The following is a 68,835-nucleotide window of genomic DNA, read 5'->3' on the forward strand; positions in this document are numbered from 1 at the left end:
TCAAAATAGCTTTCTTTCTTTGTGCTAAAATCTAAGCCATTTTAAAGCAGTTTAAAATGATAAGCTCAGAACCTGTTAAATATTATTTAAAAATTTTCATTAGACATTTAATTCTTAGATCAGTAACCAACTTCATTGATCTTTTGTTACTGTTGAGAGAAAACTGTCAAATTCAATATGTATTTTCTGAGAATGTCTCTTAATGATGACCAATTTATTATATCTAAAAACCACTTTATGAAACAGCTTTTCCATTTTGCTCTGCTTTGACAAATTGCAATTGTCATTCATAATAAAATATATAACATATCTTTATTCCATCTTTTTTCCTTTACAATTCCAATTGTATTACTAGCATCTCATTTGATTTTGCACCTAATATATACCTTCATGGATTTCTTGTTTTGTTTTGTTTTGAGACACACACACACACACACACACACACACACAAGTAGGGGAAGGGACAGGAGAAGAAGAGAGAGGATTTTTTTTTTTTAAGATTTATTTGAGAGAGAGAGGGGAGTGGGGAGGGGAACAGGAAAAGAGAGGAAGAGTCCTAAGCAGACTCTGCCCTGAATGTGGAATCTGACTGGGAGCTCTATCTGACCACCCTGAGATCACAATCTGAGCTGAACTCAGAAGTCAGACACTAAACTGACTTAGCCATCCAAGTGCCCAGGAGAATCTTTTTATTTCTTTTAAGATTTTATTTATTTGAGAGATAATGAAAGCACATGTTGGGTGGAGGGGCAGAGGGAGAGGGATAAGCAGAGTCCTCACTGACCAGGGAACCTGATGTAGGGTTTGATCCTAGGACCCTGAGATCATGACCTGAGCTGAAGGCAGATGCTTAATCAACTGAGACACCCAGGCCCCTCAAGAGAGAAAATCTTAAGCAGACTCCACACGCAGCATGGGGCCCAATGCAGGGCTCTGTCTCAAGAACCTGAGGGCGCGACCTGAGTGGAAATCAAGAGTTGGATGCTTAATTGATTGAGCTATCTAGGTGCCCCCATATAACTTTGTTTTAAATTTTAACACTTGTTAAATCTTGCTTTTAAAACTAGGAGCACATTTTAATTATAATCACTTAAGATTTTCTTAGCTGTCACTATAACTTAGGCTGTCAGATTAAAATATTTAAATATATTACAAAGTAAAAAAAAAATGGAGGAGGGGGTAGCTTGGGACTTGGAATATGGCTCAAATACAGCTAAGGGATGGCAGGAACAAAGTAAAGATATAGCTTCTATCCAGGCATAGAAGTTCAGAAAGGGAATAAATTGTTCAGGGTACCCTATGAACCCCAAGTAATAAGGGTCCAGTGGGCAATCTAGCCAGGCTTTGGCTTCATTTAGAAGGCTACTATCCTCTTTGAGATTTGAATATGTACACCAATTGATATACAGGGTAAAGGCTTCATCCATTTCCCACTAAGTTTAGGAGAGACTATGACAGCCTTTAGAGAAAGAGGGACTGAGATAGGAGAAAGTGACACATTCCTTCTATATAACGACATAATAATTTACAGTGTAACATTGGGTCTAAAGTAGAAACCTCCATATCTCATTAAGCTCTATTGATTTTTTTTTTTAAATCCAAACCTAGGACATAAGCCTGGAAAATATTTCAATTATACCAGCAAGAACTGCTATATAAAGTCCATAAATTATCAGCCAAACTACAATTTCATTATTAGACTTCATACTCTGGTAGGCTTTGTCCATTGGGTATTGTTTCCCACTCTTTAGAATCCTTGTTGCGATGATTGGTTAAGTTCTTATATAGTACTCTTAGTCACTCTGAATACAAAATCTATCTAGAGTTGGTTTTATATGTCTGTGCAACAAGTTAAACTGATTTGTCCCACTTAATTCCTGTACATCTACTTTTCCCTCCCCCCCCCCTTTTTTTTGCAAATCCTTATCATAGTGCAAGGGGGTGGTATGCACAAATATTTACCCACTAAAGTGGCCCAGGCTGGTAAATCACAACTGTGCCTGGGGTGCTGAAGCAGGTATTGGTATTGTTGCTGCTGGTAGGTGGGGAACCCTGAGAAGTCTTGGAGGAGGGAATGTTGGTGTGGCTAGAGTGATGGGACCCTTGTGAGTTTCAGGCAACTGGTTGTGTCTATATAGCCAGTATGACATGTTTCAGTATTGCAACACGCATGACTGTACTGCAGAGTCCTGACTAATGTTCCTCTGGCACCTTCTGATGAGCTCCTTAGAGCCATCCACCTTCCCTGGAACGTACAAGTCAGACACCAAAGAGGAGAGAGGCCACAGAGAGGTCATTATTTCAATTAACATTTAAATTTTAAAAAGATTTATGTATTTATGTATGTAAGTATGTATGTATGTATTTATTTATTTATTTATTTATTTGAGAAAGAGAGCGAGAGAGAGGGAGAGAGGAGACACATTCACAGGGCAGGGGGCACAGAAGGAGAGAGAATCTCAAGCAGGCTCCCGCTGAGCATGAAGCCTGACTCAGGGCTCCATCTCAGGATTCTGAAATTATGAGTTAAACTGAAATCAAGGATTGATGCTTAACTAACTGAGCCACCCAGGCGCCCCTCAGTTAACATTTTATTTTATTTTATTTATTTATTTATTTATTTATTTTTTTTATTGGTGTTCAATTTACTAACATACAGAATAACCCCCAGTGCCCGTCACCCATTCACTCCCACCCCCCACCCTCCTCCCCTTCCAACACCCCTAGTTCGTTTCCCAGAGTTAGCAGTCTTTACGTTCTGTCTCCCTTTCTGATATTTCCCACATATTTCTTCCCCCTTCCCTTATATTCCCTTTCACTATTATTTATAGTCCCCAAATGAATGAGAACATATAATGTTTGTCCTTCTCCGACTGGCTTACTTCACTCAGCATAATACCCTCCAGTTCCATCCACGTTGAAGCAAATGGTGGGTATTTGTCATTTCTAATAGCTGAGTAATATTCCATTGTATACATAAACCACATCTTCTTTATCCATTCATCTTTCGTTGGACACCGAGGTTCCTTCCACAGTTTGGCTATCGTGGCCCTTGCTGCTATAAACATCGGGGTGCAGGTGTCCCGGCGTTTCACTGCATCTGTATCTTTGGGGTAAATCCCCAGCAGTGCAATTGCTGGGTCGTAGGGCAGGTATATTTTTAACTGTTTGAGGAACCTCCACACAGTTTTCCAGAGTGGCTGCACCAGTTCACATTCCCACCAACAGTGTAAGAGGGTTCCCTTTTCTCCACATCCTCTCCAACATTTGTTGTTTCCTGCCTTGTTAATTTTCCCCATTCTCACTGGTGTGAGGTGGTATCTCATTGTGGTTTTGATGGCAAGTGATGCAGAGCATTTTCTCATGTGCATGTTGGCCATGTCTATGTCTTCCTCTGTGAGATTTCTCTTCATGTCTTTTGCCCATTTCATGATTGGATTGTTTGTTTCTTTGGTGTTGAGTTTAATAAGTTCTTTACAGATCTTGGAAACTAGCCCTTTATCTGATATGTCATTTGCAAATATCTTCTCCCATTCTGTAGGTTGTCTTTGAGTTTTGTTGACTGTATCCTTTGCTGTGCAAAAGCTTCTTATCTTGATGAAGTCCCAATAGTTCATTTTTGCTTTTGTTTCTTTTGCCTTCGTGGATGTATCTTGCAAGAAGTTACTATGGCCGAGTTCAAAAAGGGTGTTGCCTGTGTTCTTCTCTAGGATTTTGATGGAATCTTGTCTCACATTTAGATCTTTCATCCATTTTGAGTTTATCTTTGTGTATGGTGAAAGAGAGTGGTCTAGTTTCATTCTTCTGCATGTGGATGTCCAATTTTCCCAGCACCATTTATTGAAGAGACTGTCTTTCTTCCAATGGATAGTCTTTCCTCCTTTATCGAATATTAGTTGACCATAAAGTTCAGGGTCCACTTCTGGATTCTCTATTCTGTTCCACTGATCTATGTGTCTGTTTTTGTGCCAGTACCACACTGTCTTGATGACCACAGCTTTGTAGTACAACCTGAAATCTGGCATTGTGATGCCCCCAGATATGGTTTTCTTTTTTAAAATTCCCCTGGCTATTCGGGGTCTTTTCTGATTCCACACAAATCTTAAAATAATTTGTTCTAACTCTCTGAAGAAAGTCCATGGTATTTTGATAGGGATTGCATTAAACGTGTATATTGCCCTGGGTAACATTGACATTTTCACAATATTAATTCTGCCAATCCATGAGCATGGAATATTTTTCCATCTCTTTGTGTCTTCCTCAATTTCTTTCAGAAGTGTTCTATAGTTTTCAGGGTATAGATCCTTTACATTTTTGGTTAGGTTTATTCCTAGGTATCTTATGCTTTTGGGTGCAATTGTAAATGGGATCCTTAATTTCTCTTTCTTCAGTCTCATTGTTAGTGTATAGAAATGCCACTGACTTCTGGGCATTGATTTTGTATCCTGCCACGCTACCAAATTGCTGTATGAGTTCTAGCAATCTTGGGGTAGAGACTTTTGGGTTTTCTATGTAGAGTATCATGTCATCGGCGAAGAGGGAGAGTTTGACTTCTTCTTTGCCAATTTGAATGCCTTTAATGTCTTTTTGTTGTCTGATTGCTGAGGCTAGGACTTCCAGTACTATGTTGAACAGCAGTGGTGAGAGTGGACATCCCTGTCTTATTCCTGATCTTAGGGGAAAGGCTCCCAGTGCTTCCCCATTGAGAATGATATTTGCTGTGGGCTTTTCATAGATGGCTTTTAAGATGTCGAGGAATGTTCCCTCTATCCCTACACTCTGAAGAGTTTTGATCAGGAATGGATGCTGTATTTTGTCAAATGCTTTCTCTGCATCTAATGAGAGGATCATTTGGTTCTTGGTTTTTCTCTTGCTGATATGATGAATCACATTGATTGTTTTACGGGTGTTGAACCAGCCTTGTGTCCCAGGGATAAATCCTACTTGGTCATGGTGAATAATTTTTTTAATGTACTGTTGGATCCTATTGGCCAGTATCTTGTTGAGAATTTTTGCATCCATGTTCATCAGGGATATTGGTCTGTAATTCTCCTTTTTGGTGGGGTCTTTGTCTGGTTTTGGAATTAAGGTGATGCTGGCCTCATAGAACGAATTTGGAAGTACTCCATCTCTTTCTATCTTTCCAAACAGCTTTAGGAGAATAGGTATGATTTCTTCTTTAAATGTTTGATAGAATTCCCCTGGGAAGCCATCTGGCCCTGGACTCTTGTGTCTTGGGAGGTTTTTGATGACTGCTTCAATTTCCTCCCTGGTTATTGGCCTGTTCAGGTTTTCTATTTCTTCCTGTTCCAGTTTTGGTAGTTTGTGGCTTTCCAGGAATGCGTCCATTTCTTCTAGATTGCCTAATTTATTGGCGTATAGCTGTTCATAATATGTTTTTAAAATCGTTTGTATTTCCTTGGTGTTGGTAGTGATCTCTCCTTTCTCATTCATGATTTTATTAATTTGAGTCTTCTCTCTCTTCTTTTTAATAAGGCTGGCTAATGGTTTGTCTATCTTGTTAATTCTTTCAAAGAACCTACTCCTGGTTTTGTTGATCTGTTCCACAGTTCTTCTGGTCTCGATTTCGTTGAGTTCTGCTCGAATCTTTATTAACTCCCTTCTTCTCTTGGGTGTAGGATCTATTTGCTGTTTTTTCTCTAGCTCCTTTATGTGTAAGGTGAGCTTTTGTATTTGAGTTCTTTCCAGTTTTTGAATGGATGCTTGTATTGCGATGTATTTCCCCCTTAGGACTGCTTTTGCTGCATCCCAAAGATTTTGAACGGTTGTATCTTCATTCTCATTAGTTTCCATGAATCTTTTTAATTCTTCCTTAATTTCCTGGTTGACCCTTTCATCTTTTAGCAGGATGGTCCTTAACCTCCACGTGTTTGAGGTCCTTCCAAACTTCTTGTTGTGATTTAGTTCTAATTTCAAGGCATTATGGTCCGAGAATATGCAGGGGACAATCCCAATCTTTTGGTATCGGTTCAGACCCGATTTGTGACCCAATATGTGGTCTATTCTGGAGAAAGTTCCATGTGCGCTTGAGAAGAATGTGTATTCAGTTGAGTTTGGATGTAAAGTTCTGTAGATATCTGTGAAATCCATCTGGTCCAGTGTATCATTTAAAGCTCTCGTTTCTTTGGAGATGTTGTGCTTAGAAGACCTATCGAGTATAGAAAGAGCTAGATTGAAGTCACCAAGTATAAGTGTATTATTATCTAAGTATTTCTTCACTTTGGTTAATAATTGATTGATATATTTGGCAGCTCCCACATTCGGGGCATATATATTGAGGATTGTTAAGTCCTCTTGTTGAATAGATCCTTTAAGTATGATATAGTGTCCCTCTTCATCTCTCACTACAGTCTTTGGGGTAAATTTTAGTTTATCTGATATAAGGATGGCTACCCCTGCTTTCTTTTGAGGACCATTCGAATGGTAAATGGCTCTCCAACCTTTTATTTTCAGGCTGTAGGTGTCCTTCTGTCTAAAATGAGTCTCTTGTAGACAGCAAATAGATGGGTCCTGCTTTTTTATCCAGTCTGAAACCCTGCGCCTTTTGATGGGGTCATTAAGCCCGTTCACATTCAGAGTTACTATTGAGAGATATGAGTTTAGTGTCATCATGTTATCTATTCAGTCCTTGTTTTTGTGGACTGTTCCACTGAACTTCTTCTTAAAGGGGAATTTTAAGAGGCCCCCTTAAAATTTCTTGCAGAGCTGGTTTGGAGGTCACATATTCTTTTAGTTGCTGCCTGTCTTGGAAGCTCTTTATCTCTCCTTCCATTTTGAATGAGAGCCTTGCTGGATAAAGTATTCTTGGTTGCATGTTCTTTTCATTTAGGACCCTGAATATATCCTGCCAGCCCTTTCTGGCCTGCCAGGTCTCTGTGGAGAGGTCTGCTGTTACCCTAATACTCCTCCCCATAAAAGTCAGGGATTTCTTGTCTCTTGCTGCTTTAAGGATCTTCTCTTTATCTTTGGAATTTGCAAGCTTCACTATTAAATGTCGAGGTGTTGAACGGTTTTAATTGATTTTAGGGGGGGATCTCTCTATTTCCTGGATCTGAATGCCTGGTTCCCTTCCCAGATTAGGAAAGTTTTCAGCTAGAATTTGTTCAAATACATATTCTGGCCCTCTGTCCCTTTCGGCGCCCTCGGGAACCCCAATTAAACGTAGGTTTTTCTTCCTCAGGCTGTCGTTTATTTCCCTTAATCTATCTTCATGGTCTTTTAATTGTTTGTCTCTTTTTTCCTCAGTTTCCCTCTTTGCTATCAACTTGTCTTCTATGTCACTCACTCGTTCTTCCACCTCGTTAACCCTCGTCGTTAGGACTTCTAGTTTGGATTGCATCTCATTCAATTGATTTTTAATTTCTGCCTGATTAGCTCTAAATTCTGCAGTCATGAAGTCTCTTGAGTCCTTTATGCTTTTTTCTAGAGCCACCAGTAGCTGTATAATAGTGCTTCTGAATTGGCTTTCTGACATTGAATTGTAATCCAGATTTTGTAACTCTGTGGGAGAGAGGACTGTTTCTGATTCTTTCTTTTGAGGTGAGGTTTTCCTTCTAGTCATTTTGCTCAGTGCAGAGTGGCCAAAAGCAAATTGTATTGGGAAAAAGAGAAAAAGAGAGGAGAGAAAGAAGGAAATAAAAGAGAAAGAGAAAAAAAAGGGAAGAAAAGAAAAAAAAAACGAGAAAAAAGAAAAAAAAAAGAAGAAAAAGAGAACGAAAAAGAAAGGAGAAAAAAAGGGGGTGGGGGAAGGAAACAAATCAAAAAGCAAAACAAAACAAAACAAAACAAAACAAAACAAAACAAAAAAAAGAAGAACCACCGGGGAGTATCTTCTGATTCTGTGTACTTTAAGTCCCTTGGCTTCTCCTGGAGGTTGTCAGTCTAGCTGGTGTTCTGGGGGAGGGGCCTGTTGTGCTGGTTTTCAGGTGTTAGCAGTTGGGGGAGCTGCTGTGCCCCTGCCTGGTGCAGGGCTCAGTGGGGGTTGTTCACCCCGTGAGGCCGCAGGAGGAACAGCCCCAGTGGCGGGGCAGCTCTGGAAACCTGGATTCAGCTCCGGCAGGAACTCCGTCTGCAGGGCCTGGAGGCTCCGGGGCGGGGCCGCTGATCTGCTCAGCTGGGGCAGGAGCGTCCTTGCTGTCCTGGGCCCTCCCGGCCTCTGCCTGTCCCGGGGGAGGCCGGATCCTGGGCTGTGTCCCGGCGCCCTGTGCTCCGGAGCCTGCGCTGGTGGATTCGCACTCCCGGGCCGCGCAGCCCCCTCCGCGGAGCCGCCGCCCGAGCCCCTCCGAGCTGCTCCTGGAACCGCGCAGCCCCCTCCGCACGGAGCCTCTTCCTCTGCCCGAGCCCCTCCGAGCTGCTCCGGTCCCGCCGGGTCCCGCCGTGCGCGCTGCAGCCCTTAGGGAGCTCGGCGCACTCTCCTGGGGCGCAGGTGTCTGTTACTGCCCCAGGGAACCCGAGGGCACCCCCGCCCTCCTGGGTCCTGCTCCACCTCCCCGCGAGCCCCTTTCCCCCGGGAAGGTCGGTGCAGCTCCTGCTCCTCCGGGACGGGGCTCTCCTGTCCTGGGGACACTCGCCCCGGCCTCAGCCCGGCTCCTCGCGGGGCCCCTCCCCCTCGGAGGCCTTTGTTCCTTTACTTCTTTTTCCCCGTCTTCCTACCTTGATAGAAGCGCGAACTCTTCTCACTGTAGCATTCCAGCTGATCTCTCTTTAATTCTCAGGCCGAATTCATAGATTTTCAGGATGATTGGAAGGTTTTCTAGGTAATTTGGTGGAGACAGGTGATTTGGAGACCCTGCTCTTCCGCCGTCTTGCTCCTCCCCCCCTCAGTTAACATTTTAAAACAAACACCTTTTAAATACTGAAATTTTCTTCTGAAATCTTATAGTGATGTATGTACATTTCTTACCTTCATTGTATAGCAGAATAAATTATTTTAATTGCTAAAATGAGGTCAAAGAGTCACATATGTTTTTAAGTACTTTATTTATTCATAAGAGATACCGAGAGAGACAGAGAAAGAGAGAGAGAGAGAGGGAGAGAGAGAGAGAGGCAAAGGGAGAAGCAGGCTCCCTGCAGGGATTCTGATGCAGACTCCATCCAGAACCTGAGGATCACAACTTGAGCCAAAGGCAGATGCCCATCTGCTGAGCCACCCAAGTGCCCCAAAGAGTCACACATTTTTTTAAAGGATGTTATAATTTCCCTGCAAATTTTATCCATACTGGTGATTATTTTCACAACTGAACTTTAAAAGGAAGAGTCCATTTGGTGCATATGAATTGGTAACATTTTTAGGTTGTCATTACCTACAGAAAGAGTGAACCAATGTCTCAACATGAATGAGTGGTAAGTGGCCTTTAAAAATGTTTTTCAGAGCAAGACTTTCTTTATTTCTTCTGCTATTTTTAAATAAAGTAAATCTGGATTAGAAATAGGATAAACCCTAACTAACTAAAGTTGCTCAAAATATTCTCAGAAGTGAAAAAAGTCAATCATTTTCTCTTACATATCCCTTAGGGAAAGAAATGTTAAAATTAGTAGTTAACATGTAAATTGTATTTGTGATTTCTGGCTAAGAAAGAAAAAAAGTACTAAATATGTGTTTTCATCTTGTATTCAACTGACATTCATTGAATACTTGACATTTATGCCATATAGTCTTTAAAGTATTTTTGGAAATATAAAAAATATATAAAATCGAATTTCTTTCTCAAGCAAATTTTTATTAGAGCTGATAAAATGCATAACTATAAATCATTTCATGGTAATTGTAAAGACAATTGGAAATAAAGTAGTTCAGGTGGCTATTTTTCATTTTCCTCTTCAGACTCACCCTCTACCATTCTTCACTCTGCTGTGTTACCCTGCAATCTGATTTGTAGGAGAGACATTTAGAAGCTTTGGTTTTCATTGAGTGTGACCAATGTGGGCACTGGCATGCCCTCACAAGAGAGAGCTGTGAGACTAAAATTGGAGTATTTAGGGCATAGTCTTTTAGCCTCTTCCTTATGATGTCCAAGTAGGCTTGGATGTATCCCTGAGCCAAGGACTCAATACTTGTCAAAGTGTCTTCTTCCTCTCAGTGTCTGGATCCTGCTAACTAATCTCTTTCAGGTCTGGAGATGGTAACTGGTAGAAGGACCATGGAAGGACCCCAGGATTCTGCAAATCCCTGCCTAATACCCAAAGTTGAGTATATCATCTGCTTCCTATCAGAATTCCAAAATGAAAGTTTTTGAGAAAAAAAATCAGTTCTAATTTGGAATAATTCTGTTATATTTGATTATACAGTAAGTATACAGTCAGTATATATATAGTTATATATATAGTTATATGTTTGATTTGATTTGGAGGGAAAATGAAAGTTTTTTTTCTCTCTACTCTTTTTTTCTCTGCTCCATAGCCAAAAATTCTTTCATTTACTATGAAAAAAAAAAAAGTAATGCCTCTTATTTTTAAAAATTCAAATATTAAATTTATGACTCCTGGACAATAGGGCCATGACTATTTATTCTTTCTTCCTTCCTTCCTCCCTTTCTTTCTTTCTTTCTTTCTCTTTCTTTCTTTCTTTCTTTCTTTCTTTCTTTCTTTCTTTCTTTCTTCTTTCTTTCTTTTTCTTTCTTTCTTTCTTTCCTTTCTTTCAGAAATTTTATTTATTTAACAGAGAGATAGAGAATAAGCAGGTGGAGTGGCAGGCAGAGGGAGAGGGAGAAGCAGGCTCCCCACTGAGCAGGGAGACTGATGCAAGGCTCAATCCCAGGACAGTGAGATCATGACCTTAGCCAAAGGCAGACACTTAACCACCTGAGCCACCCAGGTGCCCCTTACCACAACTTTCTATGCTTTTTAAAAATTGAGATATAATTAGCATACCATAAAATATATCCTCTTAAAGTGTACAGTTCAGTAATTTTTTAATCTATTTCCAACTTTGGACAACCAACACCCCTATATAATTCTAGAGCACTTTGGCCCCTATATAATTCTAGAGCACTTTGGCTCCTATATAATTCTAGAACACTTCCATCATTCTAAATTGAAATCTGACACCTCCTAGTTTTCTCACCTTATCTTCCTTAGCACTAGGCATCCATCAATCTACTTTATATCTCAATAGAGCTACTTATTCTATAAATTTTGCACAAATGGAATCATATAATCTGTGGACTTTTGTGTGTGGCTTCTTTCATTTAGAAAAATGTTTTCAAGGTTCATCTATGTTGTAGCATGTTTCAGTTTTTCATTACTTTTTATCACCAAATAGTATTCCATTTTATGGATATACCGCATTGTATTTATCATGAGGAGATGGACATTTGGCATATTTCACTTTTAGGCTATTTGAACATTTGCATACACATTTTTATGTGGACATATGTTTTTATTTCTCTTAGGTATATACTTAGAAGTGAATTGCTGGTTATATAAGTAACTCTGTGTTTAACTTTTTGAGGAAGCACCTGGTTACTTTCCAAAAACAACTGCCCCATTTTACCTTGTCAGCACTGTATAAGGGGTGCAGTTTCTCTTAATCCTCACCAAAACTTGTTATTAGAATGATTTTTTTATTATAGTCATGATGGTGGGTGTGAAGTGGCATCTTATGGTAGTTTCTTCACTGCTTTTTAAATTTATGAATAAAAGTGATTATATAATTCTCTAAGAGTGGTCAGTTAGCAAACTGATATAGCATGCAGCATGTGAAGATGAGTTGGTTTAATCCTGTGAGAAGAGGAAGTGGCAATACATTTGATTCTTCAAACTGGCATCCAAGGCTTTGACTAAAAAAGAAAGTATTATTCTCCCACAGTCAGAAACACCAGAAATACTTCCCTCAGGAAATTAATCTTTTCCCTGTGAAAAGCATATGGGGTTGCTGAGGATGCTCCCAAATCATAGATGTGTAACAAGAAAAAAAAAAGGAAAGAAAGACAGACAAGATTTAGCTTATAATTTCTCATACTCAGGAAGGAAAGGTTAGTATGGGTTCTAAGGGTGAAAGGATGGAAGTAGCAGGAGGAAAATGTGAAACCATCTCCTCAATAAAGCAGGAAAATGGAGTTTGGGTAAGAGCCCTTTCCGCAGGGAAACGTAGGTCTTTTGGTAAGTCTTGTAGGCAGCAAGGGCCATTTTCATAGCAGACTGTCTCATTGGAGTACTGGGGAAGGTGGAAGTTAGAAAATGGGGAGGACAGGAAATAGCAGGCAGGTACCTTGGAGGGTGGGCACCAGCACAGTCCTCACCTTTAAAAGAATAATGTGTCAGTAAACATGTCATAAAGACACCTGGATCCTTGTGTAGTCTTAAGGAGGGAAAGACTTCCATCAAAATCATTGAAATTTAATTTCTCACTATCAGGCAAAAAGGTGATTCAGTCCAATTTATTTTAATTTGGAAAAAATAAAGTAACATGGCATTCTTATAGGTAAGTATGTTGGAGCTAATTTCAAATGAACTACTTCCTGAAATTAAATTAAGACTCCTGTGGCAAAACCAATCACACGCTGTACAAGACAGGGGAATGTCATAGATTTAATATTGCCCTTGATTCAGAGCACTTTCTACTAAGTTTTCTTTATGACCATGACTCTGGCATTTTGGAGGTCCCTGGATGTAGATATTGTAAAAGATTCTCTTGGCTTGTAAAAATCATCTAATAAAAGTGGAACAAAATTCTTCTTTCATGCTTATAAAATCCTGTTCAGTGCTAGGTTGGAAGGCTGTCAAACTAATCACATACTTTGAAGGTAATATTTTGTGAAATGCTCCATGCTATTCAAAATAGTAGTTAATGTAAATACATTTTTGTCTTTTAAAAGATATAATAAGAAATATTTATAATTCCATTTTATTTGCAGGAATAAATTTCCTATGACCAGAAGACAAATATTTATTAGTCTGAGCCATATAGGGGAAACTATAATTGCTTTTTGGGGAAAGTATTGGTTATTGGTCAGCTTGGCTACTCTTTACCTAGCCATATAATTGACTTCTTTCCACAATACAGAGTACCCATAGATCTTGATTTTTCCCTTTATCTTGGTTTCAGTGTTAATAAGAAATCATTCCAATATAGCAAGAGAATAAGCAATGGGTAATGCATAGAACTTTCTTTCTTTTGGTAGCCATCCTATCAGCAGAAGCTAGTGTTTTTAATAGATACACTGGCGACTAATTCCTTTAGCATGCAATCGACATAAGTTCAGAAGCAGGATACATTTCCAGTATAATGCAAATGAACTCCATTTGCCCACCTCCACCCTCACCTTCTTTACAGAAGAAAACAACAACAACAACAACAACAACACCAATAACTGAGGCCCATGGAAGTCAAGGAACTTGTCTAAAGACATTAAATAAGTTAGTGAGAAAGTTGGAAATTGAACTGAATTTTTTGAACTTTTAGTCCAGTCTTGCCTGGCATGCCAGACTTCACTGTATATTATCACACACTATCAGAATATTCCAACGTTATCCACCCCCCTCAATGGAATTAAATTAAGATAAATTTCTTAAAATTTGAGATTTTATTTTTAAATTGTACATCTAGTTATTATTAATACTTACTGATTGAGAAGAATTGAGTAGAGAAGTTCAGATGAATAAAAATTAGAAGTAAGAATAAATAATTTATACAACCATAAAGCTATTTCAATGTACTACTTCCCACATTTAAGTGATAATATCTCTTCCTTTGGAACTATCACATTTGGTTTTCATCTCAATTATTTCCATATAAATGAATGAATGAAGAGATCGCTATTAATATATGTATCAAAGTGGGGCACCTGGTTGGCTCAGTTGGTTAAATGGCCAAATCTTGATTTCAGCTCAGGTCATGATCTCAGGATATGGGATCAACCTCTGTGTCTGGCTCTGTGCCCAGTGGGGAGTCTGCTGGAGATTCTCTCTCTCTCCCTCTGCCCCTCTCCACCAAGCAAGCAAACAAACAAACAAACAAACAAACAAACAAATCTTTTGAAATAAATATATCAAAGTGATTATTTTGGTATTTTTCAGATTCTAGTGCCTAAGCTTACATGACAATGTCCTCATTACTCTTTCTCAACTTCCTAAATGCTTTACCTTCAAGCACTTAAGGCACTAAGTCTCTCATGCTGAGGCTCATGAAATCATTTGACAGGCATAAAGGAATATCTCATTCTGATTTTAATTTGTATTTCCCTTATGATGAGTGATGTTGAGCATCTTTTCATGTGTCTGTTGGCCTTCTGTATGTCTTCTTTGGAAAAATATCTTTTCAGGTCCTCAGTTTTTTTCTTCAACACAATTAAATATTTCTTTAGCTTTGGTGGCATGTTGGCTAATATTTTAAATTTTAGAATATGCTTTTAACTTAAGTACTATCAAGGAATTCAAGTAAAAAGCAATTCAGTATTGTAGACTGAATTTTGTGATTTTTAAGAATGCTTCATTTTATGTTACTGCTTCCTTGATTTCTTACAAGAAGAATGACTGCTATTTTCTCTGAAATCTAAAATATGTTCCATTTAAAGTGTTTCACTAGTAAAGTGGCATTTGGAAACATCGCCAGGATAAGAATTCAACATCTCAATACTAGCCATTGGAAAAAAACAAAACAAAACAAGAAATTCCCAATTACTTCATAATGCAGGCTTTTAGCTGGGCACAAGCCCTTTTTCTTTTTTCTTTCTTTCTTTCTTTTCTTTTTTTTTTTTTTTTTAATAATTTACCCGTTACATAACTTAGGTTTCCATAACAAGTTGACTCTCCTCATGGATCTTCATAGCATTCATTTTTTCCAAAAAACTTGACCTTTGAGTTATGAATAGGTAACACTTGCTATATGAGGTTGTTCCAAATAATGATCTGTGACAGATCTAGTCAATTAAATTGACATGTCCAGCTTTATTTTAAATATACTGTAAAGTCATTCCCAAGGGTGATGGAGATGTACATAAATCATAATAAGCAGACATGAATTTTAAAAACTTGAACATTGGGTATATTTGATAGTTACCACCTTTCTCATAGAATCATCTAATCTGGATTGGGTTAATTGGAGGCTGAATTTTTGTGAAATAGGGTAAACAATTCCTAAACATAACTGGTATATCAGCTGCTTAGTCCAATTCACCAAGTCATTTACTTTCTTCTTCCATTTTTTCTCTCCAGAAATTATGAGTTTAAAAAATTGTTAAAAATTCATATACTTGTACATGTGCCTGATTGTAAATTATGAAATTAAATTATGTAAATTAAATATCTTAGTGATAGGTACTGTTAGAGTAATAGAATTTGCTCACTTCCAAATGTTGGCCATCTATATTTAAATGTACATATACATTTTTTTCTGATGTAGTACATGAACACTCCAAAATATATTGAATGCTATTTTTTTCTTTTTAAAGTGTTACTCCAGGAAGACTAGAAGTAAAATGATAAAAAGAAGTAATCAGAGTCACAATACAAACAGAGTCACTTTATATATGGGAAGCACTTTACATATGGGAAGCAGATTCTAAGAAGTTATATAATATTTGTGTAAACTCTATGTTATTTTCTAATACTTAATGGTTTTAGCCACATTATTAGCACCCCTTGTCTTAGGTGGATATACTTGAAAAAATCATCTGAGATTCTTTTTGTACAAAATTGAAAAGGAAAAGAAAGCGGGGAAGGGAATAATATAGAAAAGGAGATGGAGAAGTGATGGAATAGGAGGAGAGGATGGAAAAGAATGAAGAAGATAAAGGCATTAAAAGAAAGAAAACAAAGGTGGAGACTAGAAAAATGACACATATATGACTCATAGTATATTACAGTATACTATATATTATATTAAATATACTATATTACTATATACTGTAGTATACTATACTATATATACCATATTATATACTATGTATACTATTATATGCTATAACATAATATATTATATTATATATGCTATACACTGTAGTATAGTATATGATATATATAGTATACATTTATATATGCTATGTATATATCATATACTACAATAGAACTTTAAAGTTTAAATGAAAATGATTAAAATAAGAAATGTAGGGGATCCTGGTTGGCTCAGCGGTTTAGTGCCTGCCTTTGGCCCAGGGCATGATCCTGGAGTCCCGGGATTGAGTCCCATGTCGGGCTCCCTACATGGAGCCTGCTTCTCCCTCTGCCTGTGTCTCTGTCTCTCTCTCTCTCTCTCTCTCTCTTTCTGTGTCTTTCATGAATGAATAAATAAATAAAATCTTTAAAAAATAAAAAATAAAATAAGAAATGTAGAACAGACATGCTGAACAGACATGTCTAACATGACTTTTTGGAAACAGTAGGCTAGCTACTTTAGTGCATTCAACTTTAGTTAAATTTTGTTTACTTTAAAATCATGGTAATGCTAAACATAATAACTATGTTGTACAGATATTCATTTTTCTCAGAATGGCCAAATAATTAAGAATGTGATGTTATAATACAGTTTAGAGTCAACTTAAGTCTACAAACCTATTATCTTTTCACTGACAAAGAAAATGGAATAGACAAAAATAGTCTAGAAAGTCTAGTCTAAGAAACTCTATAGCACTTTAACTAGTTTGTGCCATAATTACCAAAGATGTCATTAACTCTGAACACTTTTCTTTTATTGCTGCTATAATTTTATATACCAGCTACTGTCTTTCAATTCCAGAATAAACTGTTGGCTTCTCAAAAGTTTAATTAGTGACTTTAAGTTGTGATTCCATTTGTTTCAGTCACTGTATGTTAGAAAATATTTTTATGTGTTCATAACATTTTAAGTATACATATCCATTCAAATTGGTTCCATAATGTTTACTCTATGGGAATTGTCTAATATAAAATAGTCCAGGATACCTTTCAACATATAATATACTGATAGTACTGATGCTTTATAGTTTAATTTTGTGTGAATTTCATTCAGTTAAATATTTAAGTACATAATTGCTTTTCTAAAAAAAGTACTTTCAAGTGAATAGTCTTATATTGTATGTTGTGTATGATGAAGCCATGTAGTGCTTCTCAAACTTTATTTTATTTATTTATTTATTTATTTATTTATTTATTTATTTCTCAAACTTTAGTGAATATTAGAGACACTTAGAGTGCTGGTTAAAATCCAGATTCCTTGATCCCCCCCCTCAGAGAATCTGATTCAGCAAGTCTGAAGGGGCCTATGAATGTGCATTCCTAGAAAGCTCCTGGGTGACACTGATACTGTCTGCTGACCACACTTTGAGTAGAGTCTAGAGTATGATTCAATCTTTAGAGAATTTTTTTCAGCTGCTAATATTTAGTTTATTCTTTAGGAGCAAATAGTGAGATGCTCTATGTTCAAGTAAGCCAATGCAGGGAAACCTGGGTGGCTGAGTGGTTAAGTGCATCTGCCTTCGGCTCAGGGAGTGATCCTAGAGTAGCAGGATTAAGTCCCACATCGGGCTCCCTGCTTCGAGCCTGCTTCTTCCTCTGCGTGTGTCTCTGTCTCTCTCTTTCTGTGTCTCTCATGAATAAATAAAATCTTAAAAAAAAAAAAAAAAAAAACGCCAAGGCAGTTTCTCTTCTGGTCTTCTGTGTTCTCTAATTTGTAAATGAGTGTTACCAGCATTGGAGAACAGAGGCTTACGGAGCAGTTCACTTGTCAGTATCGTTTAGTGGGAAAGAACATGAGATTTAGAAACTTTTAACATTTATTAGCTGTGTGCCCTTGGGCAAATCACTAAAACTTTCTGAATCTCATTTTTAACATTTGTACAGAAAAAATAATAAGATCTATGTGAAAGTGTTATTGTAAGCACTTAACAAATTAACCTATGCGAATACATTATGAAATCTGTCAAGCACTTCACCATATCCTTTGAGATCTCGCTCCATTCATTATGCCCTACATTTCCAACTTCTTCATTTTTACTGGCTCTATCTCCAAGACAAAAGGCAAACTTTTCCCTCCAATTTGAAAATAATCCTCTATGACCCTACATAACTGCTGACTTCTCTCCTCAGTCTCTCTTACAATCAACCTTTGAGAAAATTACCTATCTATGCTCACTGTGTCTAGTTTGATATTAACTTAGCCCTTCATCTTACCATTATATTTGCAATTTTGCCTCCACTCCTAAAATGAAATTGCCATCTTAATGATTATATTGACTTGCAAGTGTCCAATCAGCACCTATCATGAGCAATGTCTCTCAGGTGTGTGGCCTCTAGCCCTAAGTGCTTAGCATAGTTCACCACTCACAGGCCCTGCAAGCTCTCCTCCACCTTGGCTCTAGCAACACCTTTCTATCTTGATTTCCTTTTATCCCTGCCTTTGTTGATTCCTCTTCCAAGGTTTGCCCCTATTTTCCCTCAGTTTACATGCTCTCTCCAGGAGATCTCATCCTTACTCACTCTTGCAATTCCCATCTTTGTACTTTGACACTCCCCAACCCACACACCCAGTACAGACCTCTCCCAAGTTACAGGGCCATTCAGCTTCCAACTGAATATCACTATCTTGAAGTCCAAATTTAAATTCCACAAAACCAAACATGTAAGACATGCCCAGCATTTGCACCTGTATTTCCTGTATTCCCCATGGGAATGAGTGGCTTTCCATGAACCTAGCCCAAATGGCTATCTGGAAGAACTCTTTCTGCATGGAACATTTTCTACCCTTTCTTCATCTGGAAAACATTCATTCATCCTTTGGGTTAAAGCCTAGACATTAGTTTCTCAGGAATCCTTCTCTGACCACCCCAGTAACTCCTATGTATTTCTCTAGAACCCCATATCTCACCTACACAGGGTTCCTGGCCAGTTCCCATATTACACTCTCAACCTCATGGAGGAAGACACTACTCTGTCTCTTTAACTAATGAACCTTCAGCACACAGCTGACCTCATGGCACATGAAAGGTGCTTATTTTTTTTTTTTTTTTCATGAAAGGTGCTTAAAAATGATGTTTGCTTCCCATTTTTGAAAATATTCAGTCATTAAACCTATGAACGCTGGCCACCACTTCTGTGTGTGGTGAGTAAACCACAGTGAGCAGAATAAACAAAACTCCCTCCTCGGGTGTCAGAGGGTCAGAGACAGACAATAAACAAGACAGACAAGTAATAAATAATCACAAAATTGCAAGCATTATGAAGAGAATTCACTGAGAAGGAGAACAGGGGAAAATCTGTATAAATAGAGAAGTAACAGAGTTGGGAGTTGTTTTTTAAACAGAATGAGCGGAATATGTCCTTGTGAAGAGCACACTGCATGAGCAAAGGCCCCTGGTTTGCTTTCATTTTGGGGAGGTCATCTCCTCCTTGCCTGAAAGGAGACGCTCAGCGAGTGAAGGGAACGACTGTGTAAGAAGAGGCTGAAGAATTCAGCGAAGTCCATTCTTTGCAGAGACTTGCTGTCAAATAATAATTTACTCCTCTAACTCAAAATAATAATAATAATAACAATAATAATAATAATAATAATTTACCCCTCTAACTCATGTTCAGTAAGTTTCAATCTTCTAGTTATGGTTCACAATCAGATTCTTACTGTGCATTATTTTTTATTCAGTCGTTTTAATTCCATATAGTAAACATTTTTAAGTCATACTTTAGTAGTGCTTTTATCTTTTCTAAAAATAAATTTTTATATACTTTGCTAGTCAGTATGTTTGTCCTTTGTTTAACACAACAAAAGAGCCTTGAAGATAGAGCCACATTTTTCATTAGATGATATATAAGAATAGCTCTGTGAATATAATTTCCATATAAAATCTCTCATAGATGTGTAATAAATCGGATTCATGTCATTACCTTAATTAAAAAAACCCTATACTCTTATAGTATCAATGAGAAACTGAAGTACAGAAGTGTTATTTTCCAGAAGTAATTTATTCCAGAAGAGATTTTTCATTAAACAATACTGAATGCCAAATTCTTGAGTCTATTTTGTTTAATCATAGAAACTTTAAAGAACACCGGCTCTAATCTTAGTATCATGTATTTACTTAACTTCAAAGTTTATAATATGAAGTTATCATATACATAGGTATCAACCTTAGGTTTAAAACTACATTTTAAAATTCTGAATCTAAGAAAAGTTTTTAAATATTTAATGATTTGCCCATTTAAGGCATCTAAGTTAATGAAATGTTTGATCGTTTTCTATATCAGGGTTTCTCAACCTTGGTATATTTTGAGCTCAGTAACCCTTTACTGTAGGGGACTATCCTATGAATTATAGGCTACTGAGTTGTATCCTTGGTCCCTATCCACTAGAAGCCATTTGCAACTCCTAGTCCCCCAAGCTGTGATAACCAAAAGTTAGGTTGAGAATCACTAGTGGATATATTTTAGCAACATGAGGCTCTAGGTTTGGAAAATAACGTTCCATCCTTTGCTACACAATTGGATATTGCTATTTTATGTCATTAATATCCAAAATAGTCCTTAGTAAATCTGTTATCTGTGTACATCTGGATGCTAGAGTTGGTTGACACTTTCATGAAAATGACACGGGTTTTGCTAAGTTGACTATTCTGACAACACGCAAAAAAGGATCAATTTAAGTTGTAGTTTTTGGGACGCCTGAGTGGCTCAGTGGTTGAGTGTCTGCCTTTGGCTCAGAGCGTGATTCCGGGGTCCTGGGATTGAGTCCCACATCAGGCTCCCGATAGGGAGTCTGCTTCTCCCTCTGCCTATGACTCTGCCTCTCTCTGTCTTTCTGAATCTCTCATAAATAAATTTAAAAAATCTTTAAAAAATATAGTTTTTTCTAATTATATCTGTGATTCATAATAATTGTATACATTTTAGAAATTGTTAAAATTTAGAAAACTAAAGCACACTGGAGAATGTAAAAGCTACTAAGGATAACTACTTAACATTTTGAAATATTTATGTTGTTTGCATATATACTTATATTTTATAAAATTGGGAAAATGCTGCTACACAATTTCATCTTTATAGAGTGTGATGCTCTGTTATATTCAATATCAATATATCAATATGATAATATGTGATTTGTATGTTATTAAATATTCTTTGGAAACATTAATTTATTATATTTGTATGTACTGTAATTAAAGAAAGATAATTTATTATTCTACCCTTCTTAGGTGATTTTCCAGTTTTGTTTTAAGGACTAAAATCTATAGCATAAAGAAAACAGTTTAATACACAGCAATCTAATGTTGTCTTTGAATGGCTATTTCTATGTGTGTTTTTCTTTTTATTTTAAAGATTTTATTTATGTATTTGACAGTGGAGAGCAGGAACACAAGCAAGAGGAGCAGGAAAGGGAAAAGCAGGCTCCTCGTTCAGCAGGGAGCCATGCAGAGCTTGATCCCAGATCCCTGGGATCATGACCTGAGCTGCAGGCAGACACTTAAATGATTGAGCCCACCCAGGTATCCCTCTATGGGTGAGTTTTTTCTTTTTTTAATTTTTTTTCCCATGTAAGAGATACAGATTTTCAGGTAACTTTCTTGTCTTACACTTGATCTTTGATCATTTTCTTCCTGGTTAACAATGACCACAGATACATGAAAAAAAAAATATATACATAAGGTGATTGAAAGGACTAAAAGAAAATCTACACACAGACATACAATCACACACTGATCTAATTTCAAAATATTTTCTGTCTTTACAAGTGAAACAGGTTGGAAATAAGTTTTTCAGGTGCCTATTCACATATCCTGAAGAGGTGACTCAAGGGGCTATTGTCTCTCTAATGAAATGATGAGTTCATTATACTTTTCAAATAATTATATAAATATTGAAAGATAATTTGGTTAGTTTTCCATTTAAAACTAGTGTAGAAGAACAATCCATCTATTCGCTCCTTGGTATATACCCAAGAGAATAGAACACATATGTCCACAAAAATTTGCACATGAATTCTCACAGCAGCATGATTCATAATAGCCAAAAAGGTGAAAACAACCTGAATGATGAATCATCTGATGATTCAATCAGTCAACTGACGAATGTATAAAGAAGATAGAGTGTATTATTACTACAACAGGATACAATTCAATTGTAAAAGAGATTAAAGCACTGATATGTGCTATAACACGGATGAATCTTGAAAACATTTAATGAAAAGCTGATAGAAAGAAACAGTCACAAATAGCCACATAGCATATGACTTCATTTACATGGAAAGTCTACAACAGTCAAACTCATATTTAAAGTAGATTTGTGATTTCCAGGATAGAGGAGTGGATGGAATGACAAGTGACTGTTAATGGGTTCAGGATTTGTTTCGAGGATGATGATGACATTCTGGAATTAGAAACTGGTGATGGTTGCACAACATTGTAAATATAGTAAAACCCCTGGATTGCACACTCTAAAGGAATGGACTTATAGTATACAAATTATAGCTCAATAAAAATAAACATATAAAAACAATAAGCCTTCTACAATCCATTCTGCAATAGACCACATACATGTAGTACCTATGATGAGCAAAGGAGGAAAAAAATATAGATGGTATCACCAAGAAAGGAGAAAATGCTAGTGGGTAAAAAATTTGAAACCAATTCTTCAGTTAAGAAAATAAATTTTAAAAAATGGTCTGAGTTTTAGTTTTCCCTGCTTTAGAGTATAGAGCTTAGTAGAATATCTAAGGTGCCTCTCTGTATCTTCACTAGCAAGAAACATCTATTTCCCTGGAAACTCAAGTGTTTTAACCATAAACTGAAGTCTGGCATAAAATTATCTCAGGAGCATCACCTCCCATTTCCTAAGAGAAGAGATTTCTATCAAGAGTGAGTCTGGGAAAGTCAAATGATCACTATCTTGTGAACACAATAAGAAAGCAGTAGTTTAATATTTGAATTTTACAAATTACTAATTTACTGGGCCACCTGCTGAAATAATTCTGGTTGCTCTGGGTCAGGATCTGAACCTCTCTCTGTTACCAAGATTTATCTCCATTTTAAAGAAAGGAACAGGGCAGCCCAGGTGGCTCGGCGGTTTAGCGCTGCCTTCAGCCCAGAGCCTGATCCTGGAGACCCGAGATCGAGTCCCACATCGGGCTCCCTGAATGGAGCCTGTTTCTCCCTTTGTTTGTATCTGTGTCTCTCTCTCTCTCTGAGTCTCTCATGAATAAATAAATAAAATCTTAAAAAAAAAAAAAAGAAAGAAACAATGGTAGTTCTATCATTTTAATAAATTGTGAGGGAGAGGAGTTCAGTTATAGACACATAGCATAATAATTAATATCCCTTCTCAACCTACGGCTTTAAGATGATATAAAGTTATTTCAGTTTTTAAATCATTCTAATATACTGTTGAACAATCCCCTAAGGATTTAAAGGCTGTAAGAGAAAAAGTAACAGTATAACTTTTAAAGGATGCAAAATAAAACATAAGGCCTATTTCTGTCAACTACCCATATGGGAAATCACTGTGAATATCTGGAGAAAAATATCATACTAATATGACATGTCAGAGGAAACAAATAGAAAAATCTTTGATCAACATTTTTTTTACGTACAGAGTGTAAATATCTTTCCCAGAGCCTATTGCTGACCTATTCTTTGGTTATGACTCCTCACACTGCAATACGTACAATGTCCATACAGGAAAAAAACTAAGTTGGTAAAGCATTTTAGCTGACATTTAAGAATGGATCAGGTCAGAGTGGAGGGTGACCTCATTTGAGGGTGTACAGGAGGGCAGTGTGGAAAATGAGACATAGAAAGAGATTATGGAAAAGCAACAAAACTTGGCAAAGATACTTCCGCAAGTAAAATTTCAGGTAAAATCCTCCGTGTTATGAACGATGCGAATATCACCGAATTGTTAACAACAAATATTATTTAACATTCAGTACTTTTTAGGCTTTTGAAGTTCTGGAAAACAATGATCTTTAATACAATATGCCATTTTGACAGGTACCACTATGTGTTTTCATTTGCAATACTATGCCCCAGTGAACATGGGGAAGTAATGTCAATCAGACCATGAAAAGGAAAAAGTTTGAAGAAAGAACAAATGCACTATTAACCATACAATCTGGAAAAAAAATTGGAGACAAGCTGTGAACAAATATTACTTTTTCAAAATGGACAAAATTTAGTTTTACTTCCACATCATTTCTTAGGCTTAATCCACTGCATTTTTTAATACACTGTTCATGTGTTCTAATCATGTCAGATGTGTGGGCGTCCAGCAAGTCTTTATGAGAAATATAGAATGCAAATAGTGTAGCTGTCTTCACGCTCACAGTTGGCTGCACTCTGTTGGTTTCCAATTTATCAGCTTTTAATTTTAACAGATAATGTTTATTGCTCTAGGAATGGTTTATCTTGTGAAGATAACATTGATGTTACCAAGAGAACATGGTAAAAAGCACTTGACCAATTACTAGGCTCTAAGACATTCTTCTTTGGCAGTGATAGTTTTCTATAATTCATTCAGCTTATTTGTCATAGTACTACTGTTTATTAAACTGCCACCTGGAACTACTGATAACTCTGCAAAAATAAATCAGTAGTTTGGACATAATTTACAATAGAGTTTCTCGAACATTCTTTACTTCAATGATAGGGAATATTTCTATTAATGGTGGCTCAGGAAAGTAAAGGAGCTCAATGGGGTGAAGTGGTGTAGCTCTTTCCAAGTGCATATATTAATATCCATCTTTTCTTTTGCTAGTAGGAGAGGAGAGGAGTTGGAAAGTCTAAGTAAAGCTCCCCAGGGGAGCCTTAGTCAAACTCCCAGCCCCCTAATTCCTCAAGAATCTTTATTCAGAATTTTTTTTGGGATACTTCTTCTTTATTGATGGTTAATATTACTATCAATTAACATAGACTAAAAGTTGTAAAAAAAAAACGTTTTTTTTCAAACAATGGTAACCCTCTGTATAACTCTGTTTAAAAGAATTAAAAATAAAATTAAAATATAATCGGCTACTTAAAGACCTCTCATAATTTAATAGTTAATTCATTTACTGAATAGTTACTATGTGTTAGGTGATATCTAGATGTCTTAGGGATATAGTATGGTTTAGACATGGATTCTTTTTTTGTGAAGATTATAATATAAGAAGAAAGCTTATAAATGCACATAAATAAGTACTATGTAAACTATAATGGTTAGTCTTGGAAGGAATATGGGTAAAACAAAAATTCATAAGAAGGAGAGATCATCAGTTAATAAAGGATTATTCCACAGGGTGAACCTTAATTCATATATATGTAAAATTATCTGCTACTGTTGTTAGCCTTTATCAAAGTCTACTGATGAACTGACCTCATATTAAGACAAAATGTGTCAAATATGCCACTGATAACTCCAGCAAAAGCCAACTTTTTGGTAATAATCTAAGATATGAGCATGACGTTATCTTTTCTTTTGCTGAGTAGTTAGAGGATCTTGTACTAGAGATAAATATAGACCATTAGAAATATCTGTGATCTATGTCTTTGTACATCAGGACTTTCCTGATCACCCTATCTAGAAAGCTTGCTGTGGCATTCTCTAACCCTTCTCACTTTCTTGAGCGTGCAGGCATTATTATTATTATTTCTATAGGCATTATTTTTTATATTTGGTTATTTATTTCCTTACTAACTTCCTCAAGATAATCTAAGCACTTTGAAGATAGAAGATTTTGTCTTATTCACTGTTATTTCACCGGTATCTGGCATATGGTAAGCATTCAATAACTATTACTGAATTGCAGAATAATTTGCTAACTTACCAATAAAATAAGTGCAGGTTCTAGGATCTTAAAGTACTGGGTAGTAAAAAGATTGTACACACACAATTTCATCCAATCTTTTGCCTTTAAATGGCATTTAGAGGAAGACAACTCCCAAATGACTATTTAGAGGACTGACTTTTCCCCTTGAAGTCTGTTTTGACATCTCTCCTGTGTTAACAAAAATCCCAAATTTAATATGTCAAAAAAGGAAGTTTTGATAGTCATTTGGGGCTATTCTTCAAGTATTCTCCATTTTGGTTAATGCTATTATCATCTAATAGTTTCAGCCCCAAACCATTCTTGGTTTTTCTTGTTCTTTTACCCCTCACATCTGATCCGTCCCCTGCCCAGGAATATTACATATTCCTCTACTTTTGTCCATCTCCAGTGCCCCTATCCTGAACTAGCTTCATTTCTTGATTCTTTATTTTGCCCTACCTTTGCCTTCCTACAATGCTTTCTCTACATAGCAACCAAATATATTTTCGAAGATATAATCAGATTGTTCCCCTAAAACCTGAAAGGCATCCCCCTGCACTTAGAATAAAATCCAAACTCTGATATGGATCATTCTTCATGATCTCCTTCTACTAATTTCTTTGACTTCCTTGCTTGGAACTTTGTTTCCTTCTACTCTAGTCTAGCACCATTGATTTTTTCTTTTTGTTCAATTCTAGGTTTAGTAGTCCCACTTCAGGCCCTCTTCTCAGCTGTTCTGGAGTTGAAGTCTGTTGTTTCTGACCTTCACTATTTTCAACACTAAAGTCTCAGCTAAGATCTCTTTTCCTCAGAGGGCTTCCCCATCACCTTTTATAATGTTGTCATCTCCTATCCCCAGCCCTGTTTATTCTTTTCTTATTTCTTATCACAGCCTGGAATTACCTGATATTTTTATTTATTTGTTTACATTACAATAGAAACTCCATGAAAAAAGGACTCCTCTGCCTTACAAATGTCAGAATGCTTTGCAAATAGCTAATCACTAAATATTTGTTGAACCAATTAATGAAGTAATCAATTAATCACCAGTCAATTGGTCATAAAATTGCCTTTTATGCAAATTCTAAATCGATTTAATTTTGAAGAATCTTCAAACACTATTCTAATTTAGTTTCATTAATATTTATTGTGCATCTCTTATAGGCAAGAGACTGAGATAAGGTCTGAATATATAAAATGAATAGGACATGAACTCAGCTTTTTAGAGCTGGTTGGTTACCTGGAGAAATATAAAGATAAATAATGGCAACATTGATGATAATTGTGACGATAGAATACAAAAATAGACAAGAAGATAAAAAGCATAGCAAAACAAAACATCATGATAAAGAGAAATATAAAATCCAAGTGTTCACAAATGTATAGGTAAGCCCAGCTGCAATTCAAACAGAGTGAATGACGTGGAAGTAAATACATCATGGCTATAGAAGTAACACAAGTTCAGTTTGGATTTGGAATGTTAGAGCTTTCTCGAAGTGATTGTTAAATAAATTATTAGAGTGGAAGGCAGATCTAGACCTATCCCATATTAAGGAGTTTAAAAGCCATTGCTCAAGATAAGAAACAAATGAAGAGACTTCCTTAAAACATCCCCAAATGTCTAGTACTACCAATTATGAAAATGGAAGGAAACCTCTCTAAAGGTGATTTTTTTTAAGACTTTATTTATTTATTCATGAGAGACACAAAGAGAGAGGCAGAGACACAGACAGAGGGAGAAGCAGGCTCCATGCAGGGAGCCCGATGTGAGACTCGATCCCAGGACCCCAGGATCACTCCCTGGCCCGAAGGCAGACACTGAACCTCTGAGCCACCCAGGGATCCTCTCTAAAGGTGATTTCTGATTTAAAGATGGATATACAAGGCAGCCCGGGTGGCTCAGCGGTTTAGTGCTGCCTTCAGCCCAGGGCATGATCCTGGAGACCTGGGATCGAGTCCCAAGTCAGGTTCCCTGCATGGAGCCTGCTTTCCCTCTGCCTGTGTCTCTGCCTTTCTCTCTGTGTCTCTCATGAATAAATAAAATCTTAAAAAAAAAAGATTGATAATTCACTAAACAATGACTCATAGATGAATCATGGTATTTTTAGTTTTTCTTTTCTTGTTTTTTAAGTAGCTTCTACACCCAATGTGGGGCTTGAACTCACAACCTTGAGATCAGATGTTGCACGCTCCACTGACTGAGCCAGTCAGGTGCCCCTAGAGTTTTTCTTTTAATCTTTTCCCATAAACATGGTATAAAACTCTCCTTAAGAAAATTTCACTTCTGGGCAGCCCAGGTGGCTCAGCAGTTTAGCACTGCCTTCAGCCCAGGGTGTGATCCTGGAGACCTGGGATCAAGTCCCAAGTCGGGCTCCCTGCATGGAGCCTGCTTCTCCCTCTGCCTCTCTCTCTCTCTGTCTTTCATGAATAAATAAATAAAATATTTTTTTAAGAAAATTTCATTTCTAATGAAAAACAATATTTTTGTGTCAAAATTCAGCACTAAATAGGTTCTATTGACTTGAACTATAGGAAACTGCACATTATCAGATTTTATTCATGTTTATCAGATTTTATTCTGACTTATAGAAGATCCTCAACAAATACTTGCTGAATCATGATCAACAATTAAATTTAATTGCTTACTATGATTTCCTAACTATACAAGAAATTAAGGGGTTTTTGGTTAACAGATTCACTAAAATTTCAGAGGAGTTGGTAATGTTACTGCAAGTATTGGCTGAATATCATAATACTGCTTATTGTAACATCTGTGTCAAGCAGTGTTATGGCACATCGTCTGTGCAGTTTGACAGATGATGAAAGAGAGGCTTAAAGAAGTTATGTAACTTGCCCAAGATTGCATAGGTAGTGATGCAGGGAGCAAAAAGTCAAATGGAAGGTTTAGTCCAGAATCCTTGCTTTTTAACCACTGCTATAATGTAGTCTTTCTTTGTTTCAGAAGAAAATTATAAGATCCTGGTTAAATATAGCAGAGATATACTCCACTAAGAAGACTTTAGATGGTGGTGCAGTTATTACAATTAAGGAGGAAGACACAGTTTTACATTTGGTTTTCTCCAAGAGCTTTGCTAAACCTAGCAGTTAACATCTAGTTATCTCTATTATGGAAAGAAAGGGACTACTTTCTATCCTTTCAATGACACACATTTCCCATTACAAATTCATCTTTCAAGGTAGCCTAGATGTTTTCATCCATATTTCCTCACAATTTTGAATTTTTTTCTGTTTTTTTTTCTTTTCTGGATAATCATGTAGGTTCATCAGCTCTACCCCCCATCTCATGAAATACATACTAGGAATTATATCCTGAAAGCTGGTTTTTGAGTGAATCCATGCCCCTCTTCCCTGTGTAAAGTAAGTATGTCTGCACTGTTGTCTTCCATGTTCCTGAGATATAATCCAAGGCACTGACCAAATTTAATTCTTAATTTTTCACTGCTGAAGAAGGATGATTTCAAGCCAACAGGAACAAGTCTAAGAACAAACATATTGGATAAGTTGAACTTCAATTAATTTTTCCTAAGTGAGAGTTTTTTTAGAGACAAAATAACCTGTTTCATTTTTAAACACAGAATGAGCATAACATAGCTAGAAATCTTTTTTTAATCGTTTCATAGGACACAGCAATACTATTGCTTTACATGAAACTTTAAAAATTATGCTTTAATGTTTACTTTATCATCTCCTTATAGTTATGGCTAAGTGCTTTATAATCTATTATTTTGTCTTAGAGAAAGCAAGAATAATCCAGTAAAACTAGAAATTATAATAATAAAACAGTGTGGTTACATTTTCTTTATTTAGAAATGATCTCCCAATAGGATTTTCTTGCTACCTTCACTTTTCTCATCATTAGTTTATTTAACAAACAAATCGTAACCATAAAGAATAAGATCTATGCTAGGAGATGTGGGTTTTAAGACTAGGACAATATTAAATTATGTCAAGAGGCTCCCTTCCCCCCTGATGTGCTGTAAGGAGTATAGCGTTCTTTGGGAACCTAGAGAAAGAATAATTCTCAGACTGAAATATATAACATAAATGTGGATATTAAACATAACAGTGAACAAAGAGGGTAACGTTACCACTCATTTTGGAAAAGACTAGTTTCAAAAAAAAAAAAAAAAGACTAGTTCCCATGGCAATAGCAACTCCTGGCATATTCTTCTGTGCTTACCCTCAAGGCTTGTTTCTTTTCTTTCTTTCTTTCTTTCTTTCTTTCTTTCTTTCTTTCTTTCTTTCTTTCTTTCTTTCTTTTTTCTTTTTTAAGATTTTATTTATTTATTGATGAGAGGCACAAAGAGAGAGGCAGAGACACAGGCAGAGGGAGAAGCAGCCTCCCTGCAGGGAGCCCGATGCAGGACTCGATCCCAATACTCCAGGATCATGCCCTGGGCCAAAGGCAGACGCTCAACCGCTGAGCCACCCAGGTACCCCTCAAGGCTTGTTTCTAAATCCCCTAGCCAAAAAAATAAAAAAAATAAAAAAAAATAAATCCCCTAGCCTTTTAACACTGTATTCAGGTATGTATGTATTTCATCTATGTCTGCATGTAAATAAATATTGTTTAATTGTGCTTTTTTTTTAATCCTTATAAAAATTGTATTGCATGGTAGGGGGTCTTTTGATACTGTTTTTTGCATTAAATGCAATGCATGGGATTCATCCAGGTTGATGTCTGCAGTTAGAGTTCCTTCTATTATTTATTTTTTTTTGGTCCTCTGCTATTGCAGACAACGTGGTTATGTAAACATGTTCATGCATGCCTACGGTACAGATGTGCAAATTTCCCCATGACCTGTTATCTGTGCATTTTACACGAACATAAAAAAAAATAGTTTCCAAATTGTCTGTGCCAATATACACTCTTACCCAGTAGTGTATGAATTCTAATAGTCTTACATCTTTACAGATACTTTATATTGCCGCCTTTTTAATATTGTCAATGTAATTAAGGTAAAGTGTTTATATTATTGGAGTCTTAATTTACATTCCTCTTATTACTTATGAGGTTGAACATCTTTTCATAGTTTAATTGCCCAGTTGTGTTTTCATTCAGTGAAATGCCTATTCATTTTTTTCACCTACATTCAGATTGGGTTAGGAGTTTTTTGCATTATCATGGGTACCAATCTTGTCAACTATGTGTGTGACAAATACCTTCTCTAGCTTCATAAGAATGGCTTCTTTCTTTCTTTTTTCTTTTTAATGAACAAGAGGCCTCAAATAGGATACTTTTTCTACGTCTTACTTGTGAATTGTTTCCACACCAAGGTCACAGAAATAATCTTCTATGCAGTCTCCTAAGAATGTAAAATATTAATCTTTCTCTTTTAAGAATTTGATTCACCATGAATTGATGCTTGCATGTGCTCTAAAGAAGAGATTTTAATTTTTTCCATACATATAGTCACTTGTCTAATTGCTACTTATCGAAGAGCCCATCCTTTACAAACTAATCTGCAAAACCATCTCTAGCAAATATTACATTTCCCTATATATGTAGTAAATTTGTTCAATTTGTTCTCCTAGAGATTGGAGACTCTAAATGGATGGGCTTTGCTTACCCAAGCCTTTTAATGCAATATTGGATGCGTAAAGAGCACTTAGCTGTAATTTGGGGAAGGGATAATGGGTAAAGAGTTCAATGGCTCTGCTTAAGAAATTAGAGGCATTCAGTGTTGGAGGATGGCAACTTGAAAAGATAGCAACATTGACTTGGGTTGAAAGCCAGTCCCAAGAAAATGGAGAGATAGGGCCAAGAGAAAATTCCTCTGGAGGCAAGACTGATTGATTTTTATAGAATAGTGGTGTATAATATTCAATTCCAAGTTGCTGTTCAAATGATCTGCTCAGTTTTCAAAGCCTTCAGTAAATGTCAGACGCACATTAATGGCTTGGAATTTGAGTAGTTTCCAGTGAGGAACACAGCAACACAAAGGAAAGGACAGTCACCTTTTTTTTTTTTTTCATTTTTAAAGATGTATTTACTTATTTGAGAGAGAGAGAGAGAGAGACAGAGATGAGGGATGCGGAAGGAGCAAAGGGACAGCATCCTCAGGCAGACTCCCTGTTGCGCATAGAGCCTGATGCCCACCCCTATCCAATGACACTGAGGTCATGATCTGAACTGAAACCAAGAGTTGGATACTTAACCAACTGAGCCACCAAGGCGCCCCTAGGACAATCATTTTAGATGCAAAGATACAGAGTTGGGGTCAAGAATTCAGCAGGATCAGGATATTAGATCAGGAATTGATGAGAGTAATATAAGCCTTCTCTTCCTTGGAAACAGTAGGGGAAGGAAAGGTGACTGCTACAGGATTTTTCCTCCTATGTAGGTCCAGATCATCTTATTGCACTGATAAAGGAAAGGTTATGTCGTTCCCCACAAGCACAATCTTATTGCTCCTGTAGTTCAGAAGCTTCTACATAGAAAGCTTTATGAGCTTTTTATTCATTTCTTTTGCCTTGAACTATATATAATATTAAGCTTGAAACTCCTTAGCACAGTATCCAGAACTGTACAGAATCAGTGCAGGCGGACCTGTGTGGATCATTGCTGACTTCTAGTCACCCCACCTTGGCTGTAAACAGTAGCCACAGTGGAGGACTCAGTCTAACTTTGGCATCTGACATTGTAGGCTAGGACTGAAAACAAGAATATCATAGCATGAGTATAAATATATCAAATTTTAGAGTCATCCATGGGATCATGGCTGATGGAACTATTTCAGGCAAGATAAGCAAGTATACTAGTAAACGAACCAAAAAATCTACCTGTGATACAATGTTCTCTATCTCTCTCCATATTAGAGTTTTTATCAAGAACAAGATAGAAATATATTCAACAGCTGGGATGCATCATTGGAAATTCATCCACAGTATTTTCTGGAGATTAAAGTGTTAGATGAAGTTAATGAAAGGAAAAAATAAATTTGTTGATAAAATCTAATAATATCATTCTATTTAAAAAGCTTCCTAAATTTGCTCCATGGAAACCATCTATACACCAGAAGAAGAAATACAACAAAATTTTAAAGTTTAAATCAAATTTTAGATTATATATTTAATATACTTTTAAACTTATTTCTTTAAAAGTGGTAGGTCAGTTTCTAAAGTCTATATATAATAAATATTAAGACATTAACTATGTATTTCAAAAGACAAATGACAGTTATGACCAAAGGTGAACCCTGTTGTACAACAGGTAAGGAGAGATTATTTAGGACTTTGTGTATATGAAATGTGTGAAGTTAAGAAAAATCATAAATAAATGTATCCAAACATTCTTTAGATTTATTGCAAGGTAACCTTTTTATATTTCATAAAAGTAGGAAATATTGAATGTTGAGTTTAAAATAGCCATCATAACTGATTCACTCATAAATTCCTTAGTAAAGTCTTTCTCAATCCTGGCAGACCAGATGCATTAGTTTTTACTCTGGATTCTCATATTGTTGACCATAGGTCTTATAGAACTCAATAGATCATATTATTTCATAGACATTGGAATAAAGCAGACATTACTACTTATTGAATGAATGAACTACCACAAAACCACTGCTTAAATTAATTGAGAATTAAAAATCTCAATTAAATTTAAAAAAGCACATACATTCTAGTTAGTATGCTCATGATCATTTCTATGTAATGTATAATGTGACGTCATGGACAGAATTGATAGGAGCTCTTAAGGAACAGAAAGGAGAAAGGATGGAACGAGGAAGGAAGGCAAAAAGGAAGGAAAGAAGGAAGAAGGGGAAGGTGGAAGGGAGAGAGAGAAGAGCAGGAAGGATATGAGAAAGAAAATTAAAAAAAAAAGAAGTGTTTTGGAGAGACAAAATATTAATGGAATGGCTTATTTAAAAATTCATCTGCAAGTTTAATGGGAGGACATATTTCCAAATGAAAATTAACACATTTTAATGAAAGAAATCTTAAATATCACTACCTGTCTTAAGTAGACCATTTTAATTCTTTTATGTATAGTAATAGCAATGCTACATTAATTAAGACAGTAGTATTCTGATTCTGGTAGTCTGCGGATCATACTTTGAGAAACATTGGATTAAAAAACTGTGTTCGAAAAACAAAACAAACAATAGCAACAAAACTGTACATGGCATGAACATTAGGTATGAAATGAAAACATTCTTTCATACTGACTCTACCCAGTGTAATAATGCACTCTCCCATGTTGCTAAGCAGTGACAACATCCCCATTGTTGTCCCCTGGGAGGCATGGAAGGGAATCTGGTCTTTGGAGAACTAAAAGGAGAATAATTTAGCCAGTTACATAGGCCCATCGTATTTTTTCCCTATGATTTAACTAACTTCATCTTTAATACACAGGTTAGAAAACCAGGCTAATTATGAATAAAATGAGAAACACATCTAGACATTTGAACCAGTATCACTACCAAAAGTGGACTTTGTTTTCGTAGGAGGAACCGACTCTAATTCTTAATGGTTAGGATTGATGTTTATACTCAGGAGAAGTATACACTTATACTTGTTAAATTCAGAAGCAAATCTATGGCTCTGAGCATCATTGTTGATCCTGATTATTTAAAAGGACCACGAACCATCTTCATAGTAAATTAGACTGCATAAAAGTTCAGAAAGAGCACAGCGTTAGGAATCAAATTGCCCTGGGGTTGAACAGCTGTTTGCCTTGAGCAAATTATTTAATTTCTCTATCTAGGATTGCTTGTATATGAAACAGGCAATTGAGATATTTCTAACACAGGATAGCTTTAGAGCAAAAAGTGGGATAGTGCATAGATTCTTAAGTCTGTAATAGACTTAAGAATAAATAAATAGTAAATTCTAAGTTAAAACGAGTTTCTTCTACTCCAACATCTTCCACATCCTTTTGTAGTAGATTTTTAACAGAATTGACTGTACTTTTATTTACAAATTTGCCACAATTTTAAAAGGCTGGGCCAGGTTCTTCTTTTCATAGGCAGAGAGGTGAGTATTTTTTGAAAGGCGAACTAGTCCAAATCTTGCCTCAGTCATTTCTGGCCTGGGTGAAGTAGAAGAATGGGATACTGGTTGCTAAGGGGAGAATGTAATAGTTTGCAGTGGTCAGGGAGTGGAGTCTGGAGCAACTCATTTTTCTAGGGAGAGTTATACACATGGTCTTTTACAACTTCAGTTTGTCACCAATGCATAATTCATTATCATGGGATTAAAACAAATGACTCAAATAAGTTATGTCTAGCAGAAAAATCTGTTGCATGAAGCGAATTAAATTACTTATGAAAATTAAGTGTTTACCTTCAAATACCATTATTCCTCTTATTCTCCTTACTATTAACATATGCAAAGAAAGCAAAAGTTAACCATAAAGGGATACTATTTCATGCTTCTGACTTTCATGAAGTATATTCTTTGGTAAACAAAAGATGAAGAGCTTCATTTTATTATCAATATTTGCAAGATTAGGGTCAACTGGGCGCCTGAGTGTTGAGCATCTGCCTTCAGCTCAGGGCATGATCCCAGGATCCAGGATCAAGTCCCACATCAGGCTCCTTGCACGAAGCCTGCTTCTTCCTCTGCCTATGTCTCTGCCTCGCTCTCTCTCTATGTCTCTCATGAATAAATAAAATCTTTAAAAAATATATTTGCCAGAGTAATACTAATTTACCAGAAAAATACAATTTTCTTTCTTTCTTTCTTTCTTTCTTTCTTTCTTTCTTTCTTTCTTTCTTTCAGGGAGGGGCGTAGAGGGAGAGAATCCCAAGTAGGTTTCATGCCCAGCCTAGAGCCCTGGAACCCAAGATGGGGCTTGATCTCAGGACCTTGACCTGAGCCAAAATCAAGAGTCAGTTACTTAACCACCCAATTACCCCAATACCATTTTCTTTTAAAACTGTGATCCTTATATTCTAACCTTCAAAATGAAAACTTTTAAATTGAATATAGGAAATGACCAGTCACCACATTCCTTGGGTAAACCATTGATAATGCTCATGTAATCTGTAAAGATCCACACATCTGGTTCAGTTTGAACTACACCTTGATTTTACTTGTAAAGGCCTAAAAAACACCTTGGCAAGAATTTTGTTTCCAATTCTGAGCAACTGAAAATGAATTTCACTTCTCAGCAGAATTTGTACTGTGGACTCAGCAGGAGTATTAACCTTCCATTTTTTAAAAGAAAACAATCAATATCCATAACACATAGGGAGAATGGGTCATTCTCCCATCTGTTCGGGCATTTTACATGAGAAATAACATCAGGGCTCAGATAAAGAAAAACTTGTACCCATTTCTACCTTTCTACCCCTTCTACCCTTTGTCAATGGCCAGATTTATGGGACCTCCAGATTCCATTAAACACTCAAAGCAGGAGAGAATGGTGAGAAAACATCTCTTCTAAGTTTTACTTTGGTTTCTATTTATTTCTATAATTGTGGAAGATACTCTTTTGAATGATCAACTATATTTTCAAAGCAAAGATAAGATGCCAGCTACCCCGGCATCAGTGAACATTTTTTTAAAGATTTTATTTATTTATTCATGAGAGACTTACAGAGAGAGAGGCAGAGACATAGGTAGAGGGAGAAGCAGGCTTCTTGCAAGGAGCCTGATGTGGGACTTGCTGAGCCGAAGACAGATGCTTAACCCCTGAGCCACTCAGGCATCCCACGTCAGAGAACATTTTTAAACTTTGGAAAATGTTGGTGGACTTGAAGGAATGAATTAGTCTGAAAATAGAGTTTAATGAATAGATTAAATTATATAAATTATTTTCAAACTTCAGGATTTTAAAGATTTTAAAGATTTTATGTGTACACATGCCATAAAAGTTATTTTGTGTCTTCATTTGACTGTACATTTGGTTAAAATCCAATCCTCCGGTAAAATAATATTCTAAGATTATCTATCTATCTATCTATCTATCTATCTATCTATCTATGTAAATGCATATATGCCAAATATATATATATGAGGTGCACACACACATATATACTATATATTATACATAATTGGATTTAGCCTTAAAAGTTAATATATACATATTCTATATATAATGTAAAGTTAGGTTTTTGCTTCCAAATTGAAAAAAAATACTACTTTAGAATATATATGTGCACACCTACACATATACATGTATACACACACACACACATATAAGTACACGAAGTTAGTAAGTCAATGTGATTATAGTATTCTCTGAGAATGATTGAATTGTAAATACAATCATTTTCTCTTGGTGTAGTTACTTAAAATCTGAAGTTCTTGAGAGTTTAAATAGAAATACAAAGTCATTTTATTCTACCCTCTCTAAGGAGTCAATTTAGGTACAGCAAGTACAAATGCCCTATTATTGCAAGTAGTGCATTTAAGTGGAGCTTTGGTAAAAATGTTGGGAGGGTGGGAGGAGAGAAGACACTCAGTGAGCCTCCCACTCTGTGGAGTCTGTCTGCCTGAGTTCATATTCCAGTTCTGGCCCTCACCACTGTGTGACTGGGCAAGTCACTTAAAACTCTGGCTCCAAAATCCCATCAGAAAACTTGAGTAATAATCCTCCAAATTGTGGAAGTCAGTATATAGCATTTACTTAATGCATGAATTATAATGGCATTTTTAAAAAAATGAAAATAAACGAATAGTGTGAAGATGACACAGATGATCTGCATTGTTAACTACAATGGTTACCCAGCAAGGAAGCCTAATAAGGTTTGGGCTTCTATTTCTATGCCCTTCCACCTCACCAAGGCAGGTTAAACCAGGTGGCCTGGTGAACTCTAGTACAAGGGGCTGGAGACCTCAATGTAAACTCTGCTGTTGATTCCCTCTTTCTGGTTGGCTTTTCTCTCTAGGAACTTGTCCTTCAGATGGCTGCTATGGTAAGAGAGGCACCTGGTAACCTACTGCTCTTCAGGATACACTTTCCTCCTGTTTCCTCTCTTCCTGTCCCCTTCAGAACTGTCCTTTTCCTTCAGAAGGACAGTGGGCACCAAGGTGGGTGAAGGCGGAAAGAAGTTAGCATGACCCCTTTTGCTAGAGTCAGTTTTTAGCATAAGAAAAGGAGCTTATGCACTTCACACATGGTCTAGCTTGGTTTACCTAGGAAATCATTGCCCATCAGAGTTTAAGGCCAAAGCAAGTTCTTACTAGTGTATATATATATATATATGTATTAGGATTATATATATATATATATAAAATCCAGGCTTCACTTAGCCTCTGGATACAAACAATATTAATATTAGTATTCAATATCCGAACACTGCTTCCTCAGTAAAGACCCACAAGACTTTAGCCCCAACATAAAGCCACACTCCAAGCAGTGTCTCCCATAGTACCTGGTACAAACCTACCCTCTCCCTGGTTCAGTGCAATTTTGCAGGTTGCTTCCTGCACCATTTGAGTGAAGCATTCCTCTGACGCTGCTGCCCTCCAGGAAAATGCTGTTTCCTGCTGCAACAGCTCTGCAGACTTAGCTGAAATGTGCCATTGTGTTTTATGTACTTTGTAAACTTGGGTATCCTGGACCCAAAATGAAAGTGGTCCTGTCCAGTGTTTCACAAGGCTTTGCTCACAAATGGCCTGAACAGCAGGCACAAAATGGTCACATTCATAACAAACTCAGGAGATGACCAGAATGTTAATCATTAAACATTATCAGTAGGTATCTCTGGATGAAGAGATTTCAGGAATTCCTTTCTTTCTTTTTTTTTTTTTTTTACTTTATACTTAATTTCATTGTTTGGAATATTGTTTCTAATTAGCTTATATCAGTTTTATAATCAGGAAGAAAATATAGCTCTATTCATTGAATAGAGCTGCTCCCTCCCCATTTTTTCTGGGGGAGAGTCAAGTGCTCTTACAAGCCAATTAGAGAAGAGAGGCTTTTCTGCCTTGATTTTATCACCTCCACCTCAGGAACTCGTGTGCAACCCTTCTCCCTTCTTTAGAAAAACAAAAATCCCTAAATGAATCAGGACTGAAAATACACTGAATGCTAGCTAGTATATACTAGCTGAACATAATGTTTATTTGGCAAAGTCCAAAGACAAAATTGAATTGCACACAAGTAGCACTAATTTTAAACTAGGTCTCTGACCTCAGATACATTCATTCAGTCACCTTGTTGCAGAGCTCAATTCCACGAGTGTAATTTCAGTTCATTATTATGGTCTTACTGGACTTCAATCATATAACTGACTGGCTAATTATTTCTAGTTTGGAGTCAACCATAAACTTGGTATGCAGTCTATGTTTCCTTAAATGCTGTCAGGAAAAATGTGGATCAGATGAAGTCTCTGAGTTCAATGACCCATTAATAATGAACTTACTAATTGGGTTGTTCAAGCAGATACAAATCCTCTTATCTTTACTATTACCCTGTATAATTTTTTTTTCATTTATCTATGATGGAAGATTATGAAAACTATCCTAACCACCTTGCTGAATTTATGTTAAATGAACCATTCTAGCAAGCTCTGAGACAAAGGAAAATTAATTTCATTTCTCATAATTTTTGTTCTGAGGATACTAGCTAACCATTATTGGTTACTGTTTTATTTTCTAAGTGTTCTAAAGAATCTGTTCAAGAGTTTAATCAAGAATATCTACAGAGATCAGAAACTGTCTAGTGTTTTTGACATAAACTTAAAGTTTTTTTATATTTTGAAATAAATAATTTCAAAAAATTGAAACTTATTCGAAATCACAAACCTATTTGCCTAGCTTCACTCTCCTGATATCTCTTCGTTCATATGATTTATAAAAAATAAATATTTATTAAAGCAATCATAATCACAACTTAGGTTGAAATACCTGAGTATTTGGACTTGGAGACTTGAATTTATTTTGAACATTAAGGAGAGATTATAAAGGAGACATCCATCTATCTATCTATTGCTTCAAGTTTCATTCAATCTTGTTCATTACATAATTTTTATTTAAAGATGATTCTTTTGGAATGAGTGTGCCCCTAATCTTTTCAGACCCTGATGCAAGATTACAGTTGAAGGTCTAAAATACCACACATGACTCAGCACCTAGGTGTAAAACGGAGCTGACACATTGTTAAAGTACTATACTAATCCTGCTACCTTCACAAATACACCTTTAAAACATTATCCTGAAAAACCAATTTGCAATTTAAACCAATTTAGCAATTTAGAATTGCCAGACCTCTCAGAGTTGTATGCCTTCTTCCCACGTTCAGATCTCTCTACACCAGACAGCTGGCACTAAACACCTCAATCCATACATGAGAGATCTGTCCACACTTTCTCCCACTGCAAGCAGTCATTCCAGGGAAACTGAACCCAGGGAAGAGGGCTGAACAAGTCCTCAATTGCTTGGGACCATTTTAGAAATTTTGGAGCGTGAGTAGAAGAGAGGGCATGGCTTCTGTCTATGGGGTCACATGGAATCCTGGCTCAGTGCAGAGAGGCCTCTCTTGTCCGGGTCTACAGACCATACCATCTTTGCAGTTGAAGAATGCATCTTCTCTTTGGTATATATTAATTTGGATCTTTGATTCTTTTATTGTGGTTGATGATTTTCCCCAAAACCTAGCTGGAAAGATCTTTCCTTTAGAATTGTACCTAATGCTTATTCTGGGCTTTTTTCCTTGAACATTCTTTTTCTTTCTTTCTTTCTTTCTTTCTTTCTTTCTTTCTTTCTTTCTTTCTTTCTTTCTTTTTTGTTTTTTCTTAAACATTTATTTACTTATTTGAGAGAGAGAGAGAGGACCTGAACAGGAGAGGGGCAGAGGGAAAGAATCTCAAGCAGACTCCCTGTTGAGTTCAGAGCCTGACCTGGGGCTCAATCTCACTACACTGAGATCACAACCTGAGCCAAAACCAAAAGTTAGATGCTTAACAGACTGAGTCACCCAGGTACTCCTGCCTTGAAGATTCTTTTTTTTTTTTTTTTGCCTTGAAGATTCTTATAGATTTGAGAACCTCTTCTGCATTCACCCATCATTGTATATTTATATTTCAATATTTATATATGATTTCCCTCCTATCACCACACACACAGATAGACACAACTACCATATACTGTTTTTCAGAATACTTGGTGCACAGTAGATTAATATTCAAGCATCTGGCTTCTAATCCTCGACCTACTAGTCACCAGCCATATCATTGCAGGATCTCTGGATACATTTATTGTTTGATATTCAAAAAAAAAAAAAGTAATGATAATTGCCATGCTATCTTCACAAGTTTGTTTTAAGGATAAAATAAAAAATATATGGGAAAGTAATCTTTGAAAACCACAAAATGTCACATAAATGAATGGAATTGTGGCTACTACTACAAACTCGTCTCAGTAATTATGAAGTATTGCTCTTCAATACCACTCACTCACTCCACATTCACCTAATATTGAAGGTGAATAATTTGAAGGTGAATATTGAATAATTTGTCATTTTATTGCAAAACTGACCTGTGTTTATTCTTAGAATGTATGGATACTGTTAACTATTATCAACAGAAATATTGAGCTAACAGTAAGTTCTCTTCTTTATTGGCTCATTTATTAATATGCCATACAAATTAAAATAAAACAGATGCACATAAAACAAAAATTCACATATAAAAGAACAGAAAAGGACAGACATATATTTATGAATGAGGAACCCCCACTGTGTCATCTCCATAGCATAGGTCTCTAGGATTCTACTCTGATTTCTCTTTTGCTGTATTTATCATTACTATTTATACTAAGTAATTATTTAAGCTGGTTTTAATTTCTCTACTCATATTTGTAGCTACTAGTTTGGCAAAAATTTTCTAAGTGTCCAAGGTGGTTTTGGTTATGGATTTCCTAACAGTACTTAACTTTTACTATGCCTGAAGGACTAGTGAAGTTAGTCCAGGAAAGTTTTCTCAGTTCCTTCTTGTATTGGGTGACCTATATTTATGAATGAGGAGCCTCCACTGTGTCATCTCCATAGCAACAGGGCAAAATATCTTTATCTTCTCATTTCATTCATGAGTCTTCTGTCCTTACCAGGAATAAATCATGCTATCTCAGGCACAGAGTTCATGTGATGCTCTTAACTGAGGCTGATCTAAAAATGTATTAAAGGAATTAATAATACTCAGTGTTTACATAATCGCTTAATTCAGGTGTCAGTTTTGCTATGACCCATTACTGTCTGGGACTAATAGGACTATTTTGCTAAGAAATCACCCACACTATCCTCTTTATGTCACAAAGTTTCCACAAAAGGTTAACAATACTTTACGAAAAGGTGCCTAGATTAAGAGCTAATTTAACATGTTAAAATAAAAGACAGAAAGGCAAAAATTGGATGAGACTTCATTTTAAATCACTATTAACTTTCTTGGTCAGTTTAACAATGCTAGAAGAAACAAACCTATTATAAAGTTCTTGAAATCTGAGGTATTTGAACTCTTAACCCAATCAAACATTAGACAAGAGATATTAAAATTGTAATAACATGGATGGACCTAGAGGGTATTATGCTAACTGAAATAAGTCAGAGAAAGACAGATGCCATACAATTTCACTTATATGTGGAATCTATAAAACAAAAGAACAAACAGCAGAAACAGGCCTATACATACAGGGAACAAACTGATGGTTGCCGGACAGGAGGAGGTGGAGATGGGCAAAATGGGTGAAGGGGAGTGGGAGATACAGGCTTCGAGTTATGGAATGAGTAAGCCATAACAATGAAAGGTACAGCACAGGGAATACAGTCAATGGTAATGTAGTAGTGTTGTATACGGTGACAGATGGTAGCTATGCTTATGGCGAGCACAGCTAACATACAGACTTATCAAATCACCACGCTGCACACCTGAAACTAATGTAACACTGTGTGTCAACTATATTTCAATTAAAAACAAAACCAAAAACAAAACCTCCAAAACAGACAAGAGATTTTTTTTTAAAGATTTCATCTATTTGTTCATGAGAGACACAGAGAGAGAGAAGCAGAGACACGGGCAGAGGGAGAAGCAGGCTCCATGCAGGGAGCCTGATGTGGAACTCGATCCTGGGACTCCAGGACCACGCCCTGAGCCAAAGGCAGCGCCAAACCACTGAGCCACCCAGGCTGCCCACAAGAGATCTTTATATGGATCCAAATAAACTTGTATAGAAGTGGTTATAGAAAATTTAATTAATTATCACTAACTCAGAATATGATAGCAGTGCTTCCTATTTACCCTGTTCCCATAGGATTTTTGTTGTCCATGATAATAGGTATAAAAAGAAGCAGAACAAATGGGACACTTGGGATGCCATGGAGGGAAGTCATCTCTGTCCCCCAAATTCTATAAAACACTCTTGCTAGATGCCTGCCTAAGCTGTGGACTTGGATCAAAAATGAATATGGGATCCACTGGCTATACTGCAGGTCATTTTCTGAGCAGATAGAGGTTGAAGAGTCATTTTATGTAAAGCATTTCACTAAGAACACCCTTAAGGAAATGCTCAGGGTTAAGTGTTTCTCTTTGCCCACTTTTATCTTTAAAGAAAAATGTATCCTTTGTGCTCTGTTTTAATTTTTCCCACTTCTAAGGCAGAGCAGAATTTGGAGTACTCCTACTTTTCACAAACACTGAATTGGATTTTTGATCCTTAGAAGATGTGAGCATTTATGTAGGAAATTAGGTGCAGAGAAGACTAGTGTTTGATTTGATGAAGAGCTAAAAAAGGGTAAAAGTTAAGCTTTTGGTATAATCATGTTGAATATACGTTCCTGATAGTTTTTAATTACACAATGTATTTTTGCCTGAATAATTTCCAGTTGGAATTGTCTTATGGATGTGATACTGCTAACTAAACCTTACCAGCTTTTGATAGTATATGCTTTGGACAAGATTAGTAAAATACCGCCTTATAGATAAAAGGTTTATTACCCTGGGGTGCCCGGGTGGCTCAGTTGGTTAAATATCTGTTTCTTGGTTTCTGCTTAGGTCATGACTCACAGTTGTGGGATCGAGCCCCACATCAGGCTCTGCCCTGGGTGTGGAGCTTGCTTGTGATTCTCTTCTTCCCCCACCCTCTCTCTCTCTCTCAAAGAAAAGGCTTATTACCCTTATAACATTTTTTTAAGGTGCCCAAGAGAATATCTGAATTGTTTAATGTAGTTTTATACATGGCTCCCAAATGAAGATACCTCATAATTTCACATACACACACACACACCATTTTAGAGCATTGATGAAATATTATGTTAATCATTCATACACTAGGAATTGAAAATTAATTGTGCATTTTAAATATATATTGCCAAACTAGATTGGCATCCAAATGAGTGCTTAGATCATTGGTCTTATAAGAACCCATTCCTCTGGTGAATGGGTTAAACCGGTGCTGTCAGATTGAATAGAATTAGCCTTGCTGATATGCAAAGAATTGCTCTGTCAGGAAATGTCACTGTCATTGAGTGCTGTTCCTTGCCTGCATTGAATTTTCTGTCTGGCTCAGAAAATTTTAATAACAGGTTGGAATTCACATGTAAAATTTTAACCAATTTTCATAAAAATACCTTATTTCATTTTCATTTTGCTCATATAATTTTTGGTTGTCATAAAATAGGATACTAAACACATCTTATTTCCTTAACTTTCATTGCCTTTTGTCCTTTGAAGATAGACACTTATGGTTTATTTTTTCCCTTAGTACTTCTCAAATTTTAATGTAAGTTTAAATTTCATTGAAAAGAAGAGAGAGAGAGAGAGAGAGAGAGAGAGAGAGCAGTGAGATGCAAAAAGCTAAGGAAAAACATGTGAGCAAATTTACCTCCTCCACGTTTTGAAGGGGACTTTTTGAATCTTAGGTGTTCCAAGGACATAAAATCAGTGCTCGAATTTCAAATATTTCTTTTAATCAATAAAAATCTTGGTTTAAATCCTGCTATTAATCAGGGCCAATGCAGTTAAGAGAGCCAGGATGCTTTCATTACACAACTTACTTGAATATAAATTCTGGAATCTGTCTCTAGTGTATTAAAAATCCTTGGTAGGAAACTCAAAGTCTTGAGGGCAGAGTTTTATTTTAATCTTTTTAAAAAGGATTTTATTTATTTATTCATGAGCGATACAGAGAGAGAGGCAGAGACATAGGCAGAGGGAAAAGCAGACTCCATGCAGGGAGCCCGATGTGGGACTTTCCCTGAGTCAAAGACAGGCGCTCAACTGCTGAGCCACCCAGGCATCCCTGTTTTAATCTTCTTAAGTTGCAGTATATCATTTTGGGAAAAAAAAAAGAGATATGATGTAGGATTTAAAAAAAAATCAGTTCTATAGAGTAGAAAAAGAGGACATTTCCTCTATTCGGCTCGTGATGCCAAAATTAAGGACTCCTAATAAGCAACAATGTAAGATAAACAAGGTTTTATCAAGACCCTCAGCCAATGAGACCCTAACAAATCTGACAAAAAGCATATAGTCAGAATTGAAATTCAAATTGTAAAATATTGACCGATACAAACAGAAAGGGGCGGTTGCTGATAGTTGGTTGTTCAAGAAGGAATCAGTATTATTTGTAGTGTTATATGCTTATAAAGTAATGCAAAAGAATGGATAACAAATAAAGGGTCTTGAAATATTACAGAAGAAGAGAAATTTATTTATTTATTTATTTATTTATTTATTTATTTATTTTTTAGAAGAGAAATTTAATGCAAGGTTTCACTGAGACTTAGAGGGATATGATTGAACGGAATACAGCAACAGGAAGGTATCTTGTTCAAAGGAAAGTGTTCTAATTGATAGGAGATATGAAGAAATGTCCAAGACTATGAGGTTACAGCTGGGAATATAGAAGTGACATCACTGTAGGGACAAAGAATTGAATATTTTAAAAAATTTTAGAAGGCAATTTGTCCAACTGTATTTCAAATCTTTCATACTACAGAGGGTAGACTAAACCGCAGAGAAATTCAAGCTTTCCTCTAACAAAAACTATTATATTCAGGACAAATTATGGTAATAACTTCACAAAGATCACAAAGCTTCACAAAATAGCAATATCCACTAGTGAGGATCAAGAGTGAGAAAGGCGACAGACTATTTAGCTATTTTCTAGAAAACATGTAATCTGACATATTCCTACTTTACTGTTCTGAAAATTTTGTTTCATGGAAGAGAAAGAGTATAATCAGGAATACTGGTGCTTACAAGCTAATTTTGACTAAGGAAATAAGTGAACTGGTAATTTGACTGGAATCCAGAATTCCTTAGTACAGAACATTATTATAGACTCCAAGAAAATAGGGTACTTTGTTACATGCAATTGTACTACACACTGACTACTTTAGAAACATCTTCATCTATCTTTAACTGGAACATTGTTAGATACATTATCACGTTATCTCCTCAGATATTCAGCTGCCTAATGGAGTGTGCAGAAAACCTGGATAGGGGAGCAGACTATATAACTTGACATCTAACAGAGATATTTTCAGAGTGAATAGGTATACTAATTATATGGGCATAATTCAGCCTGTCCTAGCAAATCCAGAGATATGGTCCTATACTTATAGGTAAGCAAGGAAACTTTATTTCTTCTCTTATGCAAAATCAAGAAGACCATTAATTGATTTTCTGTATTTATTTTCCTGCTTATTTTAGCCCCATAATAGCTTGTGGGTCCCAGACTTCTTTCTGGGTCAACCCGTTACTGTCCTTGTACTTATCTGCTTATTGAGGCTGCTGTGAATTCTGAAATTATACTATGTTACTGCTTTAAGATGTTGGACATTTGCAGAAATGAGGTCAAATGATGTCCTTGTCATCTGACATATGGTTGATTAAAGAGTTACTATAAATTTACACCAACTAGCTCTCTAGCTAAAGATAAGTGGAGAACACTCAACATACAATCAGGTGTATGAAAAGGGAATCAAAGTGCATCTACCTACATGACCTATTCTAATCCTTGTTGGGATCTGGAGGAAAAACAAGAGGTTGGGTGAAGGGAGGAGGCAACAAGAGCCTGCTGCATAAGAGAAGAAATTTCCCATAAGATGTGGAGTAAGCAGCATTTTTGAGAAGGATCTACTATAGCCTACAGAAATAGATTTTTGAAAACATATGCGTTGGGCTTTAAATAAATTTAAGCATGACTTCCATGGGGAAAAAGAAAAGCATGGTATGAATAATAAGAGAGTGGTCAAATTGAAAGGAAGTGGTCTGAGAAGATGATGTATTGATACAACAAAAACTACAGAATAACTAAAATTCAGCAGCAGAATTTCAATCTGCATGAGAAGCGTTACAAAGAGATTATATATTGTAGGCATTTCAATGAGTGAGGTAGAGAAACAACAATGGAAAGCAAATTTTGAATACAAATATATAATAATTAAAAATATGAGAAATAGTATAATTAAACATGGATAGTAAGCCTTAAAATAGTCAGAAACAAACTGAGAAATAAATAAAGTAAATAAATAAATAAATAAAGTAAAATAGTTAAAATGGATGTATTATTTACCATGCGCTCTACTAAGTGCTTTGACTCATCTGAAACTCATACAAAAGTATTAGTTGTCACAATACTATTTGTATTTTATAAATGAGGAAGTTGAGGGACAGAGAGGATAGGTAACTAATCAAAGTCACACAGTAAGTGTAAGATCAAGGTTTCCAACTCAGCCTAACTCTATTGATAAATCCAGCTGTGCTCTTCAGTGAAATCCAAGGCTTTCTCAAGCAATGTTTCTAGTCATTTGTGGGTCTTACAATGCAGAATAGAAGAAAGTGTTTAAATAGAAAAGTAGTTCATGACTAAAGAGAGAGAACGAATTATAATGCATCACTGAGCAAGAACTGTATACTATTTAAAAAAAAGAACAGTCAAAGAAAAAAAGAGTACTTGGATATTAAAAATATGACGGTGGACATAAAATATTCAGACAGGAGTTGGAGGATAAGATTGAGCAAATTTCTCTGGATAAGAAAAAAAAGACAAAGAATTAGACAACAGAAGATTTAATTAATTAATTTAATTAAATAGAAAATCAACAGAAGAGGCCAATATCTGACTAATTGGCTTTCTATAAATAAATAAATAAATAAATAAATAAATAAATAAATAAATAAATAAATAAATAAATAAAATTCTCTCTCTCTCTCTCTCACCCCATATAGTTCTTATCTGAAAGATAGAAGATTCTAGATGTTAATGGCTGGTTCCCCACCTAAATGAATAGATATGGAGATGCAAGCAAAATATATCTTCATGAGATTTTTAAATCACCAAGGGTAAAGAAAAGATCCTAAAAGTTTCCAAGTAGGAAACAAATCTTACACAAATGTATAGAAGAAAAACAGCAACGAACTTACATATACTGAAAGCTTAAAGATAATGGAATGATGCCTCCACAGTTTTCAAGAAAAATTATTTTCAACCTCGGATTCTATGCCTAGCCAGATTCAGTCAAATGTAAGACTAGTTTAAATTTTGAAAAGTTTACCTTCCATTTATGATTTCTTATGAGACTGCTGGATAATATATATAAGGGGCGGTGGTAGAAAGAATACTTCTGTCATCTAGCAATATGGTGCTTGAATTTTGAACCATGTGAATCTATTTTTGATTCTTTTTAATTCAAAACAATTTAAAAAGAAATTGCAGTACAGGTGTAATGCTTATAAATATACAGAAAAATACTTGGGAAAAGAGCAAAAATGTCAACAGGCTATTTCTGGGGATGAGGGCTTGGGAGCATCAGTGATCTAGTGCTCTTTGTTATAAGACACTCATTAGGGCCTTTTTGTGTAATATTATTACATATGTTATCATTTATTTTTATTTATTTTTATTTTTTTATGATAGGCACACAGTGAGAGAGAGAGAGGCAGAGACACAGGCAGAGGGAGAAGCAGGCTCCATGCACCGGGAGCCCGATGTGGGATTCGATCCTGGGTCTCCAGGATCGCGCCCTGGGCCAAAGGCAGGTGCCAAACCGCTGCGCCACCCAGGGATCCCCAACATCATAGTTTTTATGAGCTGACTTGACTAAAAACAATTCGTTGATTAAAGCACTTATTGAATAAGGGCTCTAGGGTGGCTAAATCAGTTAAGTGTCTGAGTCTTGATTTTGACTCAGGTCACGATCTCAGGGTTGCAGGATTGATCCCCATATTGGGCTCTATCCTCATCGAGGTGTCTGCTCCAGATTCTCTCTCTCCCCTCTCCCTCTGCCTCTCCCCTCCCTGCTCTTTTTCTCTCTGTCTCACTCTAAAATAAATAAATACAATATTTTAAAAATAAAGGAATTACTGAGTATAACACTCACTTAGCATTTAATATTCCATAAGTTGCATTACAGTTTTATATGTATATATATATCTTACATCCTCTGAATAAGGACTTGATTAGAGTCTCTTCTGAGATTATTATTATTTTAAATATTTTATTTATTTATTCAGGAGAGACACAGAGAGAGAGGGAGAGACACAGGCAGAGGGAGAAGCAGGCTCTCCCTGGGGAGCCTGATGCGGGACTTGATCCCAGAACTCCGGGATCACAACCTGAGCCAGAGGCAGGTGCTCAACCGCTGAGCCACCTAGTCATCCCCTCATCTGAAATTAAATCCCACTAGATATATGACCTATTTTCTTACCTCTTTGAGCCTTTTCCCCCATTAAACTGTAAATAATAGTATCCACCCTACAAAGTCATTGTGAAGATTAAATGAGATCATTTGAAGTAAAGATCTTAGCACGTTATATTTACTACGTAGAAATGTTCGATACATATTCCTTTTTGTCTCATTTAGGGCCAGTTTCATAGGTGTACATGACTTGTATAGCCACAAAGGGCCCCTAACACTCAGAAGGGCCTCATGCTTGGTTTTATGGTTTGCTGCTGGTGTCTTGAATTTCTTATTAATTTTTGAATAAGGAGTCTTGCATTTTCATTTTGTACTGAGCCCCATAAATTATAAAACTGGGTTCACTCAAGTAAGTTGTAAGTCCTTTTTGAAGTATGTATAGTTGACTTTATACCCCTAATATGTTTCTTCAGTTCTCCCAGTTTTTGGCTGTGGATTCACATTTATTGAAATAATATTAGTGGTTTATTTAAGAAACAGTTTCATTGGTAGATAAAGAAGACCTGCCTGGGAGCCATATGCAATTATTTCATGCCTCAGTATCCAAGTGACTTTACTTACTAGCAAAAACAAAAGTTAAATGAAGATAATCTTATGAATTAATTTCATCACAGTGCTTATGCATTTTCTAAAATAATATCAAGATTTTAATAAAAAGCCGTATCTTCTTCAAGGAGCAAAAACTCTTTATAAAGTTCATCTTTGAGGTGTATATTCCTGTAAATTCAAGAAGAATTATTGTCGACATTTGGGGTTATGTTTGCTGAGATGTATAAAGGGGCCCTTCACTGCCTGCCAGATTGTGCTTATAATAAAGCAGTAGGGTTTTAAAAAGCCTAGGCCTCTGGGAAGCCCTACTGGTGCTCATTTGCTAGAAATACCCAGTTATTGGTTCCTGATAAGTTATTCTGGCTCCCACTGAGTTCTGTATGGGGGTGGGGGTGGGGCACAGGACCCATGGCAGCAGTAATGCAGAGTGATGACATAAAGACTATACTGGGAATACATACTGATCAGGGTAGTGGAGTCCCAGAGAGGCTTAATGGGAATTTTACATATCTGGTATGGTATGCATATCTTACCAGATTCAGAGCTTCTTCTTGGATTCTAAAAACATAATCTTCGTTGTTCTGGTTGGGCATATATTACAGGTCTAGAATGTGTTCTTTGGTTGCACTTAATCAGAGACTCAGAATCTTGAATAAGAAAATCTGTCTAAAATGAAGAAATCAATATGAATTCTATTCCTATTGGAATGTTGCTCTCTAAAGTGGGTAAACTCACTGGCCAGTGGGCAGGATGCTCAGGATGGGCTAATTCAAAGCTCTAAAGGGTCTTATACTACCGATCTGGAGGCTTTATATTAGATACTATACTGAGGTTAGGCATGACAATGCCTCAAGCCATTTATCTCATATGAACTTTTAGTGGGACACCAAGGTCATTTTGCAAAGAGAATGGACCAGTGTTAGAACCAGTACTCATTTGTAACAGTCAGCTCAGAGGGTATCCAGGCATCCCTAAATGCAGGGAATCTGGTGTATGTGTGTGCACGTGCGTGTGTGTGTGTATGTGCGCGTGTGTGTATTTTGTATGAAATATATTTACACTTTTCTATGTATACAAATATACACATACTTCAAAATTTAAATTTACCATAACATATATACTTTTTTAAACCAGCTACCTTCCTTCTAGTTGTCGAGTAAAACTAAATTAAATCAGCATTCTTCACCATCTGCCGGGTATAAATCACTACTTGCTCTAGAAGAAAAGCTAGTTCTCAGCTCAGCACATAAAACCTTTACCAAAACATATTTCAGCTCTTTGGCATCATGGCTGAAGGACAGACTGTGCTTGCTGATCCCCTACCAAATGATTTGACTCCAGTTGATTGATTCTGTTTAAGGGTAACAAACCAATCCACCGCTGTAGAACAGCAAAAATACAATTGCCTGAAATCTCCTAAGACAGCTTCTCCTGAGATGTGAATATAAAGGAGCAGCAGTCCATGCATTTGCATCAACAAACTGCCCAAAGCAATTCTGCATCATACCCTTGTACATCCCCTGCAGATGTATTTTACTCCACCTTAGAATATGAACAAGTTAATTTACATATTAATGAGAAACAACTGAAACTATGCAATTAGGCAGGTGAGGCTCCAGTTAGGGGGACAAATATTTTAAATACTGTTAAGTGGAAATCCAGAACAATCTAAATAGACTTTGTATTCTTTTTCTTCTTTGACCTGGGCTGCATTAATGAGAAATTAATTGATTCTTGACAACTATAATGAGTCTTTATTAACTGCATAATTGGAAAGAAAAATCCATGGATGTAATGAGCATCTTAATTTCTTGGAGCCAATGTGATTGACTGACTCAGTCATGAGAAATCCTCACAATGTGCTATGTACATTTCCCTACAAATACCTAGGTAAGAGTAAACCAATCTAGTTCACGTTTCCTCTATTTCTTTGCCTGCTTGGTAAGAGGAATATATTGTCTGCAGACTGCATCAAGAGTAGAATATACTGGGCTGATGATTCTAGCCTCTTTTATCTGGAACTTTCCGTGTGACTTTTATAATTATATATTTTTTCAGTAATTATTTGTCACTTATCTCCTCTTGGCATCCATTTTCTCATTTGGAAAATGATGAAGATTAACTCTAAATTCCCTTTGAACTCTAAATTATATGTTTCTAATGGCAAATTACATGGTGACTCTGGTATTTTAAGGACCCAATCAGTAATCGCCATCCTGTCATCTAATCCAAAATGAAGTCGCCTTTCAGCAGAGTAAATGCTAGCCAAGTTTTTACACTATTGACCAACTGGAATTTTCTGATGTTCCTCTAATTTACAGTCTACATCAGTTACTCTCAAAATGTGGTTGCTGGATGTAGCTTCAAGTCACCAGAGAATTTTCTAGAAATGGAATTTCTCAGCTCCGTCATGACATACTGAATCAGAAGTTCTGGCAGTGAGGCCCAGCAGTTGATGCTCTAACAAGACTTTCTGGTGATTCTACATGATAAAGTTTTAGATCCATTGACATACAAAAATATTTTCTCTGTTTCACATCTTTAATTCATTTGGTGGAAAAATACTTTGTGAATGGCTGTATCACAGTAAGTGGCCATATTCCATGAACAAACTTATCAATTGGTCCTGTATGGGTCTTTGTTCAGATAAACATTCTTCTTCCTCCACCTCCCATCCCTGGCTTGGTTTCTTATTTCCTCTTTGAAATATAGTTATGTTTTATCAATTGAACTTACTCACAAAAATGTAAGTGACAGTTATAGAGCACTTTAGAATTTCACATCACTTCTCATAGGTAGTATCTTATTATCACCATCACTTCATAGATAATGGAGTCTCAAGGAAGTTTAATGATTTTACAAGGTTACATGGCCAATAAATGCAAAAAAATGAGATATAAAATCATGATTGAAACACACTGCATTTAGTTTTCAATCAAATTTCCAACCAAATAATAGGAAGAAAAAAAGAATAGCTAGACAATTAAAAAAAAAAAAACTTTCGTCCTTAAAACAGGAAAAAAATGAGCCTGGGATTAAGAAATAGCATTTCCTAAGGGAAAAAATAATCAATCTTGATATTCACATACCTTTTATTAAAACCTATGTCTACATTTATAAAGATGACTGATGGGAGCACAACTCAAGAAACTCATTTCATTCACAAGTCATCACACAAATGCAAATTTTCTCAAAATCTCCATAAAATCAAATTAAATTTAAGATTTAAAAAAACAATCTGATGAAAGATGATTAGGATATCAACATGTAAACTAAGAAAATAAATAATAAATAAATAAATAAATAAATAAATAAATAAATAAATCAACTGGCATATTTTAGAAAATATTCTGAACTCAAATGTCCAAAATGAGAATAGAAAGAAAATATGCTAGAAAGAGGTGACACATTAGACTTAATCTCTGTATTACTATTTAAGTCAATTTATCTTTCACTATTTACCCTACTATTTAGCAATTTTAACTCAAGTGACAAATCTCCAAAATTTTGAAATAGAGATCTTATGTGAATAGAAAACATCCTATGTTCCCTCCAATTTTCCAAGATTTTTTTCTCTCAACCAAACTTTTTAAGATTTCAAACTTGTAATATTGAAGGACTCAAAATAGGACACGTATTAACAGAAGTTGTTTTACAAAACATTTATACAGACTCTTAAAAAAGAAAAGTGTCTGTACTCAGTGCAGAAGACAGCAGTGCTATAAATTAACCCCAAGGCCCACATCTCATGATTCACTTGACAGTTTATCAGTTCTAGGAAATGTATGCAGGCAATTTAGATGAAAGATGAAGGCAAAGGCTCCAAGGGCCTGCTGTTCAACTCAAAGCACTATTTGTGCTAAATGTCTTCATATTCCAAAGGTTGAAGGAATTTGGTCAACTCTATTCACTTGGTTTCATTAACAGAAACAGCAATATGGAAATCTCTGTATTACCGAGTTAAAGGTTAATAGTTTTGTTGAAAAAAGGTGTTCAAATTAAACAAATTATTTCATTTGAATCAAATGAAATGAAGTAACTTTATAACCCTCCTAAAATACTTATGTATAATGAATTAGGAGTAAACATACTGAATTATATGAGTATTTGGCATTTGAAGGATTTTTCAATCGTCATATGTTTTAAGCTAAAGAAGAAAAATGATGCATTTCAACTCAGATTGGTAGGTTTCAATTAGAATTAACTTCTCAAAATGAAGTTTAGAATAAAATTACTTATTAATCTCTATGACAAATCGAGTTAATTTAAATTGATAAAGCCATTTCTCGATTCTTCTGCACTCTGTATAATGGCCAAGCAATTGGTCCCTAGACACAGAAAGGATCCCAAACTTGAAATGATAGAAGGAACATATATACTCATTAAGAATAATGCATCCAAATAGAGTTCAAAAGTAGTCAAATTCTACCTTGCAAAATGGCATTTCCAAAACCATTTACACTTAAAAAAGGAAGAAAGGGTAAAATAAAATATCAGAAAATAAATTCTAGCATATGCCTTACCTGGGTACAGAGGCAGACTGTTCGGATGTTTCCAGAACTTAGTATTTAGAACTAATCTTCCTAGATATTTATTGATGATAATGCTCAAAAGACTTCTAGTACATAGTCTTCCACTTGACTATTAATATATTTATTCTTGAATTGCTTGCCAAATGTATGATTCTTTAAAAAATTATATAGACTTGTCTTCTGTAAATCCTTATTTCTGATGTACAAATCTCAAAGTTAAAACACTCCTGAATAGAGAATGCAGTTTGTAGGGGAGGGGTGGGGAGAAGCAGGAAGATGACGTTGGGAAGTATACAAGTATTTCCTATAGTATTGGCAATTTTCTAGTTATTTATATTGGCAGAGAGTTTGCTGCTTATTTTAACATTATGCTTAATGACTTACATTTACTATATATTGTTTTTTATGTAACAATTGTCACACAGTAAAAATGTTTGAAAAGAAAAAAATCCTGTGCTGCATATCTGCTAGCTGGGCATTTAACTTTTATAAACCTAATCTACTATATAGTCAAAGTATGAATATTTTCCTCATAAAATTTTTGTGTGTTTTATATGACACATATGTAAAGAAGAGGTCCTGCAATCTGACTGAACACTAAAACCACCTGAGAGTTTTGAAAAACACTGATGCTCAGGGTCACAATCCTAGAGGTTTTAATTGAATTGATCTGGGAAGGAGCTGGGCCTCAATATTTTAAATCATATTTCCCAGATGATTCTATCATGCAGTCTGTGTTGAGAATTACTGTTCAGCTATTATTAAGAGTGCTTCAACCCATCATACCATGAAATTGTCTATACAATTACCAAAGGGCAAAGGTACTGAGAAATACAGGAGAAAATATGTTTATTAATTTGTTTACTTGCCAAAACAGCTCAGAAATTAGAGGTTTCCATACTGTTCTCACTTAACCCTTCAATGAAAGTAGAGACACAGTTTAAATCTTTTAGTGCATTTGAGAGGGCCTTCTAAAAGTGGTTGTGTCCTACGATCCATTTTTTCAGAGTGGAAGAGGCCACAACCTTTTAGCTTATTTTAAATGAATCCCTTTGCTTTTGTGTTACTTTGTGCACCTAACTTAGTGAAACTCTTGAATTAATCTCCATTTCCACCAAATTCTGTTATAGCCACACAAGTTCAAAACACCACCATGTCTAAATGAGACTGTTACAAGTGCTTCCCTGTGTGGCCTTCATGCTGGCACTCATGTCTAACCTCTAGTTCATACTCCTGGTACCTGTCAGGGATCTCTTAAAAACACACAGCAGATTTTCTCGTTCCTCTCCTCAAAACTCTCTTTTGATGTTTTCTTATCACCTTCAGATATAAATCCAGAGTTTATCCCTACAAGGGTTTTTGAGCAAGTGCCTGGTTTCCTCTACATCTAATTCATATGCTTCTTCCTATCCTCTACTCCACCCCAGCCTCTCTGATCCCTTTCCTAATCCTTGAACAAACACATTGCACACTCTCCTTAGATCCTTCACACTCGTTCTGCCCTCTGCCTAGAACATCTATTCCAAATGGTTTGTCTTTCCCTCCCCTTCATTTGAATATCTACTCAAATGTCATCTCTCCAAAGACCTTCCTGATCACCCTACCTAAGATTATAACTTGATTCCACAACTATTGTCACTCTTCATCCATTTATTCAACTCTATTTCCCTTTATAGAACTTAATCACGTTAATTATGTCACATATTTATTTTTTTATTGTATCTTTTCTCCATAGAGTTTGTGGTATGTGAGAGGATGAACTTTGACTCTTTGGTTTGTGACTGTATCCTCAGCATACAAACACAGACAAATACAGAGTAGGAACCCAATAAATAATTGCTGGATGGATAAATACATATGTAGTCAGAATGAGCTGTCTCCAAGTCCTGTGACTCCCAGAAAATTCTAGAGTTCTTTTGGTTCATTGATTAAAACAGCAAGACCAATTAGCTTCACAACAGATGGTAAACCTAAAACCAAGCAGCCATCTTGCTAATTCTGGCATCTGTCACAAGATGCATTATGCAGGAGTGTGCATAGATTAGCTAAGATTCAGCAGCATTATAGGAAGCACACCTCAAACCCTAGTCATTCCACCATATATATTTTGATGAACCCTAAAGGAGGCCACCTTTTAATATTCATAAATCCAAGGGGCATGGATTATATCAATTTTAATTCTGTTCTGTTAGCGATTTGAAAGAAAAAAATGCACCTTCTATTATAATATGTAAGTTGAAAAATTCGGATCAATATAATATAATTTGGCTATGTTTTTCCTATTAAGTTTACCATTTGCAAATCAAACAATATTATAGGTGGTTCAACACACTGTGTAGTGAATGAATGAATACAAGTATGTGACAGGATGCTTTCTAAAGAAGAAAGAGAATACTCTTTTCCTCTTTACAGTACTGAAGATACCTGCTCGGAAGTTTAGAAATAGATGCCACCTAATATTATTATCATCATTGTTAAGAAATAATAATGAAGCTGATGTGTTTTTTTTTTTCTTTCTTTCTTGGCAGTGGCAGAACAAAATATTACCTGTTAGAAATTGTCAAGCAAGCACCCTGGTTATTTCGGTGCACTATGACAAAGACACAGAATATTGCATGTGTTCACCAATTTTGTTTTGTGTCATATAGACATAGCCAGACTCAAATGAAATATACTTTTATTGGAGTAAGAGTGCTCTTATTCACAATACAGGAAATTAAACGATAAGTTCTTGTCAAACAAAAAGCAAGTTGTTTTAAGGAAAAAGAATTTTTCTGACATTTAGTCAAATTTTATTCTTTCAGGAAACAAGCAATTCTTTGACAGAAAAATATGTTATTGCCAGAGGATATGTACTTCTCTGTTAGATTTCACTAGTTTTCTATTTTATCAGCACATAAGGAACAGATGGAAATAAAGCTGATCCAATGAAATAATTTCTTTTACATCCCAGCAATAAGGAAAGCTAAATTTCAATGAAATAATCTAACCAAATTTACCACATGTATGGATATGTAGTTTGGAAACCTTGTAGGAAGTGTAAAACCTAGGAAAAATCATGGAAATTAGTAAAATAATATTTACCTCTTCATTTCGTTTCAGACAACTTTACAGTTGTTATTTGTATTCTTCTCTAAATTCTCATTTTCCCTAAATATGAATGCAACAAGCTATACTGCTTGCTCCAAAAATGATGTTTAGCATTCTTAGAGAGTTTTTCATACTCTGAATAAATTATACTCACTTGGGCTGGGACTTATCATACTATTCTTTAAAAAGGAATATGAAAACTTTAAGATTGCTGGCTGAAAAAAACCTTTTCCAGTGCACTGTATGGGCATGTTTACCTCATGATTCTATATCATTCAGATTTCAAAATATTACAATTTTACAATAAAATTATATGTTGTCAAACTCTCACAGTGTCAAGGTCATCAAAACAAATAAAAAATGATAGCAGCCATTGACATGGGTAGAACTCTTTCAGATGCCAGTGTTGCTGAACTCTTAACACAAGGAAACCACAAGAAAACTGGCAAATCTCACTCAGAGAAGACCAAAAAATTTCTTTGGTCAGTTGCTTGTGTGAAGTATGCAAGCTTTCCTATCATTCTTTAATTAGATAATATGGGTTATACTCTTTAATTAGATAATATGTTAATGATACCAAACGCAGTATCTCAGTTGGATCCCTGCTGGATCCCTGCTGGCAGTTCTCCCAGGCAACCAGCAGATGCAAGTGCTAGGATCCATGCAGTTAAACAGTCAGGGAAGAGTACAGAAAGTGTTGGAGATAATACACAACATATTTAAGTATTTTAGAGTCTGGATCCTGGAGAAGAGCTGTGTCCTGATATATAGGTTCCCAACTTCAGTTCCCCTTAGCCAGATCCCCCAAATCCCCATGGTCACTCCCTTGCCAGCAGACTCGAGGGAAGATATGACAGAGGAAAGAGAGAACGTCTTGACAGATTGCCATTATACAGTGCCTTTTGCAAATTTTACCTAATCATATGGACATGGTGGAGCGCCTGGGTGGCTCAGTTAGTTGAATGTCTGACTTGATTTCAGCTCAGGTCATAGTTTCAGGATTCAGGGACTGAGCCCCAGGTGGGGATTTGTGCTAGTGGCAGCCTGCTTCTCTCTGTCTCTCCCTCAGCCCCGACCCCTGTTCACATTCTCTCTCTCTCTCTCAAATAAATACATAAATCGTTAAACAAACATCTTAACTGATTGCCATTAGAATATCTTTGGCAAATTTTGTACAACCATGATGGGGCTCCTGGGTAGCTCAGTGAGTTAAGCATCTGCCTTGGGCTCAAGTCATGATCCTGGGGTCCTGGGTTGGAGCCTCGCATTGGGCTCCCTGCTCAGTGGGGAGTCTGCTTCTACCTCTGCCACTCCCCACCTTGTGCTCTATCTCTCAAAAATAAATAAATCTATACACAAACAAACAAGAAAATGTGAACACATTGCTAGGCCCCCTTACTCAGGACCCATGCAAGTAGGAGTCCCCAAATCTTAAACTATATTACTTCATAGTACATCTGTCACAATCTGTGAAACACCACGGTAGTAAAAAAATGGAGGAAAAAGTAAAACTTTTTCATACAGAACAATGGAGGAAAAAGTAAAACTAAGGCCATAGCTTTTACTGTTTATGTTACTTCTAAGAATTTGATGCTGTATCTTTAAAATACCACAGACAGACTTTAAAAAAAATATATATAGTTAGTTGAGAGAGCAAAGGCAGGGAAGAGAAGGAGAGAGTTTTAAGCAGACTTCCCACAGTACAGAGCCCAATGTGGGGCTTGATCTCACGACCCTGAGATCAGGGCCTGAGCTGAAACCAAGAGTGGGAGGCTCAACCCACTGTGTCAACCCCAACTGATAGACATTTTTGGCCAAAAACTGTTTAGTCACCTCTCTATATACTACTACCAGAAGCAGAATGTGTGTGAATGTGTGTGAATGGACACAGGAAATTATGTGGTAATTTGCTCTGAACAAATTGTGGAATTAGCTGCACAACTTGAGATATTTAAGACTAATTACTACATATTTAAAGATGTTTAAGGATCCTCTTCTTTATCAGTACTACACAGTGAAATCTACCTATTAGTCACTCATACTCATTAGCCAATAAGGCATTTGATATGTAAACTGGGAGCTGGAGATTTGGGAATCTTACAAAAGATAGCTGAATTAACATGGTTAAATTCTGAAGTTTCAAATATCTTAAGCAGCACCAAATTATTGTCTATATGTTCTTAAAATTTCAAAATACTTGAGGGCTGAACATAAATATATATTCCTATGTGATTTATAAATGTCATTCTGCTTTCTTTTTAATGACATTTCTAGAATCCACTTCATTTGGGTCTATGATAAATGGAATGGCTAATTCAAAGAAGTGTAGAAGAATTCACCACAATTAAGCCAGTGGCTAAATCTTGACTATGTTTTGCTGAGTTCTCAGCCAATGACATAACCATCATCTGACTCTAAAGGAGAAAGACGAAGTCTACACATGGAGAAATATGATTTTGCCAGATGAGCAAAAGATGCTAGAAGCTGCAGATAAAATAGGAAGGAATTTTCAGATGATGAAGAAAGATGAAGGAAGGAAAATCGAGAAAATATGGAACTCAAAATTAGGCTAAGGCTTTAAATTTCTATGAAAATGAGAAATAATACCAGGGTACCGGAAGAATGGGAGAGAACATTTTTCTTTTTTCTCAGGTGGAGATATGGTTAAGGGTAAACTCTGTGCCCTCTGCCACTGTTATGTCATCATAAATTTATAAGTTACTATGTTTCTCTGTAACCTGTGGTTAACACTGCATTTATAGTATGCAAAATAATAAAGCCATTTTTAAACAATCATTGTTCACAAAAGTTCCAAGAGAAAGAATGTACCATAAGACATAAAGAAGATCTTTAATTCTATACAGTTTCCTTGTTTTTCTCTCACTTTTTGAACTACTTACTTTCTTTCTGTGATTCCCTTCTTTTTTTTTTTTTTTTTTTTTTACCCTTTGTATGATAATGATCTTTAAGGCTTCATCTCTGCACGGATTCTCTTCCTTTTCTGTATACTCTCCATAGTAGCCACCCCAACATATCCTGTTACATATGCTGGTGGCTCCCCGAGTTTTATCTCTAGACTTACCAAACCTGAGTTTCAAACACTCATTTGTCACTGGCTACTTCCAGCTAAATACCCCATAAGAACCACATGCTCAGCATTGTATTTATTCTCCCTCCAAACTCCTTCTTCTTATATTTCCTATCTTCATTATTGATACTATGTTACCCAAACCAAAAATATTTGAAAACTATCTCAAATTCTCCCTGCCTCACTTCTTCCATCCTATTCCCAAGATCAGAAGCAAGATTAAGCAACAGTCAGGTGCTTAGTGCAAAGTGTGACCATTCACTTACTAGCTGTATGAAATTGGATAGGTCCCTCACCCTCCCTGTGCCTGTGTCTTATCAGGTTGTTTACATGATTAATGGATAATATACGTTCAGTGCTTAGAGCATTGCCTGGCGCTTACTAAGTGCTCAGTAATTTATTATTGCTCACCTCCATGCCTTCATGCGTACTGTTTCCTCATTTTGGAATGTCCTTCCTAGGATTTTACTATAATTTAGATGCCAGGCAGATCATATAGAGCAAAAGCATCTGGGATGCTGTCTTTGCTGATAGATGGGCTTCTGGTTGTAACAAGTGTCCTAAGAGTTTTAAGCAATAAATCTCCTCTAATTTAAGGAACAAGTTATTTGGCCTGTTGACTTTGCTTCTGGAAAATTAGTGAAGAGGAAAGTGAATGTAATCAGTCTGGCGTGGAAAGAATGGGTCACATACCAAATACAATATCTAACCCCTTAGTAGGGTATTTTATAGGCCTTACATACTTCATCTACAAGATCATACTAAATCAAAGAAGATACTTTGAAGGACAGAAAAGTATGCCTTACCTAACTTTATGTATTCAACACCCAAGAGTGTTCCTTGCTTATAGCAGCAAAACCTTAACACTTAGAAAAGAGAAAGGAAATCAAGGGGAAAAGGAAGGTGGAAAAGAGAGGAAAGACATGAAATATAACGGCATAATTAACAAGTATGAAAAGATTTTTCTGACTCTAGTGAGCTACTACTAACATGGAAATGGGATTACATAAAAATGTGGAGATGTGGCTGTTATTAGGAAACAGAAAATTCAACGCAAGTGTGCTATGTTTCTCACATGTTAGAGACAAAAAATAGGAGGAAATATCTATTCCCAAAGATGGCACAAAAAAGTAGAAGGGGAATTCAAATAAATAAGTCCATTTTTAAAATAAGACGATAGATTTGTGGTTTAAAATTTACTTTTAAAAATTATAGAACAAAAAGAATAGTGATTAACTAATCAAGACTATCTTTTTTTCTTTTAAGTACCTATTGGCTTCCCAAATGGAAGGAAATGTAAACCAATGGGATTAAACTCACAATACATATTAAAACATCAGCTAAATCAATTCTAGAACACCCAAAAGAAAACAAGTACCCTTTTTTTTTAGTTTTTAGTATGAAATATAATTCAAATAGTGACTAATATTTACAAAAAGTGTAGAAATTCTGGACACAGGTGAGTAGGAGGCCAAACATTTATATTCTTTTGGAGCTCTGGCTTTTAGGCTCTCAGGTGGGGATCAGAGGTATCATGGCATTGTGGTTATTGGCTGAGAGTTCTCCCTGATGTAATTGTGGGAATTCCCTCACTACTATGTCTCTTTTTTACATCCCTCAAGTAGCTAACTGAATCTGTCTCAGCTAGAAAAGTTCTCCTTTGACATCTTAAGTAGCTGATCTTCACTCTTTATTTTCTCTTAGATTCCACTGCTTTTGTCTATTTATATTTTTGATGATGGTAGCTGAACCTCTCACTGACTTTTGAGTTTGCAGAAGATATTTGTTATTACTTATTTTTTATCACCGTCAGTGTCCTTAGGGACTTGGATAATGATGTTGACTTCATTTTTATCACTACAGAATAATTTTAGCCACATCTCTACTTCAATAGTTACCATCTCTGAGGGTAGAGGAGAATCTCCCTTCCAACATGGTTTCTGTACAATTTAATTTAGCTTTGAGACAGCTTGTTTCTTGTCTTTTTCTGTAATATTCCTAACTATATAAAATTTTTAGTTTATACATTCTCCAAATTTGATACTTCTCTTCAATTTATAAAGGAGCCTGGATTGTATCTAAGCTAAGAGTGGTGTTGTCAGATAAAGTGGTGTTTCACAATTTAGAGAGTTTATCTCTAGAGCCAATTTCTAAATGGGAGCTTCATATACACACATTTGTATATATTACATACACAGGTACACACAAATGTATGTGTATATATAAATATACACACATGTATGCATACATATACATAAAGTAACTAAAAGTAATTATTAAAAGTCATAATTAAAAGTAATGGTCATAATTGCTCTGTCTTAGGCCACATGGTGGGTTGGAGAAAAAGCCTAAGCAGGGATAAGTGTGTTGCTATATTGCTGTGAATTCAGCAAAAGACTAGAGCCACTAAATAATGATTAAGGAAATGCATACAAGTGTTAAGAAATTATCATTGCTGAGGCATCTGGGTGGCTTAATCAGTTAAGCATCCAACTCTTGATTTCCACCTAGGTCATGATCTCAGGGTTGTGAGATTGAGCCCCGTGTTTGGGATCTGCTTGAGATTTTTTCTCCTTCTCCTTCTGCCTCCCCTTCCATTGGCTTGCCTGTATGCTCTCTCTCTTCTCTTTCTCTCTCAAATAAATAAATATATCTTTAAAAAAAATCATCATACATCCCTTAGCTGAAGCTAAGGGACCAAAAACATCAGGAGTAGAGGTGGATGAAATGAGAGGGGTAGGGAGTTACAGAAGACCCAGCAACATGAGATGGGAAAACCTTGGCCAGAGATTGCTTCCAATGGAGGACAGAAGCCCATCAACCCTTTAAAAGGCCTGGGTTTCTTTGTTTCATTGAAGAGCTTACTCAGGTGAAAGGATCCCTTTGTTATCTTTTTGGTCTGGTTCTTTATGACAGATGCTAAACCTTCCTTTTCTTGGGTTTGAGGAAAAGGGGGATATTGTAGAGATAATCATGTTTTCATAATGCCTGGTAGAGATTATCACCCTGGTGTATGTATGCTATTTTTTCTTTAGACTATATTAATTATTGAGTCTCACATTTTCCTAGATTAAGTTGAAGTCTGGATGAGTGAGTCCTCTGGGATTCTGTTTTTTTCTGCTTGAAATTGGATTTGGAAAGAACCGTGGGTCTATTGGTAGAGCAGCAGAAAGTGAAATTAGAGTAAAATACTATATGTACAGCCTCATGGATCATAGCACGGATGCCAGAATAACTACCAATTAACTGTAGGAATCTAGATTCTGTTAGGAAAGAGAATAATGTGCAGATATCCTTTGCTTTCCAAAAGTTGTGTGACACCACTTTGCTTTTATGAAAGACCTGCAGTAATATCTGTTTTTACCAATGGAAAGAAATATGAAGAGGATTTTCACTTGTGTGAAAAAGTGGCATCCCCTATGTTTACTGTGCAATTGTCTGCAATAGCCAAGATCTGGAAGCAGCGTGAGTGTCTATCTTCAGGTGAATGGATAAGGAAGATATGGTACATATTCACAATGGAATATTACTTAGTCTTTAAAAAAGGCTTGCCATTTGTAACAACATGGATGGACCTAGAGGGTATGATACTAAGTGAAATAAATCAAATAGAAAAAAGCAAATGCTGTATTTCACTCAGGTGGAATCTAAAAACAACAACGACAACAACAACAAACGAAACAAATAAACAAAAACAGATTCATAAATACAAAGGACAAAATGATTGTTGCCAAAGTTGTCCCCATTTGAGGGGATAGGCAATAAGTGAAAGGGACAAAGAGGTACAAACTTCTGTTATAAAATAAATAAGTCACTAGGATGAAAAGTGCAACATATGGAATACAGTCAATAATACTGTATACAAACTTTTGGTGACCAATGTAACCATAGGGTGGTAAGAATTTCATAATGTCTATAACTGTCAAATCATTACATTACACCTGAAACTAATATTGTATGTCAACTATACTTTATTAAAAAAATTAACATGGTATAACACAGTTTTCAGAAAGCAAAGAATACTCTTACAAAAGCTTTCATAGGAATATCTTACTTTTGGATAGCGAGGTGAATCTGTAATTTGATTTATGTTATAGAAATAGTCTCTGACACAGAAGTATATCAGCTCTTATATTCCTGTATTCATGGAATCCTTTCCATAGTTGCCACAATTGACAGGAATTTAATAATAGCTGCATATGAACTCTGAGAAGCTTACTGGACATGGAGAGAATCTTACAGCTTTTTTTTTTCCTTTAAATTAACACGTTAAGACTTCAGTTTTCTGATTTTGACACAAAATTACTGCGCTTATTATATCTTAAAATGAGAAGAAAGGATATATGGTGAGAAATTAATTACAAACAATATTCAGAAGTAAATCAAATAATTTCATTTCTTTAACAAATTCACATTGGTGTTTGTTTTGAAGCCTAATCAATGGAGAAAGAAAATAAGCTGATATTGAAAGCACTAAGAACAACATTAGATTTAAAGAAGCAATTTCATCATTGAATGCTTTGTGAACTTTGGCAATTAATTAAATATTCTGCAACAAATTAATATGCATTTTTCGAGAACATATATGTTCAATTTTCGGATAAAAATACATGTGGATAACTGAAATAGAGTGCTAAGCAGATGGAAAATAGAAAAAAATGCCTCCTCTCTTCCTCTGCCCAAAGGAGAAACTTCTACATGTCTGGCTATTAAACCTTGAGTTTAGATCCTCAGAGTGATGGAGAGTCCGGAGATTGTTTGTGGCAGGGTAAGTTTATTTAGCACTTCCACACCTAAGATGTTAGTCATGGAATATATGTTAGCCAACTTTCCAAAAGCAAATGTGTCTTTTTATAGCATGATGTGTGTATACAATGTTTTGCCATAAATATTGCCCAATGTGGGACACCTGGGTGGCTCAGTTGGTTAAGCATCTGACTTCAGCTCAAGTCATGATCTCAGAGTCCTGAGATCGAGCCCTGCATCAGGCTCCACACTCAGTGGGGAGTCTGTTTCCCTCTCCTCAGCCCCTGCCCACTGCTTGTGTTCTCTCTCTCAAATAAAATCTCTAAAAAAGTATATTGCACAACGTGTTTAGCTATTTACCATGGAAGAAGAAAAGCATCAAATAATTAATAGTATAATCGCATTCCAACAAAGTGCTTAAGAAAGTGTTAAATAGGTTTGAAGCCAGGATTCAGGAATACATAATCATATTAATTGGAAAGAGTCTATTGGAATCAGTTAAAAATGGACTTATAGAACATTTTAATTTACATGTGGTTTTATAACATGATAATTCAAATGATGGAACTGCTACCAAAATTACTAAGCAGAGGTTTTACTCAGCTTAGGTTAAGGAAAGAAGTGACTCATTTTTAACAGACATATTAATTATATGCAAATGCATACTTTAAAAATTCTAAAACGTAATATGCATCTTAATGAGTAAGTTAAATATTTCTTCTTAAAATTTTACTCATGCCATCCATTCATTTCCAGTTCTTTCATGGCTAGTGCAAAAGTAAATGTTGGCTCCGTGATTATGTATGCAGTGAGGCTTAAATTAATAAGATTTTATTACCTAGGTAACCGGCATCATGTTTAAAGTTATTGATCATGGTTCAGGAACCTTTACAAGAAGTTCTGTTGCTTACAATACTGGGCAAGTCCCTGGCCTTGAACTTCCTGTCAAACTCAGAATTCACCTTAAAACTTTTCATTAAGCCTTTAGAGAGAATCATAAAGATGAGTCTCTATGACTCTATAGATATAGAATCTATCTATCTATACCATTATTTTGATAACATGGAGACTCCATGATTACAAGGAGTCTTGATAAGTATAGCATAGCATGGACTCTGTGATCAGAATTGAGTATGAATCCATATAGAGACTATGTGGCTTTGGGCAAATTATTTAACTCTCTCTGTAGTAGCTGAAAATGAGGGAAATAATAACAGAGGATGGCTGTAAGGATTAAATGAATTAACAAATATCAATTACTTAGAATAGTTTCTTGAATGTGGAGAGTGTTCAATAAATGTTTGCAATAATTATTATTAACATTTATTGTCCTTAGTTTCAATACTAATTCTATAAAGCTTCCTTAATGATCTACAGTTGAATACTCATCTTTATAGCATTAAATTGGCAATTATCTTTTCTTCACTTACATTGATGTGGTAAAACCATATTTGTTGTTTTAAGAGCAAAATTGATTGAATTAGCTGAGATTTTAGGATGGGGAAATACATTCATTACAGTTCTCAACATCACCAGATGAAGAATACTTTAAGGAATATAAAACACTTGAAAATTTTATCTCTTGGAGAAGGACTTACTTCACTTTTTAGTGTTTTTAGTATTCGATTTAGAGATGAAATATGAAGGCACAATAATCCAGGATACAGATATAGCCAAAGAGAAACCTAAAGAAGATACCTTATCATTATTTTTTTTTATGGCTCATAAATGTATCCTGCCCCAAAGCAGACAACCATGTTCAGCATGGTTTTAGATCTTCTGACCCATTAAAAAGTAGGCTTCTTTATATTTGTTATGTACTGTGCCTGGTTTAATTCAACAAACTACCTTCTCACCCCTAATGCTCCCCCCAATTTAAAAATTTCCCCTTTCCTAGGGATTGAACTCTTATTTTTTCACTCAGAATTTCTTTTTCGATCCATCATAGGTAAATACACTTTCACAGATTTCTTTTTCCCCTATAATCTTTCTGCAAATGAAAACCTTTTCTTGATATTTCTAAGATCAGTTACTGCCAGCAGCAACGTCACTTGTCTATTTTCCAACTCATTTGAACCTACGAGGAAAATGTACACGTGCAGGGGATAATGAAGGACAACGTATGAAGAAATTCCTCATACAATGTTTGTAGACAGAAAGAGAGGTAATTTAAAGTTTAATTAGTTAATCAAATAGTTAATCTTTTGCTTTGAAGTGTGGAGATGTTCACCTTAAACCTTTTTAATTGAAATGTAATTGGTGTACAATGTTATTTTTGTTTTTGGTGCATAGCGTAGTGATTTGATGTTTATATACATTAGGAAGTGATTACCACAATGAATCTAGTTGCCATCTGTCATCATATAAAGTTGTTACAATATTATGGATTATATTCCTATGCTGTACATTAGATACCCACATCTTATTTATTTCTAACTGAAGACTGTTATTTATTATTATTATTATTATTATTATTATTATTATTATTATTTTAACAGATTATATTTATTTGAGAGAGAGGGCGATAGAGTGTGGAAAGCGGGGGAAGGAGTTGGCGTAATAGAATCTCAAGGTGACTCCCTGTGAGCAGGAGCCTGACTCAGGGCTTGATCTCATGACCAGGAGACCATGACCTGAGCTGAAATCAAGAGTGAGGGCTTAACAAACTGAGCCACCCTGGCGCCCTGGGTAGTTCTCAATCCCCTTGTCCTATTTCACTCATCCTGCACTCCCTTCCTGCCTGGCAACCACCAGTTTGTTCTCTGTATCTATGAGTCTGTTTCTGTTCTGTTTGTTTGGTTTGCTTTTAGGCTCTACATGTAAGTGAAATCATACAGTATTTGTCTACCTCCTGTGCCTGGTTAAAACAAACTACCTCCTCCTCTCACCCCTACTGCTCCCTACCGATTTTCTTCTTGTTTATATATTTACTTAGAGTTTATTTATTTATTTTTATTTGAGAGACAGAGAGTGTAAGCGAATAGAGCATAGGCAGGGGAGCGGCCGAGGGACAGGAGAGGCAGGCTCCTCACTGAGCAGGGAGTCTGATGGGGATCCATGCAGGACTCCATCCCAGGATCCTGGGATCTGACCTGAGCCCAAGGCAGCTGCTTAACTGACTGAGCCACCCAGGGGCCCCTTTGGCTTTGTTTAAACAAATTAGTAGCTGTCACTATGGCCTTTTATTTTAAATTACCAGCCTTTCACTTTTCTCCTCTCCACATCTTCTCATCTGAAATATTTTGAAGTCAAAGAATTAGCCTCTATTTACCTCTTTATATTCAGCCTAAAATAAATTATATAAATGTAGGTAGGATGAACCACATCTGATCTGTCACAAAGTACTACTTTGCATTAGAGTATAAATCAAGAAGCAAACTCAAAATATCATGTTGTTTAATTCCTTTCTCACGCAGGATTTAAATCCTTGAAGGTAAGCATCATTACTTATTTCCCATTGTGACGAACTTGAAAAGCAAGAGGCTTCCTTGGTTCCTAAATTGACTCCCATCGGGCATAG

General features: G+C 36.0%; 1 long non-coding RNA gene across 2 annotated transcripts; it reads left to right on the top strand.

The window, feature by feature from the left end:
• The first annotated feature begins 33,968 nt into the window (after nucleotides 1–33,968).
• LOC112663082 (uncharacterized) lies at nucleotides 33,969–60,254 on the top strand. Of its 2 annotated transcripts, XR_004818985.2 has the most exons (4): nucleotides 33,969–34,699; nucleotides 37,561–37,702; nucleotides 52,181–52,445; nucleotides 59,756–60,254. It is a non-coding gene; the product is annotated as an uncharacterized LOC112663082 (long non-coding RNA). The 2 variants fall into 2 exon arrangements; XR_003139026.3 differs by lacking the exons at nucleotides 52,181–52,445; nucleotides 59,756–60,254 and adding an exon at nucleotides 47,842–48,131.
• The last annotated feature ends 8,581 nt before the right edge of the window (nucleotides 60,255–68,835 follow it).

Source organism: Canis lupus, chromosome 9, assembly GCF_003254725.2.
Source record: "Canis lupus dingo isolate Sandy chromosome 9, ASM325472v2, whole genome shotgun sequence".
Classification (NCBI taxonomy): Eukaryota; Metazoa; Chordata; class Mammalia; order Carnivora; family Canidae; genus Canis; species Canis lupus.